Consider the following 70,095-nt stretch of genomic DNA (forward strand, 5'->3'; position numbering starts at 1 on the left):
GGAGCTCAACTTCCTCCCCACCACCGGCACCAAGCTCACCAAGCAGCAGCTCCTCCTGGCCCGTGAGTGCCCCAATTCAGTGGGGTCGGGGGGACCCCCCAACCCCCCCCCCCCTTGATTTTTAACCCCCCCTTTCTCTTTTTCCCCTTTTTTTTTTAAATTATTTGCCCCCCCCAGGGGACATCCTGGAGATCGGCGCCCAGTGGAGCATCCTGCAGAAGGACATCCCCTCCTTCGAGCGCTACATGGCCCAGCTCAAGTGCTACTACTATGACTACAAGTAAGCCACAAAACTCCGGGCGACCCCGAAAACCCCCTTTTTCCCCTCAAAACCACCTTTTTTTAATTCGCCCCCCCTCAGGGAGGAACTGCCGGAATCAGCCTACAAGCACCAACTCCTGGGCTTGAACCTGCTCTTCTTGCTGTCGCAGAACCGCGTCGCCGAGTTCCACACCGAGCTGGAGCGGCTGCCGGCTAAAGAAATCCTGAGCAACGTCTACATCAAGCACCCCGTTTCCCTCGAGCAGGTCCCCCTTATTTTGGGGCAATTCCGTGCTTTTTTTTGATACACGCATTTTAATTTTTTTAACACTCCCTCTCTCCGCAGTATTTAATGGAGGGCAGATACAACAAAGTTTTCCTGGCCAAAGGCAACATCCCAGCGGAAAGTTACACTTTTTTCATGGATATCCTCCTCGACACCACCCGGTGAGCCCCTTCTGCACCCCCTCAACCCCTCCAAACCTCGCTGCACCCCCATTTTTAACCCTTATCCCCCCCCCCAACCCCCCCAGTGACGAAATCGCCAGCTGCATCGAGAAAGCCTACGAAAAACTCCTCTTCAGCGAAGCCACCCGCATGCTCTTCTTCACCACCGCCGAAAAAATGACCGATTACGCCAAAAAGGTGCTTGGGGAGGGCTGATTTTATGCGGGTGGGGGTCCCCAAAACTACAGGACACCCCAAAATCCCATTTTTTTTAAATTTTTGCAGCGTGGATGGGTGTTGGGCCCCGACAACTACTACAGTTTTAGTAGCCGCCAACAAAAGCCCGAAGACGCCACCATCCCCTCGACCGAACTGGCCGAGCAGGTCATCGAATATGCACGGCAGATGGAAATGATCGTTTAGGCCCCCCCCTGCCCCGTACCCCCCCATACCCCCTTTTTTTCCCTCCTTTCAGACCCCCCCCTCCCCTTCGAGCCATCCACCATCGTCCGGGGCGTCCCCACTCATTTATGTTCTCACCACCTGCAGTTTGTTGTTGAGGGGGGTGTTAAATATTTAAAAGGTGGTTTGGGGGGGTTGTGGGGAGCCCCCCCCGCCCCCCCTTGCACCCCCTTTTTGGGTAGAATTGGGGAAGGTGTGTGGATTTGTGTGCCCCCCCGCCCCTTCCCCTCCAGCTTCAATAAAGCGATGGCGGCTTCTAACAGCGAGTGGTGCCCTTGGAGGGGGAGGGAGGGGGGGGGCAAAAAAATAAAAAGGGGGGTCTGAGGGGGTGTAGGGCTGGGTTTTGGGGGGGGGGTGTCAGGGGTCTCTTCCTTCCTCCTTGTCCTCTTCCTCAGCGGGGGGGGCCAGCAGCACCTCCCTGGGTGCGACCAGGGTCCTGGCCAGGATCAGGGTGGTCACGGGGGGCTCGGCCAGGTGGGTGGTGGAGGGGGACAGCCTGGGGGGGGGCAAAGGGGGGCTTATTGGGGGGGCCCTGAGCCCCCCAAACCTCCAGAAACCCCCCTGACCCTCCCCAGCCCCCCCCAAACCTCCCCCCCTCATCTGCAACGTGGTTTTACCCCCCATTTCAATGGGGAAGAGGGATCCCTTCCCCCACACACTATTTTTGGGGTCTCCCCCAATTTTGAGGTCCCCCCACCCCAAACTCACCAAGTGCTGATGTTCCTGGGCAGCAGGGAGGGGTCCTGGTGGCGGCAACGGCAGCAGCGGGGGCAGGAGCCCCCCTGCCTCAAAGGGGGGCCAATGGGGGGGCCCTGCCGGGGTTTTGGGGCGCTCCAAGCCCTCCCTTTGGGGTACCCCCCCCAACTGGGTGGGATCTGTGGCGCGTTGGGTGGCCACAGAGCGCTGGGTGGCATCTGTGGGGCCCTGGATGGGATCCGTGGGGCATTGGGTGGCCACGGCGCTGGGTGGTGGCTGGGCATCACCTGTGGGATGACGGATGCCCACCGCAGGGTTCTGGCCACCGACTGTAGGGTGTTGGCCACCAGACGTGGGGTACTGGGTGGTGGCCACGAGGTGCTGGACATCAGAACCTTCTCCCCGCCCTCCCCCCCCCCCCCCAATCCCCTCTCAGACCCCACCTGCCGCCGCGCGGGGTTGTGTTTGCACGAGGATTTGCACGAGGGTCTCCTTCTCCTCCTCCTCATCCCCCCCCGCGGGCAGCCGGGGTCACACGCACCCAGGGAGGGGGTGGGGGGGGCGCGTGCGTGTGTGTGTGTGTTTGTGTGTCCCGTGCACACGCGTGTGCCCCTCACCCGTGCGTTGCCCCCACCCAGCCCCCCCATGCTGGGACTCCCCAACTGGGCTGAACTGGGATTCACCCCTCTGCCCCCCCCCAAAACCTTCTCTTAAAGGGCCAGACGCATCCCTATGGGCTGTGCCCTGTGCCCCCCCCCCCCCCCAGTATTTTGGGGGGACCCAGGCGTGGGGGCGCCCCGAGTGGGGGGGGGGGGGCTGTGCCTCAGTTTCCTCCCCCCCTCCCGGTCCCTCCCCCGTTACGTGGGGGCAGGGGCGGGGCCAGAAGCACCGGGAGGTGGCAGAGCCCCGCGGCAGAGGGACACGGGCAGGTGGTGGCACTGGGGGGACTGGGGATACTGGGGGGAGATACTGAGTGAGATATGGAGTGCCCCGTCAGTCAGTTTGCAGATGACACCCAGTTGGGTGGGAGTGTTGATCTCTCGAGGGTAGGGAGGCTCTGCAGAGAGACCTGGCCAGGCTGGAGCGATGGGCTGAGCCCAACGGGAGGAGTTTCACTAAGGCCAAGTGCCGAGTGCTGCCGTTGGGCCACAACAACCCCCAGCAGGGCTACAGGCTGGGGGAGGAGTGGCTGGAGAGCTGCCAGTCAGAGAGGGACCTGGGGGTGTTGATTGACAGCCGGCTGAACAGGAGCCAGCACTGTGCCCAGGTGGCCAAGAGGGCCAATGGCATCATCCTGGCTTGTATCAGCACTAGCGTGGCCAGCAGGGACAGGGAAGGGATCTCACCCCTGTACTCGGCACTGGTGAGGCCGCACCTCGATGACCAGGTTCAGTTTTGGGCCCCTGACTCCAAAAAGGCCATTGAATGACTCGAGCGTGTCCAGAGAAGGGCAACGGAGCTGGTGCAGGGTCTGGAGCACAGGTCTGATGGGGAGCAGCTGAGGGAACTGGGGGGGTTTAGTGTGGAGAAGAGGAGGCTGAGGGGAGACCTCCTGGCCCTCTACAACTCCCTGAAAGGAGGGTGCAGAGAGGGGGGAGGAGTCTCTTGAGCCAAGGACCCAGCGCCAGGCCAAGAGGGAATGGCCTCAAGCTGCGCCAGGGCAGGGTCAGACTGGCTCTTAGGAAGGATTTCTTTGCAGAAGGGGTTGTTGGGCGTTGGAATGGGCTGCCCAGGGCAGGGGGGGAGTCCCCATCCCTGGAGGGGTTGAAGAGTCGGGCTGACCCAGCGCTGAGGGATCTGGTGGAGTTGGGAACGGTCAGGGGGAGGTTCATGGTTGGACTGGAGGAGCTTCAAGGGCTTTTCCAACCCAGATGAGTCTGGGGTTCTGTGACTAGGAATTTGCCCAGTGAATTTAGTCCAGCAGGGTCCCATTCTGCACTTTTTATGCAGCTTGGCTAAACAGGCTGCAAAGCGGGTTAAACTAAGTAAAACTCCCCCCCCTGCCCCTCCCAGATAAAATTCCTGGTGTGGAGACCGGCTATCTCGAGCAGTGCCTCGGCACCATCTCCTGGGGATTTTGCTGCCGTACGTGAGACATGGTAACCAGCTGCAGAGACCCAAGTAAGCATGTTCTAATAAGCATCTTTTTCCTCTCTCACAGCGCTAATCAAGTTTCATTAACGTTCAAGTACTTCCATTAGCTATGGAAAGCTATTACTGAAAAATCACCCCAAAAATATTCCGCTCCCTTGTCTCACTCTCAACTCCAGGAACAGTTCCCCTCCCTTTATGAGCTGTCTGATCAAACGGCGCCGCTGTCCCTCCTTGTTTTCTTTGTCAAAGAAAAAAGTTTGACCTATATGAAGTAGTGTCCTCATATTTTCCTTCCAGAAAACTTCATTATGTCTGTAATTGGAGTGCCATGAGCATGGCAAAAGAGAAGGTGTTCCCCCCAAACAAGCTGAAGTCGAGTAAGGAATAGTCTTTCCAAATTGAGGCTTAACCACCGGAAAAGTTGGGGCAGCTTGACACTAGAATAGGCTGTTTTCTAAGAATGATCCCCGGCGTGACGTGCTCAAAAGGAACTCTTCAAAGACAGCGGTGTTGCTGTACCAGGCACTTTGCAGGATTCAGGTGTCACATACTACAGAAGACTTTCCTTCCTTGTGCGGGAAAACAAAACACCAAAGAAGTGAGGCCAAGTCTTAAGAGACTGCTATTAAAGTTATAAGGTTATAAGCTTATTCTCTTGGGAAACAGAGACTTTAAGTATCAAAAGTTTTCAGTGCATAGCAGAGATTGATACTGAACGAGGTTGTCCTATTGCAGATCATTTCAGAAACCAGATTTACCCAAATGGGGGGGGGGAGCAAACCAGTGGAAGTCACTGTTGGTACCCCAGGAGACTTCCCTTTGTGGGATTTGAGTTCTCTCAGCACACCAGCAGTGCACGACCCCACTCCATACGCAGCAGCCTGTACTCCCCTCGTCAGCCAGCGCTGCAGCAAGACACGCGTCACACAACACCGCTGGAGTACAACCTGCCTGCGGCCAAGGGAGTGCTGAAGAGAACAAGAAAAGTTTCAGTATTACCAGATGTCTTCTCCATGTGAAAACACAGACCACATTTCCATGACACGGTGCTTGCCTTTGGGCTTTGCTAGGTGAAGAATTGAGCTCTCCTCCGTTACCAGACTAGCACTAATTCTCTGTGCTCTGCAAGCTGATTGATGAACCTCACGCTAAGGTAAGACTAAAATAAAGAGTAGGCCTATTCATGCTCAGCTTTTAATCAGTGACAGCACTCATCAGAAAAAGTCAGAAGGCAAAAGGCAAATGATGTCCTAAAACACCTTTTTGCTTCGCTGTCCGGAGGAGCTGAAAGAATGACAATACCAAGCCAGTCTCAGTATTGACCAGGAAAAAAATTATTTCCCATTACTGCCAAAGAACTGAAAGTGACACCTTTATATGGGACAGTATCAAAAAAACCTGCTGGCTTGAATTCTTTTTTCCCTTCCTATCACACCCATGCTCTTCCTGCTCAGGAAATAATCGATAATCCTTGTCGCAGTTGAGACGGACACGACAAACATCAGATTGTGTGAAAGCGACCAAAATGGCTGCAAAAGCCCCTTTATTGTTTTAACAAGCTTTTTTATAACCTTCTTCAAAGTAGGTGTTCATACAGGATTGGTTTACTTTAGTAACTAACAGTTCACGATTGGGTGATAGTTTCTCGCCTGAATCGTCAGGACAGTTCTTCTTATCTTAGTTCTCTAATCTTGTTTCCATGGCACTTCTCGGGACTTTCTGGCCTCTCATGGATACACTGGAATGTCTTCAAGGTTAAATTCTTCTTCAGTTAGACTAGAGGCAGACCCGCTGCCTCCCCCGACAATTCCCCCTTTTTGTATTTGTGCTAGAAATATTGCAGAAACAGTCTTCTGCAGGGCCCTTTGCAGAAGACTGACAAGACATGGCAACATCAAAAGCACAGTCACAATTACCAAGATCATGACCCCCACAGTTTTGACCAGAGATATCAACCATCCAGAAAGTCCCCATCCTTTAAACATCCTTGTAAGCCAATCCAATCCGTCCTCTTCTGTTAGACGCCTCACACCATCCTTCAGCTGCTGTATACTTTTAAAAATAGATTCTGAGTGGTCAGACAAATTCATGCAACACATTCCTTCAAAATCTTCACATCCATGTCCTTGCGCTAAAAGCAAAAAGTCAATTGCAGCCCTGTTCTGTAAAGTAGCATGTCTAACACTATCAACATCAGTTAAAAGGCCACTTAAAGCTAAAGAAGTAGCATTAGTCTGTTTGCTAAGCCAACATCCCAACTTATTCAAAGTCGTTAAGGCATTTGCAACACCAACTCCTGGTGCCAATATGGAGGCCGTTATGATCTGGCCTGGATTCCAGAATTCAACGTTATCTCGACAAGAACTTTCAAACCGATGAACGGTCCTTGGGACTCGCTTATGTTTTCGAGTCATATTCAGAATCATTGACACATTTGGTGTTAATAACGTGAGACGTCCGAGGCTACACGGGCCTCCATTCAGTTTAGATGGGACGCCTCCCCAGGCACGATCTCCACAGATTAGAAACACACCAGGAGGTAATGCAAGAGGAACAGCAAAAGATCGTGAGATGTTAGTCGAAGTATAATTGCACCAAGCAGTTGAATTATGATAAGCAGCATTAGTTGCATTCACATTCTGCCCTCTCCGTGTGGTGTTATAGGAGTAATTAAAAAACACACAAGCATCCATTATAACAGAGCCTAGCAACTCTAGCTCTTGGGGTTCTTGCGTAACCTGTGGAAGGTGACTATATACACCATCCCAATTATCTGTACAATTTTTTGAAGAGTTGCAAAGAGAGAAAGCCTGAAGGGTTTGTGGGATTGGCCATGTGTCTACTGGCACTCCCACCAAACAGGTGGAGAATGGATTTTCCGGGTTCGCAGTAGAAAGGCACAAGGTTTCTTGATGTGTCATATTTGCCAAAGTTACCCAGATATTCTGCTTGGGTTGTGGAACTACCCATCCTTCAGCCTGATGCAGGTTCCAGCACAGGCCGAACACACCGAGCAGGAACCCAGCGAGGGCCGGCATCTGTAGAGACACAAGCATAACCCCTGCCCCAGGTTAATAATTCACATGGTCCACTCCACTGGCCAGTAATTAGATCTCTAACATGCACTTTGATGTCTTTTTGCAAATCCTGTTTTGAAAAAAGAGAAGAGAAATGCTGAAAAAGAGGAGGTAAAGAAGAATTATCCCCGTAATGGAGAAAGTTAAGAACATAAACTGCTTTATCTAAACATGCCTGTGGTGGTTCCCCAATCATTCCCCCTTTTTGTTTTTGAAGCTGCCGCTTCAACGTACTATGTGCACGCTCAACAATTGCTTGTCCTGTTGGGGAATGGGGAATTCCTGTAACATGAGTAACACCCCACAAATTAAAAAATGTTTGAACCTTCTGTGAAATGTATGCTGGGCCATTGTCCGTTTTTATTTGGTGTGGTACCCCAAGCATAGAGAAAGCCTTTTGGAAGTGTCGAACTACATCTTTTCCTGTCTCCCCGTTATGTGCTGTTGCTACTAAGGCATGAGAATAAGTATCAATGGAAACATGAACATACTTCTGTCGGCCAAATTCATTTATGTGAGTAACATCACTTTGCCAAATCTGTAAAGCCTGCATACCTCTGGGGTTAGTACCAAAATACACTGGTGTGTGAGTTCCTTGGCAGTCAGGGCAGGCGGCTACAATAGACCGAGCTTCCGCATGAGACAAGCCGAACTGCCGTCGTAAAGCTCGATATCCTTGGTGAAAAAATTGATGTGATAATACAGCTTGTTGCTTAATGTTAGGAACAGTATTAAGAGCCATAGCGGAAACAAGAGCATCCACTCTGGCATTACCTTCTGTATAAAATCCTGGTAAAGTGGTATGACTACGGATGTGCATGATAAAATAAGGTTCTGTCCGTAGTTGAATACTTTTCCAGAGTTCTAAAAGTACATCAAATAATAATTGATTGTCTGACATGGTCAAAACCACTTTGTCTAGTCTAGAAACTAAGTTAGCTACATATGCTGAGTCAGTTACAATATTTACAGGAACAGAAAAAATAGAAAAAACAACAGCCATTGCACGTAGCTCTACTACTTGTGGAGAACCATTTTGATATACTACTTTGTTGTTCCAGTTGTTGTTTTCATACCATACTACTGCTGCTTTACCTGTTTTTCCTGAGCCATCTGTAAAAACAGTAGGGCCGTTCACTGGTTCTGGGCGGCTTAAATTTTTTTGACCAAATGGTATTTCTCGAGCAAATTTCAGTAGTGGATGTGACGGCAGGTGATATGACACCTGTCCTTGAAAACCCGCCATGGCTGCCTGTAGTTCATAATTATTTGCCAAGCACCATTCAAAATACCAATTTTGAACAGGTAAAACAATCTTAGCTGGGTCACGCCCTGTTAGTTCTGTACATCGTTTTCTGGCTTTTATGATTACATCAGCAATAAGCTCAAACAGTCCAGGAGCAGTTTTTCGTGGTCGGAATGACAGAAACATCCATTCTAGAATGTGCAGTGGGTCATCCCACTCAGAATTCCACTGCACCAAAGCACCAAATGGTACAGTTTTGTCAATTAGTACAAAGAGTTGCACCAATTGAGACAGATCTATTCGAGAAACAAATTTCTCGTGTATAGATCGTTCCACCATGTGAATTACCTTTAATGCTTCCTCAGTTAATACTCTGGGTTCTCTTGGATCATTGGAATTTTTTAATAATTCCAATAAAGGTTGCAGTTGTGAATTGGTCAGTCCGAGATAGGGTCTAATCCAATTCAGAGATCCCATTAACTTCTGTACATCATTAAGGGTTTTAACTTCAAGGTTAAGTTTCACAGGTTGAGGCATTACCTGCCTACCTGTGACTGTTAGTCCTAAATACTTCCAGGGTTCTACTTTCTGCACCTTTTCAGGGGCGATAACTAATCCATAGTGTTGTAATGAATTTCTAGTCACATTCTCCATGTCATTCAACTGCTCCTTGTTGTTTGATGCTAACAGGATGTCATCCATGTAATGGTAACAATAACTGGTAGGGAATCTTTCCCTTACAGGTGACAAAGCTTGTGCCACAAACCATTGACAAATTGTTGGTGAATTTTTCATGCCCTGCGGCAGAACTTTCCATTGATATCTTTTTGCAGGTTCTGCATGATTGACAGAAGGCACAGAGAATGCAAATTTTTCTCTGTCTTGAAAGGCTAATGGTATTGTAAAAAAACAATCCTTGAGATCCATGACAATGATTTCCCAATCTTGAGGGATCATGGCCGGTGAAGGCATGCCTGGTTGTAGAGCCCCCATCGTGGCCATGACAGCATTGATCTGCCGCAGGTCATGCAAAAATCGCCATTTTCCTGATTTCTTTTTTATCACAAACACTGGAGTATTCCAGGGGCTCTGAGAGGGTTCAATGTGTCCAGCAGCTAGCTGTTCTGCCACCAATTCTTGCAGGGCCTTTAATTTCTCCATTGGTAGGGGCCACTGATCCACCCACACAGGGTTATTCGTTAACCAAGTTAAAACAAGCGTGGGTTGCCTAACACCCTGCAGCACAGTGGCCCCCGTTAAAAATCCGTAGTAATCTTCACCCCCCACTGTGACAAGCAATCTCTCCCCCATAGATTGAGGGGAGCTGCTGTCACATATGGTTTAACGACTGCTTGTTGGCCCTCAGGATTGGTGATCAGAATTGCCGTAGCTGCTGTTCTTGCTCGTGCGGAGCCTCCCAGCCCCACTACCCCTGTGTCCACATCCTCTGTTGGCCAGGTGGATGGCCACAGATAGTTAGAAATAATAGTCACATCGGCGCCCGTATCTAGGAGCCCCGCAAGCCTTACTGTAGTCGGTGAATGTCCATGATTTGACAGCGTGCACGTCATATGTGGTCGAGATGATGAGACAGTCTGAGACCAGCACACTTGAGGGGGTCCTGTAGAACCGAAGCCTCCATCGCCTCGCAGTCGCTGTTCTGCTTTTGGGACACAACTCAAAAAAGGAACAAGTTGAGCAAGACGAGTACCTTTTGGAATCGTAACAGGTGGATAAAGGGTCGAAACTAATGCACAAATTTGACCCGTAAAGTCAGCATCAATGACTCCCACATGCACGATTAATCCGTTTAAGGTGCTACTTGATCTTCCTATAAGTAACGCACTCAGTCCTCGTCCTATGGGACCCCTTGCCTCAAGAGGGACCTTAACAATGTCTTTTGTAACTATAGTTATTGTGTCGGCGGTGGATACATCCAACCCTGCTGAGCCAGTAGTTGCGGCTGATAGCTGCTCACAGAGGGGATTTGACCTGTTGTCTGGAGGGGATTTGATGTCCTCGCGCGCCCTCTCGCGCTCTTCTTGTGGTTTCCCTGTATCGGTTGCCCGTTAGCATGAAACTTGGAACGACATTGTTTCGCGAAATGTCCCGATTTCCCACATTTATTGCAATTAGTTCCTGGTGGGACAGTCATGGGCTGCTTGCCTGCCGACCTTCTGTTCGGGCAATTTACTTTCATATGACCGTCTTTACCACATCCAAAGCATTTTCCTGTATTTCGCATGTTCATGGCAGTAGCTAAAGCCGCCATTTTATGTTCCACTGTACCAACCTTTGAACATGCGGCCACCATGTCAGGAATAGAAGGATCTCCTGGTAAAGACTGTATTATCTTTTGGCAGTCCTCATTAGCATTATCCTTTGCTAGCTGTTTGCATAACATTTGTCTTAACGTTTCATCTTCTACCTGTTTCTCCAATGCAGCAGATATTTTTTCTACAAATTGCAAAAAGGGTTCTTTAGGACCTTGCCGGATAGCAATATACTTCTGTTTTGGAGCTGCCATTTCCATGGTTCGCTTTAATGCTGTAATCCCTATGTGTTGTGCCTGTTCAAGGACAATCGGAGGCCACGTAGCTTGCAGCTGAGGGTTACTAAATGGTCCCTCGCCAAGCAAGGCGTCTTCTCCGAGTCCTAACCTCGGATCGTCTTGTGGCAGTCGAGCATTATTTTGTGCAGCTGCTCGTGCCATCTGCCTCCAAGTAGATTGAAACACTTGTAATTGTACTGGCTGAAACAGCACTTGTGCGAGATGTGTAACATCATATGGACACAACAAATCTGTGCTGATTATTCGAATAAGTTGCATCACCTCAGGAGAATTGATTCCAAATTTCTGTGCTTTATTCTGCAAATCCTGCACCACCTTCCAACTGATCGGATTGTGCTCATCATGCTCATTTGTGCCTGCAACAGCTTTATAAACAGGGAATGCACCATAAGCCTCTGCTGCTATATCTACAGGCTTTGGACATGCCGGGGTTGGAGAGTATGGGCTGAGGCGTTCAACCAGATCCCAGTTGCCAGCCTCAGCAGCATACTTTCTAACTCCCTCCCAAAATCGATCAGGGGACCTTGGAATTACAGTTACTGTGGATGGAGGGAGAGTCCATGGCTGGGCTTTCTTCACCATGGGTTTATCTGTGATATGTAGAGTTTGTAAAGCCGTGGTTAAAGCTTCTTCTCCCTCACTTTCATTTTCGCTCTCGCTCTCTGGCTCTGTGTTACCCGCCCTATTTTCCTCCTCGGGGGGGGCTGATGGAATCACCCCTTCTGCTGCTGCGCCGCTAGGGGCCGCCGCTGCACCACTAGGTGGGGGGGGCTCCTCATCGCCCCGCAAAATATTTAATGGTGGAGGAGGAGGAGGTGGGCGAGGGCGCGATCTGCTTTTGCCCGTGAGGGGTTTCCTGCCTGCTATTCCTGAGGCTGAGGTATCCACTGCCTTTGTCCCTTTGCCACAGTCCTCCCCGTCATTGTCTTCAGGTCGAATGTCTGTTAGTTTCCCATCAGAGGCCTCACGCTCTATCTTCCATTCCTTTAAGGTTTCACTCAATAAGCGCCATGTGGTTGCCAACTCACATGCCTCTTTTTGTCCTTTAGAGACCTCATCCAATATTTTCAATCCTACTGCTTGCCATGCACTCACACTGAATGCAGTAACTGTTGTGGCTTCAAAGCCTTGCATCTTACTCCATAGCAAAATCTTTTTCAGGCTTTGTTCTGAGGTTTTAACCCCCTTTCTTTTTAATAGGGCTTTCCAGGTAGACAAAATTGTCTCCTCTTCCTTTGTTAATGACTGCCCCATAATTACAGTCCCGTTCCCGGTGGCTCACCTTTTTAGGTGTCAAAGTTCAGGTCCGGACCAGGCAGATTCCCTCTGCTCTCAGCTACACCGGGCTCCGTCTCCGCGGCTCTTCCCGCCGCCGTTATAATTCTCCTTTAAATGACCACTTTGCTCTAATCACGTTGCTCTAATCAATCACGTCGCTCTAATTTATCACGTCGCTCTAATTTATCACGTCGGGGTCACCATTTGTCGCAGTTGAGACGGACACGACAAACATCAGATTGTGTGAAAGCGACCAAAATGGCTGCAAAAGCCCCTTTATTGTTTTAACAAGCTTTTTTATAACCTTCTTCAAAGTAGGTGTTCATACAGGATTGGTTTACTTTAGTAACTAACAGTTCACGATTGGGTGATAGTTTCTCGCCTGAATCGTCAGGACAGTTCTTCTTATCTTAGTTCTCTAATCTTGTTTCCATGGCACTTCTCGGGACTTTCTGGCCTCTCATGGATACACTGGAATGTCTTCAAGGTTAAATTCTTCTTCAGTTAGACTAGAGGCAGACCCGCTGCCTCCCCCGACAAATCCTGACGCAGACAAAGGTAGAACACAAAGTCTGACCCATTTTCTAGGCTTCCAACACACAGGCTCAAACTCCAAGAGCTGCAGGAAGCACAGAAATCACCATCCCTTGACCAAAGCAAAGGGAGCATGCTTTATTTCTGTATATATTCAAAATCAGTAACCATGGAGTTTGATAACCAGGTCTCCACTGATGAGGGAAGTTAATTCAGTGCAATTCTTGCAAAGGCTACCTTAGGGGCAGAAAAACAGGGTAAGGGAAGCAGACAACAGTTTTGTACCTACCCTAGTGCCCAGATTATATTGAAAACACCCATTCAAATGGCTTCCAGAAAAAACAGGTTGTCATACAGCCTCCAGAGAGCTCAGCAACACGGAGAGAATTTTAGTAAATACAAGAACTTAGAAAAACTGGCAACACAGGTGGAAATACAGGGGTGTCCCCGAGGGTCACAGTGGCTTGACTAAATTGAGAGATTAGCTGCACAGATAACTAAACTAAAATTTACCAGAGTCATTCAAATAATCTGTTAAATGTTTTGTCACTTGTTATTTACCAACAAAATCAGAAAGAAGCACAAGTGAGTTGAAACTATGAAATATTGTATCTGATAGGGAGAAGAACTCTATCAATCAGCAATTTCAGAGATGTCGAAAGGCTGAAGGTATTTCTATTACTGCCACACATGTGAATCCATAAAGAAATCCTACATGCAACAATCCAGTAATTCAGCATTCTTCCAATCCTGCGCTTGCCTTGCAAATGTGTTTTGGTGAAGTAAGAGCTATAAGGCCATGTGATGATTTAATAAGCAATCAAACTGCCATTCAAGGCAGCACGATGACATATGAATGTCACTGCCAGGTTATACACAATGGAAGGGACAATCCAGCTGAACAGGCACATGCTGACGGGTTCTAAAATTAACTGAAACTGTTCAGAGAAAGCAGCAAGGGTCAAGATGAACTGATAACGGCAGAGAAAACCGTATCAGAGTCTGTTGCCACTGAACTGACTCACAGCACTGTTGTCACATTTAAGTTACTGTCACATAAAGATGAAAGGAAAACTACTAAAAGGATTACTAATGACCATTTTTACACTGATTTGCATTTTTAAAGGTATCACATTTGTCAAAGCTAAACTGCAACAGGTATTCAAAGTCCCTTTTTTTCCTCTCAAGAAAAACAACTTTAATCTCATGTTTGGGTCAATCGGATTCTTTTTTTCTTCAGACAAACAAAAGACAACAGAGAGCAGCAGTCCAAGAAAACAAACAGAAAACCCCACTTAGAACTTAAATCATGGAATCATGTCAAAAGGACAGTAAAGTTGCAGCTGTACTATCAAAACAAGCAGCACTTATCTGGCTGTATGAGCAAACTATCACTGCCTCTACAGACCAACTGGTTGTTGCTGATGAACCAGCATGGCTTGGAGGGAGGGAACAAAAAAAAATAAAAACCTCAGACTCGATGTTGACAGAGAACTTCTGAAAAATTTTTGTGGTCAAGACTATACCAAACCTCAACAGGCAATCTTGTAGACAAGATATTCTTCCCATGGTGCTAAACACTATATATGTGCAGACTGATCAGGAATTCTTTAAACAAAGATATCATAGCATCATATACATGATGGGTGACAGACCAAAATGCAGTAATAATCAAAATAATCCAACAGTCCACGTAAAAACAGTGTTGTATGGTTGGCATCAATTCAAGAAAATAAAAATAAGAAAGCTCATGAGCCACAAGTTAGAGTGCCCGATCACCCGCTGGGATTGTCTTGTTCCATCCATGCCAACAGCAGGTCCTTGTCAGTGCAATTTCAGCTCTTCCTGAAAGATGATCCTCAAACAGTGCAAAATCCTGTGAAATACAGTCACTGCCTGTGACTTCAGGAAAGGCTACACTGATGACACCAGAAGTGTTTTAAATGTTTACTCAGTCACTGATTATAAGCTGAAACCTTACTACGTACAGCTGTTCTAGTTGAGCAGAACTGGATGGTTGGAATAAACTGTCCAGTGTCTGGGAGTGGGTCACTTGAAGAGCAGATTGTAATTATTTATGGATATTATAATCCCCAAAGAGAGAATATTGTGCTTATAAATTACTTTAGAGGAGTAAATAGAAGACAGTTAAAACCACGCAGGTGATGAAAAACATCGTATTTCTCCTCATAGTGCCAATTCCTTTTTTTGTCACTTCACAGAATTTATTGCATACTCATTTGTTTTCATTAAAAGTTATGGAAGGTATACTGGCCAGCTGAAAAAAACAACTTAAACCATACCACACAGGCATAGTTCTTACTGCACAACGGATAAATTATGAACACTTCCAGAGACACCATTCCTAAAAAAAAAAAAAAAGACTTTGGAGCATGGCTAAGTACCTATTACTTCCTATATACAATCACCTGAAATAACACACTGTAAATACGCCTTAACTAGAAAACACAAACATGCTTTTGCAAGATTATTTCACTGGTTTTGAGCGTAGTTGTCACATGACGATTAGCTGATCACTTCTCTTTTTTTCTATAAAGACCTGAAAAAGATGGTATTTCAAGAGTTACTCAGCATTTCTTCAGGGCCAAATGACATGCACTTCTAGACCCTCGTAACCAGTAACATGGTTTTTCCCAGAAGCTGTTTTCAGAATGAATGTTGGCTGTTGTCTTTTAGTCAGAGGTCTCCAGAACAGAGACACCATTTTAGTGCATCCTAATAAGCAACAAATACTGGGAACATACAAAATCCCATTTTTTGCTGAAACAAATATCAAAGTCCAAAGAAAACAGTGATCTGAAAGCAGCTCTCACTCCTTATCTCTAGTACTCATTTTGTGAAACAGGAAGTGTTCAGAAAACATATTTTTAGCTTAAATTTCTTTAGCTTTCTGACTTTCCCAGGATTCAGTCTTTAACTTTCCCTTCCACTTCCAAGCTCCTTAGCTTCTTTGGCCCTGCATTCCTGTCATTTCCTTCAGCCTCCTGTGGACAGCATTTTGGTTACTGCTGCATCTGTTCACACCGTTTACAGAAAAGTCCACAGAACAACTCAGTAGGGGCAAACACTCACCAGAGCGAATGAAGAAGGACTGGACAGAATGAAGAGATGTACTTCTAACAGCCAGAGCACGCTCAGCACTTCAGTTACTGACAAAACCACAAAGCTGGATTTCAGAAACAGTCCATCAAGCCCTGGCCTATAAGACTCCCTATAGGCTGGCTTAGACAGGGCAACGCAATTGAAGCACACCCAGAAGGCTACTGAAACTGTGCTTTGAAAAGCATGGGTGTATCCAAATCCTAAAGTAACCCTAATAGCAGCTGGGCAGAAAAGGAATCGGAAATTACCTCAGGTGCTCACTTGCCCTGCCAAGTCCATTGTACACGCAGACCTTTCTCTTCAGTGTTTCAGTCAGGCTATTCCAAATCTACGGATTCCTTCACGGTCTCTATTTCTGTTATCCCTTCATGCTACTCTTAAACGAACACCAACTACCGGAAAAACAAATTAAGACTCAACTGCTGTACTAGAGGAAAAAGTCATACTCCACACAGCACAGCTGAGGTATCCAAGACTCCAAATGTGAAGCATCTCCGTGACTGCTGTCAGGGTGATACAGCAAGTCAGCAGTCACCCGCAGAGAAGAGAGGAGAGAAAACAGAGACAATTAAAGTAACGCATCGGGAAGGAAAGACCAAAAGGAATGGTCAGGTAGAATCAAGACATAAGTCAGTACTTTCAAACCTCTTCTGCAATTTGACTCGATCGGGTTTGTTCTGTCCCCCCGATAGTTTATTTTAAGCCAAGATTACAGAACTAGATTACAGCGGACAGAACACTAACCCGCAATCACTTACCGAACAATCAGGGACATCTAGAGGGCAGGAACTGTCCGTTGAACACAGCTTTCCCTGAGCTCGTTCTGGCTCGAGCTCCTTTCCTTTGGCACTTTCTGGTTCTGCAGACTTGGGAGAGCTTATTGCTGCCATCAGCTGCTTTGCTACAGGAAAAATTTTATCGTAAATCTTATTGGTTTATGAGCCTCAAAATTAATGAAAAAGGTTTATTAAAACCACTTTCAAAATGAAACAGATGTAGTCTGAAATTGAAACATAAAAATTCAGAAGTGGTGTGTTTTTGACTACCACAGTCTCCTATGTCCGGAAACAGTTTTCTATAGCTTCAAACGCAAAAGCTTAAAGGACACATTTAAATAGCACCAAAAAAATCAATTGGGATTCAGATTTCACTGGATGTTAAATACAACAGGAATTGAAAACCAGGCTTAACTTCTTTGTACTGACAGAAGCACAAGGCTGAGTCAGTTTTCTCTATGTACTTGTACAGTTTTATCAAACTAGTACCAGCTCTGTGAAGAGATGAGTGTGTGCATCTTATGAGCTAGAAGGAAAGAAGAGATCCCAAACAATACTCAGTTATGCAAAAGAGGGAAAAAACACAGGACACAGTAATAAAGGTTACAAATTAGACCTCATTTGCTCAAGTTAAGTATTTTCAGGGTGAAATTTTGATTAGTCTGAATTCGGCTTCCATTGATAATGACATGTTGTCCTCGTGGAACCACTCTGACACATGCGGGAAATTTTAAAAATCCCACTATCTTAATTTTAACTGTCCATGTTGAAGAGGGACTGACCTTGGTTTAACCAGCCACATAGTAGTGTCTTTTAGAATTTAACACTGGTGACTCCTTGGGCCCTCTGCTAATTTTAATCTTTTTGTAAAAAAAACCCCAGTAACTCAGAAATCATGTCTTACTGTAGGAAAGAATAAAAACATATTCTTCAATGGAAAGTCCTAGCAGTTAATTTTCCCAAGGCTATGCTTAAACTTAATGAAATCCATTAATTGCTTCAGAGCCAGTTTATTGAAGTCTTCCACATATTTTCAGGAGATACCGGCTTTCAGACTCGGTAGAACTAATCTTCCTCTCCCACATACATACTTCAAAAAACATTAACACAATTTCCACAGAAACAAAGCAGGAGGCGGGGGAGGGATTGCTTATGGAACAAGGTAAGATCTGGGTTTGAATTCAACTCTTGATTTTTTCAGATCAGCAGGTCAAGTTCCTGAAATTGCCTTTAACTGTTTTACTGTAAGCAAGAACAAAGTAACTCAGACATTTTGAGCTTAACGTTGCTTTTAGGATCAATTTATCCGCACATACTCCACACTGCATCCTTCCGCTCTACCTGGCTTACCTTTCACACTTAACCTAAACTCTAGAACCACGTGGTCCTTGTAATCCAGTCGGCCTCTTCCACTCTGCAAGATTCAGCAGAGCAGGCCCCAGCTCAGACTCCATTGCTTCATAAATGAAAGAACAACTGGATGCAGCAGGCGTGGCCTTTAACAGCACATACATTAACAGATTACAGTAGAAAAAAGCTATTCTACAATACCCAGATAACATGGAATAAGCCTTATTTATTCTGTACAAACCTTTAGAGTGAATAGTAATAGAGGAACTTTGGAAAAAATCCCCAATTTTTTGTAGTGTTCCATCTTTCTTTTTAGCCAAATTTTCCTTGAAGTAGATCCTTGCTTTCTTAAGGGGTATTCTTTTCTAAACAACTGTGTAGAAGACACCTGTACAGAAATACAAGATCATTGTTGAAGTTGAAAAATTGACTTATCTTCAAGTTTAACTCCATTTTATTTGACTTCAATGTTATTTTCAAGCTGACATTTTGAGCTTTGCTACTGATACCTCTGTTCATTACACTAATGATACTGCCACAGCAAGCAATGCAGACAACCTTATTTTATACCCAAAAGAGAAATAATTGTCAGAGTTTCACAGAATACATTCAAGGGCACAAGTAATACAGGAAACAAATAGTTTCTTTAAAAAAAAAGTAGATTCAAAGTTTTAGAGTATTTCATTAGACCAGCTGTTCTAGTTATAAAACAGAGGGAAACTGATGGTGAAAATAAATCTTCTGTCCACCCTTTGAGCCTGCCCAGGTTACTACTAAGGCCTAAAACCGTATTTTTATAATTGTCATGCACACAGATGACACAAACCTTAGTTTTACTTCAAAAGGAATTGCCTATAACGTCACATATGCTACGAGTATGTTCAAACTAGTCTTCATAACTACTCGGCACAGAACATCCTTCCCTGGAAATCCCTGTACGCTGCAGCCAGTACACGTTCTGGGCAAACACAGACTGACTCTCCTGGGTTAGCTTAGAAGTTTAGTAGGAAGACAACGTACGTGTTTAAGAATCCTATTAAAATGCACAGGTAAGGATAAGATACTGCTGCATAGGAAGGTTTGCTCCTCTCACAAGCCCACCTTGACAGAAAAGGTGGACTTGTGAAAGGAGAAACTAACTTCAAAATTCAACAAAACCAAACTCTTTTCTTGTTGCTTGTAGAAGGTGAATTAGTCATAGCAGGTGTTGCATTTTCTTGTTCTCACTTTTCACAACATCCTAAGAAAATAAATATGACAAATTTTAACTAGGATTCTTCTGGAAAGAACAACAGTTATCTGTATGAGAGAAGCAGCCACTGTTTAAGTGCTAGGACTAACAGCAGGGAGGCACTGACTACTGCTGGAGAGAGGTAACTCTTCAAATGTGCATGAAATGCTGAACAAACCTGTGGAAGGGAACTAGAAATGCCTGTAGTCAAACCGTTCTGACATTCACTATTTTCTTCTCTCCATTATTTCCTATACTTTTGTCTTTAAGAGATTTGACAAGCCAACACACAAACTGAAATTAATAGATCTAAGTGTAAATTCAGATTTACGGTGACAGGTTGGTAGCCCAGTGCCGTTGCTAAGCTGTCTTGTAATGACAGCTTCTATCTTGTGGAGTGGTGCCAAGAGCTCAGATAACCAACAGCCATGCCAACTGATAACAGCATCAGAACATGGAAAGAGGATTTTGTTCTTTAATTAGAAGGGAGTCTCTGCAAAAGGTTTGGTTTTGGTTTATGTTTTTAAAAATTGACACGAGCAGTATGCGGTTATTTTAGCACTACAGATTTTTTTCAGTTTTAGGAAATTTAAAAAAATTGTGTCTTCAGCAGACTTTAACACTTGAAGTTACTGAATCATTTTATAATCTATTTCTGTTTGGCACATGTAACATGAAGATAAATATTTAAGAGTAACATTGAGGTGAATAAAACAGCAATAAGATACTTTTAAAATTAGTTCCATGTTATTGAAAAATTACTTGGCTAAATGTTATCCCATCGGGGTATGAACATCTACACCGTGAGAGGATTTGTAAATGGATCGGTAAAACAGTCTTCTCAAACCATGGGTGACTACGTTAGATGAAATATATCCATCTGTAGATAAGGATCAGTATTTCTCAGTGCCTGCAGAAGGATGACTATTTTTACACTGACTTTTCCAGCAGCTTAAGAGAATACTACTCTCAAAGAAAATTGGTTCAAGGCATAGGAAGTTTAAACCAACTCTGGACGTTATTCCAGAATGAAGTGTTCAATTCCAGATGAATTAACTCACACAGCTTTTAACAGCTACTTTTGCAATCCAAGTTTAACAAAATGAGTTTATTGAAGTACTGTTGAACACTAATCACTGACGTGACCATTTCCATTAATGATTTTACTAAGAGATTAAAAAACCATCACTTGAGAACCCTTGAAGGAGAATGCTAGAAAAGCATCAGACACTTCACTCCCCGGCTGAGACAAACTCACTCAAAGCATCACTTACCACTTGTGCAGATGATCCACAGGTCATCTCCCTTATACCCCCCCGTCAGCTGCAGAAGTCCTGAGAAGGGCAGAGATTCATAAGCCCCACAAGTAGGATTACAAGTATGTAAGTACCACCACCATGAGGGGTCGGGGTTTCAGAGCCTTTGTAAGTGTCTTGGAGATAGCTGTGTTCGTGCTAGTGCTGGTAAAAGGCAGAGGAAGGAAATGTGCAGTTCGAGGAGGAGCAGAGAAGATTTTTACCACCCTGAACTGTTGTGAAGCCTTAGTCTCGCACGTAAACACCCCAGCACACTAGGAAGGCTGGTGCATATATCCTAGCACAGCTGAAGGAATGAAAGAGGAATTAAGGTCTGCAGAAAACAGGGAGGTTCAGGTGCTTGTGCAATTAGTTCTGTATATTCCCTCTGAGTACAAAAAGATCAAAGAAAACACAGACTGGACAAAAAGTCAAAGGAAGTGGTCTTGAGACTCTGAAATGCAATGATTAAGCCCAGGGGCTTAACTTGTAACTGCCTATTAGAAGAGATTATAATTGATACCAGTGGTTGCTTAAACCAAAAGAAGCAGTTCTAGTGAACTGGTCTGTAATCCTGCAGATCACAGCCAGAGACAGAAGCAAAGAGTAAGAGCAAGGAGAGAGAAATGTAAAAGGTAAAGAGGAAGCACGTACCAGGGACGAGTGTCCAGAGTCTGGATAAACTGAAATCTATGACTTTATTCAACATAGGCCAGAGATCCACCACTGGGCAGGGGGCGGGGCATGGGGGGGGAGAGGTTTAAATATTCTCTCTATGTATCCTTAGGATCTCAGTGAGAATCAAAAGGATAGGATTTTAACAAATGATCAGAGTAATAAATTGAAAAACTGCACAACACATTTTGTCAGTTGGTCTAGGTCGTACCTCATCCCTCTCTTCACTCGTCCTTTTCTTTCTTGGCTTGAGCACTTTAACTGTAACTGGTAAGGTGCTGCCCTGGTGCTTCACCTCCATCTTACTGGGTTGCAGAGGTGTGAACTGAATTTCCATCTCTGGTTTTGGGAACCGACCAGTATTTCCATTTTCTGTGGACACTTCTGAAGAGTCAAGGACAATTTCTGAATGCTCCTGCAAATACATGGAAATTTTAAGAACACAAGTTTTAAAATAACTGAGTTAAAAACCCATAATACATCTCTTTCCCCAATGGATTGCAAAGTAAGCATTCCATTTCCCAGCTGTTCACTTTCAGAACACTTCTAATTGAAGGAATCTACTTCAACCATAGCAGAGTTTAACCCTTACTTTCTACATCTTTGTTACTTTTAAAAAAGTTCACCTTTCTATCCACAATCACAGAACTTGAACTCAGCCCGATACTTTGTTTCCAAGTCATTTTGCTCAAGGGCAGAGACAGTCACAGTTTTCACAAGCAGCAGCAGTAGAATTGACCTGACTTTCATCTGAACTCTGCTGCTCCTTAGGAGCTAGGCAGTAGTGGGAGCTTTTGAGGGAAAAGTATAACCTTTCTCTAGCCTATCTTTAAGGAACTCTCCCTTCCCCTTCTACACCAGAGAAGCTGTGTAAGTAACAAGGTCCAACTAGCAAGCTACAAGCCAAATTCAACCTGTGAGAGACTTCTACAGCACCACCTGATCTCTGGAGGAAGAGCAGGCATTAAGGCAGCCCCTGCCCACAGCTGAAAACCTTGTCTCGTACCTGCTCACAGCCAAACCGCACGGACTGCACAGGGAGGGGGGATGGAAAAGTCAGTTTGCACAATTCTTCTTCCTCAGCAGCACTCACCTTCCACCATCCACCCAACCTGTTTTTCTTAGCAAAACCAGCAAGTGAGAGCTGTGGTCCTCCCAGCTCCTGCATCTCTGTGGCAGCAGTTCAGCTGCTGGCTAGCATACAGGAATGGATTCAGCAGCTGTTTGAATGAAACCTGAAATATAGGCTTTTGGGGTTCTTGGTGGTTAGAAACTGCAGGTGGCTGCTACTACTGCTGCTGGTGGGGTCCCAAACAGAGCAGCTGCTGTGGCTTCTCGAAGGGCACCTTCCTCCTCTCAGAAAGGAAAATGATCAAAGCTCATGGAAAGCCCAGAGATAGTCACATTCTGCAACAGGCTCTGCTGGGACTCTGAGTGGGGATACGAGCACCACTGCATTCCCAAGAATGGAGTTGGCTAACACAAACATTTTTCTTTGTAACTGCTGCTTCATGAGAGTTAGCCATCAAAAATTTACGTGGGAATGGCTATTGTCGTTAGCTAACACAGCTACACGCAAGAATCCTGCAGTGGAAGAAAGCAAATCCAATCTGCCCTGCTATTGCTCATCCATTTAAAAGGGTTTCTATATTTTTTTCAAGTGACTTATCTAATAATCAGCCACTCCATAAGCATTGGTGAGAGGTAGGATTTCAAGAGCATGCAGCTGAAGTCAGATATAGCTATTCACGTGATTATGTTACACATCTTTTATTTCTACCAAAAGCCACTAAAATCAGGTGATCTGATCACCAAGGAAGGTATTTGCAGAATAAAACTTTAGAATTGTTCAGACAGCAGGATACATTTTCTTCCCTATTCTGCATTTAGCAAGACCCATACAACTGCATAAAATTTTTAAATTTCAGTTTTGTACCAACCTCACTTACTGAAGAGGCACTGCCAGGACACTGAGATAATGAATAATTCCCTTTAACTTCATCATATCTAACTGGAATACTTTGTCCAAGTATAGGATTAGTCCTGCTTTGTTTTTCTATAAACTGTAAATATTTAGAATGAGAAGAGATTATGCTGAACTGTAAACCTCAAAATACTTTGATTTTTCTAAAGCTACAATGTAAAAGCTCAAGTGCAGACAGCTAATGAACACCTGGGCTGAGAGACAACACAAGCTGAAGGCAGTAACCTCTACTCACGATGCCATCATGAGACGTGCCCTGCTGGGTCTCACCAACAGTCTGTCTAGTTCAATATTCTGCCCCAAGAGTGGCAAAGGGAGATGCTATTTAAGGATAACATGGTGATCCTGGTCCCCTTGTCATCTGTCCTCTCCATACTCTCCCAGCATTCTCAGCTGTCGCATTACAATTGTCAGAGTCTACACCACTGCCTAACCCTCAGAGTAGCCATTTAAAAATGTATTTATGGATTTCTGCTACAAAATTTTTCTAATCCCTGCTGACAGTACCTGTTTCCACCACCTCCAGAAGATTACTAACTGCTTCATATAGGAATATGTTATTTTAACTGTCTTAAAATTATCTCCTATTAGTTTCATGAAGCGCTGCCCAGTTCTTGCAGGATTTTAGCAAGGACAGTTCTGCCTTCTGTCTACCCATCGCAGCCATGATTTTGTAAACCTCAGCCCCACAACCCTCTGGTGGCCTTAACCTCTCCTAATCACAGTGCCAGCTTCTTAGCCTCTCCTCACAAGGCAGGAGACACACATCATCTTGATCACCTTAGATTTTCTGCTTTATCTCCACTCTCTTTCCTGAGAATTATCTGACTTCCCCCCAAAACTCTACCCCATTCACTTCACACCATAACAGTTTATCACATGATAATCCTGGTAGTAGCCTCTCCTTATTCATAACATCAAGTACTGTGGCTACTGGCTTGAGGTAAATACTTCAGCACCAACTGTTCACAACAATTCTTCTCTGTAACTAATTTTATAGCAAAAATAACTAATTTTATGGTGCTCTCTTAGCTGCCATTACAAAGCTGTATAAAGCAATAACCATTCTGAGAGCTCCTCTCTACTCCCTCATACATCACAAGCTTTATCTATACGGCACCAGCTGAACTGACGAAGGAGCAAGAAACTGGCCAGTCTTATTTGGCAGTAGACAGGAGAGAGATGAAGAGATGCATTTCATCATTCAGTCCAGTTCTGCCACAAGAGGAGAATCGCATCTTCTAGCAGCCAGGGGAGGGTCTGCTAGGAAATCCATGTTCAGCTCTCTTCATTACTAGTTAGCAATGGAGTCATGGAGCATTAATTCAGTTTAACAGGAAAACCACCTCACTGAATACTGCTCACGTAGCACACAGGGATTTGGTCAGAATCAGAAGGCTCAGTACAGGTGCAAGGCTTTCAATTTTTGTTCAGGAAATATGCAAAGTCGATCTTTTCTTTGTGTAAACTTCAAATATTGTTTTGCTTTTAAGTAAGATGCAAGATACCGTTCTGTTCTTGTGAACCCCATACGGGCTGGCAGCTCTAATTACAGAACCATCTCTACTACCACACTATAGGTGGTATCAGGAAAGTTGTCTGAGCTGAAATCCCCTTAGCACTGACATAACCAAACAGAGGTGACACCACAAATATTATGTCTTCAAATCTCTAGAACCTGGATTAGTTAACTAGTTTTTCCCTCAGGTACAGAAGTTTTATAGTGTATAGAGAGGTGGTATTCTCTTAACTAAAGTACTTCTTTTTCTGAGAGGGAACTTGAAAGAGGGAGAGAGAAGAAGGAACAAGAACTCAGAATTAATGATATAGTTAAAGTACGAAGAACTACAGAAAGTAACTTTTGGGAGATTCCCCATGTTGATGAAATATATACTGAGAAAACAACAAAACAAAGATGTTACTAACAACATATCATTAGTACATACTTTCTATAAATATAACAAACATACCTCGTTGTTTACAGACTGATCTGTTCTATCTTGTCCTTCAGGTAAAGGTACTTCTGCCAAAGACTGAAGACTTTTATGGGTAACGCCTTGTTTCAATTCCTTTATAAAGTCATCTTTCTCAGCCAGCTGTTTTCTTAGTTCTTCTGTATCAGTTTCCTCACCCTAATAAACACAGCAAAACTTGCCACAAACTGCAGGACTGGCAAAAGAAGTTAACATGTGCATGAGCATCGTTACAGTTACTCAGTAGCATCAGTTTTAGAATTGCAGGTCAAACAGCCAGCTGTCCAACAAAAAGCCAACAACTTCATGTATGAGCGGCCTCAAGTCAAGAAAGGTCATACAACAGCCTGGGAAGATGTCATGCAACATTTTTTATTTTACTCTACTTATGTAGGGTTATAAAAGTTCACCTCCCGTTTGTTCATGAAGTTCTTGGTTCTGTGCAAAAGGCAGCAGATGTGATAGTTGTTTCAGATTTCCAGTCCAATCAAATCGCAACCAAATGATCAAATAGACTCGAGTGTTTCTTTGAACTCCAGTTTTTTGAAACTTCAGTTACTGTTACAAATTCAGTTTCAGAAAAGCATAAAGCTTTTTTTATATTAGCTGCAAACAATTTCAATATGTTTGGAATAGAGCCAAAACGTGGTGTTTTGCAGAATTAGTGAATAACAAAAGAAAAACGACAGAAAGCAACTACAAAAAAATCCCACAGAATCAAGAGAGAGAGAACACGAGAGGACCTTTCCTGAATCCTTCACCGCCGCTTGTTTCAGTTCTGCTGTTTCTTTATCTTTTTGCACGGCGTTAGAAGCCAAAGTCTGAGCTGTACTTCCAAAGCTTCTACTAACTGATGTCTCTCTTCACGCCGCTTTGGAAGATTGCTGGCCTCTTCTACCAGCTGTGCAGCCAGTCTTTCCTGAATGGGGGAAAAACAGGTTAGAATTGAACACCACTTCTACAAACCATCTGAACTGTTCTGACAGCTTAGTTTGGCACAGTCAGTACTATCTTATGGCCTCAGTAGACTCGAGAGCTCTTAAAAAGCTCAGCAGAACTAGTTTCACCATAAACATACAAAAGCAAACCATGCTTCAAATTAGGAAAAATTGTATCTATATTTATACTCTTTGTGAAGAGAATTTTTGTCAAGAACCACCACTCCTGCTTGCCCACTTTCTGATTTTATTACTGGAAAGTCTCAGGCAAGCAAAGTCACAGACAAAGCGAAAGTAGTCCCAAGCTCCTAACACCCCCCGTACTGACTGCAGGGCCAGAAGGTCATGGCTAACTACTTCTGGATGCAAGCACAGTTTTAGATTGCACAGATTCGTATAATAACTTCATATGCTCAGGAAATGACAACCTCGATACAGCCCAGTGACCAGGCCAGGTATCCACCTTGTTATTAACTATCAGTCACTCTGCTTTGAAAGCGATACGGGAGCAAAACCACCAGCATGTCGACCCAGTATTTTTCTGGAAAGAAGCTTTTCTTGTCAACTACTGCTTGCTTCTTCTCTTCCTTCTAAAGCCTCATAGGCTGTTTCCTCCCCCATCCCCCCACCCCCCCCCCTTTTTTTTTTTTTTTCAGAAAAGCCAAGCAACAAATCTTGTTTTTCAAGGTATGTTTTCTCAGCTTCATTAAGTGGCAATTCATTTAAGCATAGGTTACTTCTTGGTGGTTTACACACAAGATGACGTTTGAAGAATCCACAGCAAGGCGGTGCTGGTGACAGGATAGAAAGGAACAGGCACTTTCACTTCCATTAGGTGTTACGCTTTCTCATTTGGTGACACTCCTGTTCTTCCCTTTTCACATGGAGAAGATCTCCCGGAGGCTTTGCCATGCGATAATGAGGGGGACTTTGACAAAGGCCAGCTCCCCTCAAGCGCCCACACTGTTAACACCTGACACGAGATCTGCTCTGGACTAAAGACTTACGCTAGAGGACTCTGCCGAGACCTCCAGTCACTTACAATTTCTGCTTGTTGCTCTACACAACGTTTTCTGTCCTCCCCAAATCTTCTCATTTCTCTGTTGCGATGGCTCTCAGCTTCTTTCACTTGACTTATGAGTCTCATTTTTTCCTCCAGCCAGTTCTTTCTATCAGTTTGATACTTTGCCTCATTCTCCCATTTCAGTGGAACCAGAAATAAAGCCATAGGCAGAGATTAAGCAACACAAAAACAAGTCTTAAAATCCAGATTAAGCACATTAGTTTCAAAAAGATAACAGAAATACTAGCACAGTTCTACTCCAGCATATCCCCAAATGCAAGCATTACATTCTCATTTGTTCCCTTCCATTTAAAAAAATGGTTTAGCAGCTTTCAGAACTTATTATTCAGATTGGCACGTCTTCAGGGAACAGACTTTTTTCCCTCTAAAAATGCTCTGGGTAAGTCACAAACACTATTAAAGTTACACCAAAGGTCATGGCAAAAAGACCCTTTTTACTTACAGATCCCCAGTCTTTTATACTGCCTTGCAGGTCATGTCAGGAATCCTACTTCAAGACTGAAAGGCCAAAAATGCAGCACAGTTTGAGTGGGAAACAGAGACAGTGCGTAACCAGGAATGTTACTTCAATCCACAGCAACTTTGCCTCCTTCTCTACCACAACCAAACCTCTTGTCAGACATTCTCCCACACAAGACAGGAGGCACCTGAAAAGCTGCCTGGGAAAAAAGTCTGCTTTCTAATCCAAGGAGAATCAAGAGGTAAACCCTCAGCCTAACAGGAAGGGCTTACAGGTCACACAGCAAGCACAAGATCTTTAAAGTGTCTGATTTCTTTGCCCAAGCAACTGATGGGGAAAAGGTCTGAAACAATCCAGCTCCTGACATCTGTTCAGGACAGCTGCAAGAGGAGCCCGGCTAGAGAAGCACCGTCCATGGCAGCACGCCGCAGTGAAGGGTGCACCCCGCTGTGGGCCATCAGTGATGCTGTGTATTACAACGACACCGCATCCAGACTTTGCTGACTGACGCACTGCAGTTTTTAGAGGAGGTTTCCTTCAGCACTCTAAGAACTTGCCACATCATGCCCCAGCTCTTGAAGATAGTGACACAAAAAAAATTTAGACTCCTACATGAAAGTTATGGTTTGAAACCTAAGTATGGATTACATCACCATGTTTTACCTTCAGGTCTCTTTGCAGCTTTATTCATTCCTCACTTTCATCTCTGTTTTTTTCCGTGGTGTTGCTCACCTTTTGCTGCCAGTCACTATTGCTCTGGTTATTCAGCTCTCTGTATTTCTGCTTCCATGCTTCCAGTTCTAGTCAGTACACAAAACGAGGTTATATAACACACAGTTTAAATGCATATTTGACCACATTTACATCCTTCTACTAACGTGACTTGGATTTATCAGCTGTGACCACAAAGGGACAACAGAAGCCGTTAACTGTTAGAAGTTTGTTATGTCCTATAGAAAATTAATGCCTAACTACTCAACAAATCAAAACAGAGATTTAAAGCAGCTATCACAATACATCCAAACCAATTTTGCCTCCTTGTTCCCTTTGCATGGAGAGATTACCCCGAACTAATCTGTTGGTCTCTTCTAATTTGGCTTCAAGCATTTGATCTTGTTTAATCTGAGTCTGTTCTTGTTCTTCTAATGCCATCTGCAGATCTTCAATTATAGAATTCAGCTATTGTTAAAGGATTTCCCAGGCTGCGGGTACCTCTGGGCTGGCTTTATTAACAACTCAGAGCTGGGCCAGCACCTCAGGGAGTGGCCACAGCTCACAAAAAGCGCCCTCTCTAGAGATGATATAACATACAATACAAAGAGTCTCTGGGGAGTTTCCAGACACTTTCAGCTCTCAATTCATCACCCATTTCAAAAGTCCATTGTATTCCACAGTTTCAGCTAGTTCTGACCGTGCCGTTCCAATTCCCCTTCGGACACCACTGCTCACTGCTGCAGTCTTCGGCCATCATGGTTACTTATCTTCTGAACAATCTTCATCATAATTCACTTTTTGACTTCTGAGAAAAGGCTCAAAATGTTCTATTTAACATATACTTAATCTATGCCTAGCTCTTCATTACTTAGCTTTTCTAAGTTGCCTAAACTGTCAGGACTGTTCCTAGAGCACCTGTGCTCTATTGCAAACAATATCTATTTATTAATTATTCCTGCTATTAATGATACCCTAAGAGAAAAAAGTTTTCTAAAGCTTGTTCCTTTTACAATTATATTCTTTCTTTTTACTCAACCTACAAATTCTCTTCTTTTTGTCCCTCCCCTATTTCCCCGGGGAGGGGAGGGGGGAGGTGAACGGCTGCCACGTGGCGACTGGCTGCCGGCTGAGCTCAAACCTCAACACATACAGATCTGAGAATAAAGTTACAGATGAGCCCCCGTCCTAGTTCCCACCATTCTCTCCCAAAGTGCCTTCATCACAAGTAACTTCCCCCATTGCCTGAGATCTAAAGCTCTATTAGAAAGAAATAGAGGATCTCTACGGAACTTTCCAAATGCAGAATTCTGAAGTGATTCCCATCAACTTGATTCAGGTGAGCATGTCAGTGTTAACGTCGGACTAAGGCTTGATTATATGAAAAAACAACTATTGTTCAACTGCTGAGTGTTTATCAAACCTGCAGAGACTGGTACTGTGCCAGTTCATGTGTCAGTGTTCGATGTTGTTACCATGGCCAGCTAAAGTGGCAAATAAATACCAATATCGAGTAAGTTAACACTGATAGAGCAAATCCAGCCTTTCTTTGGGGCTTATGTTTCTGATTCTGAGACTGTTTCTTTGCTTTCAAACATTCCTGCTAGTTATGATTCAATAAAAAGTAGTTCCTGACTGTAACATTTAATGCCCAGGTTGGAGTTGCTCAGTATTTTAAAATATAAATCTGCAAGACTCTCCAAATTAGTTAACATCACAACTCATTATGTTGCCATTGCACACCCAAAAAATGGCACAAGAAGGGCTTTTTCTGACCTTTACACGCTTTCTCGTACTGTTTGGAGATTTCTTCCAGCTTCTCATTATTCAGCTGCTCCTAAACACCACACTGAAAGCAAATTAAAGAAAACATGTCAAAAACATGTTGAAAGAAACAAATATACATGCTACATATTGGTAGCTTTTCATTCAGAGCCTCAGTAAGTATTAAATGAAGTATTTAAAGACAAACAGTCAAGAATAAATAAGTTTTTCATATAGAGAAAGGAGCATTCAAGCTGACTAAAACAGTGTTTAGAAGACATTACTCTGACATATCTAAGTGTCACTCATCAGAATCAGGGTGCCTGCAGGTATTAAGTATGTATTTACTAGGCAGATTATTTAAAACAATTTGCCAAGGTCCTGCAGTGAGAAGTTCTTTAAACATCTTTCATTCATCCGTTAAGACTAACTTCAGCTGGCTACTCCTGTTTTTACCCCAATTTCTGTAAGCTTTCTCCTGTTGGTTGGAACATTTGCCTCATTACTGGATTAGTTAAAAAATTAAAAGCAAGTAAAATTTAAAAGAATAGAATACCTTTTTAAATTGCAGGACTGTGCGCTGTTTGATCTCTAATTCTTTACTAAACTGGTTTGTCATTTTCTGAAGTTCATTACCTTTGTTCCTCAGGGATTTCTCCTCGGATTGCACTCTACACACCTGTAACGATGCACAAGCAAAGCTAACCTTTAGCTATCAGCCTTTTACAATCTCTGCAAGTTATCCAAGTGAAAAAATACTTTAATCAAGAATCAAAATTTTGCAAGCATCTTTGCTAAATTCCAGGGGCTAGAAGTGCACTGTACTGTACATCCTTCCTAGGGAACAACGTTCACCATAGAATAGAGCATTAAATTTGGCAGGAAAAAAAGAAAAACAACAAACCACCCCACCAAAACCAAAGCACCAGGAAACAGCCTCATCAAACTACACATTCAGTTGTCCTTTAAAAAAAAAAGTGTTTCCTGACACGTGATCCCATCCACTCCGTGCTGCTTCTCAAAGGATTATACACTGCATGTTGAGTGGGGAAAAGGTCCTGAAGTGTCAGGCTGCTGGGGAAGACATTAATACTTTTTTTAAAGCTTAACTTTCAAGCCCAAACTTCTGCAATAGTCTTCTAGATTTTAAGTTCTTGCGAGATCCCATGAGGTTCTAAGAAATCCCACTGCTTAGTAACTAAATACTAACAATCCACATCAGTAAAAGTTACTGCATTTTTTCATTTGTTTTCCCCAAACTTAATAGAAAACATCTCAGACTTTAAAAAGTCTCTAGAAGTTCGTGCTCTACTTTTCCAATTAATCCACCTTTTCCTCCCAGAGATGAGCATTTTCCAACAGTCTGAGTTCTGAGGCTTTGCAGTCAGCACAAGTAACAACATACGGCTACTGTTGTTATGAAGATTACACAGTCCTCCTCCACAACCAGGTTAGCTGACTTCTGACAAGCCTTTTTCAAGGGTATTAATACAATTTACTCCCCCCTTCAATGTCAGCACTAACCCATGTTTTGACCTCCGGGCTTTAGCTCACAGCTCAATGGCAATGGAACTTCAGACTCACTCTCACTCTAAATGGATCGCTGATCGCAGCCTTGTTATGAACCACTTCTAACAGCTGGGGCTTGAGACTTGTGAAAACAGCTTTTACCAACAGAACCCCACACACACTTGCAGAAGGAACATTTGGCCTGGGGTTACAAACCTGGTTTTGTACTTGCTGAATTTGTTTCTTGGCATCGGAAAGTTTCTCTTTCAAATCTCCATGTTCTTCCTCTTTCCTCTGCAAACCTTTTTCCAAGCTCTGTACAAGGGCAGAGCTCTCAGAAAGATCTTTACGTAGCCTTGTGTTAGAAATGAAGAGACAGAAATAACATGAGTGTTACACGTCTCAAAGAAGCAGCTTTTACACATTAACTCAGGCTCTTTGATGGCCGGTTTTATGCATGAACAGAATCCCAGATCTATCAGCTAAATGACAAGCGTTGTAATTTTACTTTGGGATTTCAGCTACTTATTATATGATCCTCAAGTAACAAACCGCTCAGATTCACTCTTGGACAGCGCAATTTTTTAAAATTCTTGTTTTTAAGCACAGTAGAGTAACCGTTTCTATCATTAGGTGTCCTTACACAGTAACAAAAGGGACAAGGTTAATATCAATTAAGTATAAACTTGATATTTACATCCCAGACCTTGTAAGGATCAAAATAAATAAAAATCAAAAGAAAGTAGAAAAAACAACAACATTGTAACAAGTCCTGTTGTTATTAAGTGCTACGAAGTCATTAAGAAGTTTAATGGGTTTATTTTTCAATGGTCGTATTTCTTTTAAAAAGCTTACAGTAAGTCATCTTGGATTTTCACTTCGCAATTACCTAATAGAAGATTTCTTAAACTCTGTAATTAACAGTACAAAATAAGGTCTCACAAAAGGAAAACCTTTCCAAGTGCCCCAGACCTTCACACCAAATTGTATTTTAGAGCACATGCAGGCGCCCGCAGATGTTGGAACTGAAGAAACCCCAGTCAGAAGGGCTACACAGCATCTTAAAGCCATTTTTACAGGATTGCAGTTTCCTTGCCACATAGCAAATATAATCTCTCAGATACATTTAATCTCTTATTTCTTAAAGGTTTAAAAAGTAGAGGGGGCTGGGGAAGTTCTACTCTCCTACACCCATTACTCCTTCACGTTCCTACACTATACTGTGTTCCCCTAGAACAGCTATTACCAAAATCACCTGATTACTGTTTAATTACTAGGCTTTTTTTTCCCTTTCTTCTTTCCCTTTTTACCATCCAGTCCTTTCTAAAGAAAACATTGCCGGCTTTTATACGAGTTACAGGATATAACATTAAACTATGCCATTTCCTCCAAAAAGGGTATGTACCATAATGCTATTAGAAATCCCCAAATAATTCATCCTTTCCTGTTTCCCCCTACGATAGTTCTGCAGGATTTAGAGCCATATTTCTGAAAGAATACACAAACAGGTGAGGAAAACAGAGCTAGCAAAATATGCAAAGACAGAAATCCAGTAGGGCACTAAAAGTTCTTAAGCAGTTTGGTTGGTAAAGTTGACAAACATGCAAGTGTGTGATGTCAAAATAAACGGATGTTCACAGAAGGTAGTTCTAACTTCAGTCTGTTCTCAAAGGGCTAGGAATTCTCTCATTATTTACTTACAATTCTAGAGATTGTATTTGCTCATCCTCATTCTTCTCTTTTCCTTGAAGGGTGTGTTTCATGTCCTCCAAGCTGTTCATCAAGGGCACAACCCCCTCCTTTAGATTTGCTTCCTGATCATTTAATTCCTTCAGGTTTTTGTCTGAATTGGCACGTTCCTCTTGCAGAGCTACTGTATTCCTTTCCAGATTCAAAAGAATAGATTCTTTGTCTTTAGCTACTTCTTCTAACTTTGCTATGCTCTCATCTTTAGCTCTAAAAGCCTCCAAGAGCCATTCAAGCTCTCTTGTTTCTCCCTCGGAGCCGGTAACTTCCTCTTCAAACGGTGCAATTACTCTGTGATCCTCTGCAGCCTGTTTTCCAAAATCCTGGGGTTTCTTCTGGATGTGCTCTTGTAACTGGTTCATAAGATCTTCTTCCTTGGTGGACTGATGATCTTGATTTGCAGTCTCATTTAACTTTATTTTTAGTTGTTTATTGCAATCCTCAGCATCATCAAGTCCCTTCTTTACGTCTTCAACTCGTCGAAGTAGTTCTTGAATCTGCTGACTTGTTTGTGAGAAGCCTTAACAATGTTTTGGCATCCTTCCCAAATGCTTCCAACACTGCAGTGAAAGGAGCTCTCCTGTCCCAGAGCTGCTGTGGAAGCAGTCTGGGGCTCCATGCACACAGGACTCAGTTCAGCTCTCTCCAGCTCATCTTTCTGAGAGTCTCAGGAATCCTTTAGATCAACGGAATCAATATCCGTAGCGTAAGACTCCAAGTGTCATTTATACAACTCACCTACTTTGGACTGCATTGTTTGAATTAGTGACACTTTATAAATTATATTTTGTTTAGCACCTTCTACTTCGCTATTTAGCTGAATCACCTTTTCTTCTTGTTCCCTATTGATAGTTTCTGTTTGTCCAATTCAGAAACAATCTCCTGATGGTCAGCTCGACACTGCTGAAGTTCTGCACCTAAGCCAGAAGCCCTTTCTTCAGAGCAGAGAGCTGGAGATTCAAGGTTTTTATTTGCCCACTGAACTCTTCTCTTTTGGTTTTTTCCCTTCTGCACTGTTCTTCAGGTGCAGCCAGCTGACCTTCCAAGGTTTCAGTTCTTTCCTTCAGTGCTAGTGTTTCTGCATAGTTCTCAGTATGATTTGCTTTCACATATTCAGTTCTCTTTAGCTTGTCTAACCACTCCTGGGATCTGAGAATTATCTGTCTCTCTCACCTTCTAGGGCAACAAATGCTAGAAGTTCACTGCCCATGGCGTGAAGTGCTGTGTTCCGTAAACTTAAACTGATCTTCTAGACTGAGCATTCCCTTGTTCTTTCCCTGCAGTGATGAATGACAGTCCAGCATTCAGTTTATTCACCACCTGTATCCTCAGTTTTCTGTGATCATGTGAACTTGACAAGTCTCCTTTTAACATGTTTTATCCCTCTTCATGGAGATAGATATTTTCTGATCCCCATTTTTAGCCTTATTCTCTTTTTCTATCCTATCCTCACCCAAACAATTGCCTGGAAGATCTTCTTACTTGCACCTATTCTGCAGGAAGAAGGCAGGAAAGGGAGGGATACGAAGGGAAGATCTTTCATTCTCCTTTGGCATATGCTTCCCATAGTCCTATGAGAGACTGGAGCCCAGCTCTGTCCTGAAGTCAAGGAAGAGACAGGCAGATCTTACAAAGACCATTTTGTACAAGTCACTCCCATATAGCTCAATCTCACCAATTAATAGACGTTAATGTAATGGATAACATAAGTAGTGGTGTCCTTTTAAGTTTCACCCTCATGCTTGAAGGTCTTCAGCTGTAGCTGGTTTATTCACCTCATTCTAGAAAGACTGGTGAGCTCACAGATAAAGCCAGGGAAGCAAAAAAGATTGGAAGCGCAAACGTGAGAGCTGCACAAAATATGTACCTGTGGACTTAAAATAATTTTACTTCCACTCAAGTGAAAAGCTTTTCTCCTTTGGCAGCACTGCCACCTTGCCCAAAGCTGCTGAGTTCACAGCAGCACACAGCACAAAACACCAAGTTTCACAGCACGTGCTGTAGGACTGAACAATCAGTAACTCACTGACACCTCTGACGCTTGCGTAGAGGTGTCAGAAACTTGAGCAGGGGATGCTCCTTTCCCAGAAGTCCAGCAACAGCAAGTTTAGTACCAAAACAACTGTTAAGAAATTGATTAAGAACTACAGTGGAGTCTGCAAGAGCATCAACAGATGAGAGATGCAGCAGAAAGCAGAGTCTAAAAACTAACTTTTCTTTTAAGCATTTAGGAGTGAGCAGTGTAGGACCTTCTGCAAAAGATGGTATTTACACAGCAGTTACTCTGATTTACAGTTCAACATGGTAGATTTTCTCCTCACAACATCATGTTTACACTTCACAGCTTTTCCCTTCTGTTCTGGAGTAGTAATTAAGGTTTTTTGGAAGGGCCCCTGTTGAGTGATGGTAGAAATTTTACCTTTCTCTGCGGGTGCCTCTTTTTCCCCAACAGGCTTACTTTCAGAGCAACGTTTTCTCCCCACTTCCAATACAGTCTCCTCACAAGCCTTGAATTGGCTGCTTTCAATCACTTCCTTAGAGTTCTCGTCTGCGAATTTTCTTTTCATGGTGGTTACAGTGTTGTCCTGTGTTACAATAAGATCAATTACTCTGAAGTTCTACAAAGTGAGCACTTAAAAGCCTCAGTAATCTTTTAGATGCAAATATTTTTACAAATCTCTCTGGGTAACCTGTATAGGGGTTGTCAGAACAACATCAGTTACTCAAGCAAAAGGCAGGTACCCCTTCAGACAGTAATAAGCACAATGCTTTGCACTGTACAGAAAGTAGAGCAAGAGACTGGGAAACTACAAAATGCAGAACGAGTTTACCACCTGAAGTATCCAGTGTCAAAAGAGCTGAGGAAATTCATGATTTGCTCAAAGGGCCAATGGTCAGCTCTACAAGTTCATCACTTTCTTGTCATAGTTGGTAGAGCTGGGAGTCTTAACCACCTTCAGCAAAGCCACAGATCATTTTTATCATGACAGATCTGATGCAATTTGGAAGCCTGGTCAGTTCTGTCATACGTACTTTAGACTATATATTTGGCCAAGAATAAAGTTTCTTTACTCACCAGATGACACAAGTGGCAAGCCATGCTGGTTGCCAAGGACCAATCACTCATCTAAGTAATTCATTAAAAAAAATTAATCTGTAGAACAGACCTGAGGTTTGTGGTCACGTTTTAAGTTTCATGCCACAGAGTCTCCCAGAAACACTGGACAGAGCTGGAGCCTTTCTCTTGGCAGGAGCAGTGACAGGAAGCAGTCATCACAACTGCCATCACCCTGAGCATTCCTGCTAATGAAAAGCTCAGCTGCTCGGAGGCAGAGAGGGAACAGAAGATTAAGTATGGTCAGAGCTTTAAGTTCTCAGTGAAAAAGGGATCAGAGTGCTGCCTAAGTTTAATTTAAAATGTTCTCAGAACTATGTTTCAGGTTACAGGGCATCAGGCTCAAAAAACCACCTAACTGCATGTTTTGATTTTTTTCTAACCTGTATCCATGTAGCCAAGCCAGTCTTTTGGCATTCAGCAGCCAGCAGCAGACTAGCCAGCTGCAAGTTCTATTGATCCCATCAAAAGCAGAGACACCCTGGCCGTGCACTCTTAGTTCAAACTCTGCTCAACACATTCATATTATTGCTCTGCCTTAAAAAGTTCGTGTGCGTGGTGGTAGTAGGTGGAACACACTGATTTTTGTTGCCAATTTACACAACCACTGTCCTTCTCACATAACTTCTAACTTCAATTAGATTTGACCTTTTGCTGCAGCAAAACCTCCTTTCCCTCCTCTTCCATTCAGGCAAAAATAAACCAGACAGTGACATAATCCCTCTCTTCCCGCTGCTAGAGTCCTCCCAGTTTGAGTGTTTTGGGTTTTTTTTCTTTAGAGTGGCTCTTCATAGTCTCATGGACAGTCCTCCAATAATAACTCCAGATCACTGCTTCCAAAAGTCCCGTTTTCCACACACACCTCCACACACCTTCTGCTGTAACTTCAGTTTCAATGCCAACTTCACCTGCTGCCATTTCAAGAAAGTAGCAATTACTTACAGAAAATGTCAATTTTCCAAAATAGTCAAGTCCATTATAAGCACAGATTTGGATTTTTTTGTAAACAGAAAATTGAGATGTCTAAGACTTACATAGTCTTTTATGGTTTCTTCTAAACGGGATATCAAATCTTGCAGTCTCATGATAACATCATCTTTTTGCTCCACGATGTCCATTAGTTCTTGAATCCTTTTATTCTGCGTATTCATTTTCTTAGAAAAGAAAGAATAGTAGTTCAGTCAATGTTCAATTCTTGAACTATACAATGCATTTAGAAGCAAGATCAGTTAAGCTAAGCTTGATATTAAAAAAAGCTAGAAATGTACTACAACAGCATTTTAAGCTACTGAAATTTTGTATTAAAGCAAGTAATTCTGCACAAGGGGTTTTTTTAGACAGTCCCCTCAGCTGGTTCTTTAAGCTGCTCAGCAGACTCATCCGATTTAATCATCTGCATTTCCAAGTCTGTGACAGGAAGAGAAGCCTGCAGCAAACAAGCAGCCATTACACAGTTTACTCCGTAATCCATTTTTCCAGATCTTCTGGTACTTTAGTAGCTTTTGAATAGACTCATTTATTTTTGTGTTGGCTTCTACTTGCAGGACACATTTCAAAAGTTCAGGTTTTTTGAATAGAATTGGGGCCTGCAACCCGTATAAAATATAGATCATGTCAAGAGACTTCTGCTGAAATCGCACTATGAGGTATTGATACTTTTGTCTATGAATGTTCCACAGAATACCTGAAACCACTGCATCAGCAAAATGTAAAGTGCTGGATCACAACATAACCATGAAATCACGAATAAATAATGTTGACGTGTTGCCCCACAGTTCAGAAGTCTTCAAGTGACAGTTTTAAGTTTTGTCTTAAAAATGAAATAATCAAGGCCTGTGGGATTGTTCAACCTGAACATACACCAAACAATTGATTATCACCTCTATACACACGATTTGGTTCCAAAATCCTGCTCAGATGGATTATTTCTATTTTACAGTGTCATTTCTTTTTGCTTTCTCATCACACACCCCCAGCTCACCTTTGGGTTTCTGTGTCAGCTGCTCTTCAGTTTTGATTAGTTCATCGGTTTTCTTTGTCAGCTTTTCTTTGGTCTGAGTTAGTGCAGTGGTAGTTTTGCTCAGCTGTTTTTCAAGCCAACCTGTAGCTTCCTGGGGGTCCTCTAGAGACACCACGTGTCTGTGTGTTTCTTCTGCCTGCTTTTTGATATCAATGACATCATCCTGCAGAGAATCAGTAACGCCCTCAAGATCAATGTAGGTGCCTGGCCCTATACCATGTTCTTCATCCTGAAAGATAATTTATATCCATTTAGAAATAGCAAATAATGACACAATACCCATTATTTCTACTGAAAATTTGGAAGACCATTATGTCCTCAAACACCTAAGTACAGTTAATTCTGACCTCAAAGCTATCTTGTGGGTTCATAGGCAATTTGATGGCCACTTTCTGTCTACCTTCACACAGAAGTCTCCAGCATCAAGTAACAGCTACTTTATTTTTAAAGCATTTAACAGCCCACCATCACATTCCCTTTTATACCACCACTAAAGCATCCCCTCCAAATTTAATATAAAAGCTAGCATTTTTACCCAAGGAGAACACTGAATGAACACAGCAAGCAAACAGTTTTAGAAGGAATACATCAGAAATTTCCAAATATCAGTAAAAGGTTGGGAGGTCAAATAAGTTTCTGGGAACTTATCAAATTAAGTTGTATTTAAAACATTGACTTTATATCTTTCCTCCTTGTTTAAAAACAAAGGGTTTTGAACTCACAAGAACCAGCCTCAACCTAAGAGCTTAGTTATGCTTAAGTGTATATACAATTCTCATTGCTTCAGTTGTAGCCACAACAGCCTTAAGAGGGAAAAAGTCTCTGGCACCACTCCAGTACCGTCCATATATGGGGCCTAAGAATTCAGCTTCAAATACCTTAAATAGGCACTTAATGCAACAGTTTATAGCATAACTGCAGCTTTTCCCCCGGCTTCTTTGTACACAGTAACTTTGTGTTGCAGAAACGCAGAAAACCCCAAAGATTCCTAAATGCATCTCCGAGGCACAGCAGCTACTCCTATTGAACACGCCAATGTACCTTGCTGAGGACACAGTCACACAGCATGCCATTCCTTGGGACCGCTCTGCTCCTTCTGGAGACGTCCCATCACCACAACAGGTGGTTAGTGGAAGGGATGGCAGCAGGGGGATAAACGTACCAGAGGTCCAGCTTGTTCGCTGCAAGGCTGATCCTTTAGTTTATTTTCTTCCTCCACGTCTCCAAGATAACCATCTACAAGTTCCCTGAAGATCTCCAGGCGCGTGTCAGCATCTTCTTCAAGCCGTTCTCGTTCGTAAGAAAGGCACTCACTAGAGTAGGGAAACAAGTCAGATACAAGCTAGCTAGCAGGAGCTGCTAAGAAGTTATTAGTACAGCTGCTATAAACAAAGATGGGTTTTTCTTTATTCTGGCACAATAGAACAATACACAAATGGTGTTGCTACACCAAAGCAGAAGTGTATTTCCTGCACACACACTCCTGAAGAATGAGGGGGAGACATACACACACAGGTTATGGCTGACACTTAACTACAAGCATTGTTTCTAAGCTTCTGGAGCCAGAACACCCATCCGAAGTACCACTAAGACTGCAGAACCAAAGAATTTGCAAGTGTCACTCTTTCTACAGACATCCTATCAAAGCTCTTCTGTTAGGGAGAGCTCTGCAGAAACACTGCTGACAGATTACACACACACACACACACACACCCCATCCCCCCCCAAAATCAAAGCCTTTCCTACACAGTATTTTTCCTGAACTCATAGTCCAAACACAAACTGATCTATTACCAGAGGCAGGAAGTCTGGCAGAAGAGTGTGGTCTCTTATAGCCAAGGGACAGATTTAAGAAATAAGTGAATTGAATTTCTTTTTTTTTAATCAGTAACATTAAAAACCACTCAAAGCTAACTTACTTGAAATATATTTCCTGCTCAGCAAAATATTGGGCAAATTCCTGCATCACCTCTGCACGAATTTGTAGTTCCAGCAGTAACAACTTCTTCTTTTCAGCAAGAAGTTTGTTCTTCAACTCTTCTGTGAGACTCAGCAGCATCTGGAATTACCATTAGGATTAAGTTTTTCATAAAGAAATGGTTTCCCAGAAGTGAGATTTTCCTCATTCCTCAAACACTACAACACCACTTTACTCGTCCACCTGACAAAAGCTCTTCCACTTCTTTCATTAGCTGATTCATAAACAGGAAGATTTGTGAGGAGATCAGAAGATCTCTTTGGTCCTAACGCAGCAGTTTATAAGTTTGCACAGAGCAGGCATTTGTAAAGAACATCCATTTGATGACCAAAATTGTTGAAGTTGTCTTAAACAGGCTTAAGCTCCACGGGATTTGGCTCTTGTTTTCCAGAGGCTCATTTTGGGGGCAATATTAATGAAACCTCCACAAAACAGTTTCTAGTCCTCTGTTCCCTCCTCGTCTTCCCCAGAAGCGACTACATTTGCTTAAGGAACAGTTTTCAGTGTTTTCTTGTGCAGAGAATACAGAGGAACAGTCTTCTGTATTGCTAAAAGCAGGTAATACTTGCTGTGCATTGACCATGGGCTCCCAAAGGGAGAGAAAGCCAAATCTGCAATTCTTACTGCTTAGTCTGTATTTAGACACATTATAGAGTTTGCCCACAACAGGCACCACACCATGAGTAATCCCACTTTTAGTTCTTAATGCTGGATTTAGATAGAATAAGGGTGATCAGGAAAAAAGAAAAAAGGTGAGAGATGGGGAAAACCAGAATAATACCTTGCTTCAAGACTCCATGCTACGCTAATTCTTAACACAGCCCTGGCACATACCATATACTCTTTTTTCCCAATAAGAACTGTATTTTCTACGTATTTCTGCACTGCTTCTTCTCTTGACATATGCTGTTCCTCCCCGTCATTGTCATCTTCGATCACATCTTCTAAGCTCCTGTCCCATGGGGCAGTAACTCTTTTCCTTGAGATGGGCATTTTAGTGTGACTAAGTAGTGAGGATGTTGTTGCTGATTTCTGGCCAAACGACTGATCCTGGACAAGAACAGATGTGTCCATAGCTAAAACCTACCCAGAAAACAAAGAATAAAGTCTTCAGTACTTTTTAATCCTCTACTGGCACTTCCAAGACAGACCTGTTGCACTTCCCTATAGGTCTCTGAGCACAGCACTCCCCCAGTCTATCCTCTGCTCAGAGTCACTGCTCAGACCAGTTCCCAGCTGGAGCACAGAGGAGGCACTTTAGAGTCTAACCCTTCTCTGGACTGCAGGAACACCAAGTTTCACTGGCTGGACAACCTACAAGAGGGTTGCCACCTCACGCACCAACAGATTTCTGTATTTCCTATACTGAGTTTCCAGCTGCATTACACGAATGCCATCCCACAAACACTGTCTCTTGAGCAGTTCTATCACCCTCGCAGTCTGCTCCTTTTAGTGTTGTCCTTAACCTGCTTAGATGAGCCCACATTCTAGAGGCCTGGATCTCTTGTCCTTTGAACATATCTAACTGTCAGCAGAAGTTTTCCATGGCTTCCATTAAGGCTGCAGCACCGATCCCCAACACTTTTGTCTTCCAACTCCGCCAGGGTTCTATCGCTGCACTTACTCCTACTCATTCTGCTTAACCTCCACCTTCCCACTGAAGCTCCTGAGGACATAAAGACGACCTTTCAAATTCTCTTTGGTGCTCAACCTCTATACCTCAGCAATATTCCACATTAAGATAGCAGTAGTATATGGGGCAGCTAGACTTGCTCCTAGGCGAGAGCATGTTATGACTACGGAAGAAAAATTCACCCAGGTCTCAGGGAATTTCTTCCAAATATAGCAAGTGTCTTGTCAGGCTGGATATTTTATGGGAATTACGGATTTTTAATAGGACATGTTCCCACTCCCACAAAAAAAAACCCGTATGTCCCAACAAAGCCTTTTTAAAAGCTTTACAAGGAAATAAAGCCTGACTAGGAGCAATTAGAAACTATGATTGCGACATGAGGCAGAAAAATCCAGTCACTAAATTCATGTTCTTAGGAGTGAGGGAACCTGCTCTTTAAAGGCAAATCAGAAGTACGGATCAAGAGAAACTGCAACACACTTACTTTTTGTGCAGTGGCCGAGAACTTTAACACATGGAGTGTTTCATCATATGCTGAAGCTCACTGGCTTATGTTTACCATCACGTATACCTTCCCCTTTGCACTGAAGGATCCTTGAAGGAAATGAGTTAACTTACTCTCCCGAAAGGGGATGTGCTGCTGCGACCTTTGGAGACAAAAGAACAGATGAGCAGATGCTTAATAATGTCCAGCCAGTGTAAGAGCTACCCAGCATGAAGACCTAAAGATATTTATGAAAGCAGTAGTCATTAGATCAACTAAAATTGTTTTGGACTAGATGCAGCTGTTTGCAGAGAGACTGTGAGCTGTTGTGACTGCTGCTTTAGCCATCACCTCAGACAGGCGACAGCAATACAGTCGGGGGAGCACCTAAACTAAGGGACTGTTCGACCTTTAGCCTTGGGCAGGTCACACAGCCTCATGCTACACCAAACTATACCCCAACCTCTCTCTTCCTTTCACCATTAACGAAGAGAACACGTCTAGTCCTAGGCATGCAGTATCCAACACCATCAGAGATCTCTCTCACTCCGTATCCGGCCTCTGAGAACGGACAATAGCGAGTGCCTGGGCAAGAAAATGAGCACACACCAAACACATGGAGACACTTTTCAGAACTTTCTTCCTCATCTCCCAGCAGTTTGGCACTTCCTAAAAATCACAATTTGTGCCCTTGAATTTAACAGCTGGGGATGTCGTGTTTGATGCTTATAGGAAATGTTAAGAGAATTCCTAAACCATGACTGAACGCACACTTGCCACCAAATGGCTTGGCTGCATTTTGCACACATAACAGCTATTCAGTTACATGGACAGTGCTACAGAACTCAGGAAGGCAGCGACACTCCTACCAGAGCACACAGACAGCTCATGAGTAGCTTTGCTGCAGGACTGACAGTCCAAAATCAGTTTAAGAAATTTACTGCTTCCTATGCAACTGGCAAGGGGCAGCTATTAACACTTTAAGAGATCATGCTTCAGAACATTCCTTCTACATTGTTAAAATCCCGAGTTATTAGGATCAGAAAAAGACATTCTGAATCCATTACCAGCCCTCTAAGCAGCTGCTTGTTTTAATGCATCCCTCCTATCTGGAAAGAACAGGAAAAGAGGACAGACTGTAAATTCACAGAACATAATCAGGAACACACGCTAGCAAAGCTTTTTCACCTTAAGGCGTTACAGACTTTGAACAGGATGTCAGGAAGAGTGCTACGGGGTAAGTGAATTTGGCAAAGCACATCCATCAGCAGCCTGGGTTCATTTAACTTCTGGGACAGAAACAGCTCTGCGAATGAGAACATGTGCAGAAAGCAGTTCCTGGACAGTTCTATCCAGTGTGACTAGATGTCGTACTGGTTTTTAGACAACTAACTTTTTGTATTATTTCACTCTTATTTAGATCCCCAGGCTAGGGCATAAATAGCAGGAAGGCTTTCTTTTGTCTGCATGTGGTTAGCTGGATCAGGAGGAGAGTGTGCAAAGTTATGTCAGTATTTATTAAAAACAGACAATTTTGGTCAAACGGTGCCCAGTTATGATAGCACAGCAATGTTCTGCTGATGAAGAAATGTTACACTAGAAGTACGTAGACAGTTGAGCTACTTCATAAGGAGTAATCAAAGGCTAAAAATGTGACTCTTACTACGGCACTGGTGAAAAGGGGGTTTTCAACTTACTCCAAAGTTTGTTTCTTTGATAAACCAAGCTCAGAGGAGTAAAGTTAAATCGCTAAAATATATGATAGCATGCTTAAAGGAGATTAGAGCTGATGATTTAAAGAGCAAAACAAGGCAAGTTTAAGATAACTTTGGCAGACCGACAAGTCTATACATCATTTCTGCCAAAAACTTGGTGTTAGCATTGCGTATTTTAAACAACAGCTTTTAAACACTGGAGGCAGCACCTAAAAGCCACAACCAGTTTGCAAGTCGTAAAAGGACTTACTCTGACTGCTGACAGTTCCTGAGTGCGTTAATGCACTTGCCCAGAATCAGCAGAGAGGTGTTTGTATTTCCACTCTCTTTCAATCTGTGACCTTCACTGTGGGCCTTGGCATATCTTTCTGAACCACCAAGATCCCACAGTGACAGTCTGAAAGCAGATAAGGAAAATTCCCTTTATTTACCTTAGAACATGCACAAATTATTCACTTTTAAAAACGATCGCTTTTTTTAGAGGAAGAATTTCCTGATCTTCATCTGCACAAACACTTCCATCCTTTTCAGTGTTGCTTTCCCAATCAAATTTTACATGACTTCCTGACAAACCTTTTCCCAACACACCTCCTCTTGCCCCTCCCCTGCCCCCTCTTCCTTCTGAGGACTCAGAGGAGTTCAGGTGTACAGCGGGCTGACAGAACCTTGTGCTGCACAGAGGGGACAAGGCACAGAACAGCCCTGCAGCCTGATGGCTGGAGGTAGAGGGACAACAACTGTGTGACGGTAGGAACTGGGGAAACCACCACACAGGCATGAGTTTCTACCAGGCAGCACTGGGCGTATAGTGCAGTACCAGCACACCAACACAGACCCGAACTGACAGTTCCCAGTACCAGCACACCAACACAGACCCGAACTGACAGTTCCCAGTACCAGCACACCAACACAGACCCGAACTGACAGTTCCCAGTACCAGCACACCAACACAGACCCGAACTGACAGTTCCCAGTACCAGCACACCAACACAGACCCGAACTGACAGTTCCCAGTACCAGCACACCAACACAGACCCGAACTGACAGTTCCCAGTACCAGCACACCAACACAGACCAGAACTGACAGTTCCCAGCCCCAGCACACCAACACAGACCAGAACTGACAGTTCCCAGTACCAGCACACCAACACAGACCAGAACTGACAGTTCCCAGTACCAGCACACCAACACAGACCAGAACTGACAGTTCCCAGCCCCAGCACACCAACACAGACCAGAACTGACAGTTCCATCACAAAGAAGAGAGGGTCTCTGCTCTGAACTTACTCATTGACTCGGGTCACTCGCGGTGCTCCTGAATCTTCAATTTTTAGTATCTTAACTGTGAATATGCCGTGACTAAAAGGAAAAGTTTAAATCAGCAGAGAAGTGATAAAGTAGACAAATACATTCAAAATATTTTTAGCCTCCACAACATCTGTTCAAAACACTGTTGGATCTGTCAACTTGTCTCAGCATATACTCTATCACATACAAACTTTTCAAGAGATGCTTATGTGGCCTTTATTTTGCTTTTCCCTCAGACAGTTAGATGGAATAAAGCTAAGTGCTTTTGCTTGAAGGAGAGTATTTGATAAAACTTTTGAACACGTCCATCTTACTGAAGGATTGAATCCTTCTGACTCAAAGCACTGGGTCACACAGTGCTAAAGGATGCCAGACCTAGGTATCTAGGCCCTGTTAAAGCCTCTTCCCCTCCCAAAAGCCACAACCCATATTTTAGTTCCCCCCTCCTCCCAGACACCATCCTATGCCCAGTGCTATTCAGAAAGTTTCTCACCTTCTGCTGGAGCAAGTATTTATTTTCTTGCTCGCGATACTCTGGTGTTTCAACCCCAGTTTTAGAAGTCTAAAAGCTTCTTTAGAATCAGAAATCTGAACCCACTGCAGACCTTTAGGAAGAACAAACACGGTAATCCTGTAAATATCATTATCCAAAAGAAAGAAGGGATTAGGGGAGAACACCTGCACACCAAGAACAATACGTTTCCTTGAGACATAAAAACATTTTACTAAGCATGCTTCAGACAGAAATTGTATGACGACAAAATCAAGATTCTTCCTTCCACGGGAAAGGAAGGGCACATCTATCTCATCATTTCATCCTGTCAGCACACAGAAATATGCTCCATCCCAAGTCAGTGAGCAACCTCAGCCCGCGCTCTGGAAGGCCAAAGCACAGGGTCTAACATGAGCATGAAAGCCCTATGTCCATACTCATCAAGGCAGAACTCGACCTGGACAGCTTCTCTGCTGTAGCCTATGATTTTGAGGGCGGGGGGGAATCACCCAGACATCCTTCAGGGCCATCAAGTTAAAAGAAATCAGTGAAGAGTTCTGTCTGCAGTGTGATGACTGTGTGTCATCTTGGCATAGGCTCGAGTAAATACCTACAGCCCTACTAATGGAACTTAGAATATGAACATCATGGCCTCTGTTAAACTAGAGGTCACCAAAATTGTACTAGCAAAAATACCAGCTGTGACCAAGGAAAATAAGAAAATCATCAGCTGGTTTTCCTCAAGAACATCAGGAACAGCCTTTTACTTCCAAACGTTATAAAAAGAGATTATGCTGACGCATAGCTCAAAGCAGACTATTTCCTACTTCACACCTCTTCTGGTCTTTGAAGAAATGAAGGAGCTGGGTTTATCCTCTGATTCAGCTGTTTCAATCTATACTTTGGCATATGAAAGATAAAAGGAGCAGGCCAAACACCTCCAAAAAAGCCTTTAATCTAGAATTGGTGTCTTGATTGTCCAAAGAACCTCTAACAGATCCAATAGGATTTGAAACCTGTTTTTTCCATGGCCAGAAACCAACACTGAACTGTTAGAGTTCTGCTAACCCCCCGCCTCCCCCAACCCACAGCAAATCACATCACAGGCTTCATTAGAGTACTGAAAAATGTAATTTGCAGTCAGACTGAGCTTTCTCACATATTCTCTGAAGTGTATCTCTACAGAAAATACTCAAAAATAGAACTGTTGAGCCAATTATAACTATAGGTAAGAATTTGGAGTCTTAAGAAAATGGAAAAACCCAAAACACTAAAAAATTTGTCAGTTGTTCTCACTATTTCTCCCATTTCAGAGAAATATCAAGGCGGTGGAGTGCACGCAGGCTTTGCAGAGTTACAGTTAAGAAGAGAGAGAAAACACTATTAAAGGCACAGACACTTCTGTGTATGCAGGCTGTTGCCTTTCATGCTCAAGGCAGACATTTCTAGTGCCACAGGGAATACAGCTCGGAGTTTTCTAATCTAGACAGAAACATTATTACAGGAAGACTGACTTTTCAAATTACACGTTTGGCAGTTTGCAATGTATTCTAATCCCCTTTTACATAAGAACATCCCTTGGTGTCTTGAGCCAGGCGTAGTGTTTTTCTTGTCATTTGATAACAGGAATCGATAGATCATAAAAACATTCATTGTAAATCTCACAGAATGAAACCCAAAGAGGAAACGTCACGTGATTTTTCGCAGTTGTGCTAGATTGTTCTGGGCCTTTTAAGAGTTCTTCCAAATCTGCCAAGTACAAAATATCACAAGTCAGTACAGACCTTGTAAAATGACCTTCATTCAAAAACTTAGTAAGTGCAAATTGGTATTACAGCAGCCTTCTAAAAAGCACTTACCCCAGACAAAAATCCCTTGGAATTTTTCTCCCCTTTCTAAAATATCTGGAAGTCACATGCTTACCCTACATATTTGCCAGACACCTCATCTACCACTGCCTTTCCCACTTCCAAATTCGATCAAAATCATGCAGCCTTGTTAGAATTATTCAGGTCTCTTCAACGTCTTTAGAAGACAGAGAATCAAACTGACAAGTACATGACATTCTAACATTTTAAAGTATTTAGGCAGTTTTTAAACGCAGAATTAGGTTTATCTGATTACATACAGGGTCAGGATACCACCAGAGACCACAGCATAAGTAGTGCTGCTTTTCCTTGCCATAGCTTCATCTCATTTAATGCCTGTTCAGGTAAACTTCTAACCATTTTATCCTTGTGTTTTCTGGCCAGATAACTTACTCACTATCCAATTCACAGGCGTATAAAAATGCCAAGCAGTCCTTTTATTATTAACACAGGCCAGAAGTCAGTTGTTGACCTTAAGAAAGCTTCTTTGCCTGCTTTAATTGCAATTCTTTAATATAAAACATCCCCTTACAACCGACTGGTGCTTTGCTGTTCGTGCTCTCTCGACGGTCTCCCTGTAAAAGAGAACAGAGACGTTAAGACCCATCGCTGGCAGGACATCACCAGTCACTGGTGTAACAGCTCCACTGGACAGCAGTGCAGTGTCGTTGCAATATGCCGACACAAAGATCCCGACTACACATCATGTCTAGTTCAATGCACCCGCACACTGCTACTGAAAGGATTGTTCTCACCTTCACACTCGTTCCTGACACTCCCCTCACCTCAGGCCCTATCACAGTACAGAGCATTTCAGCTCCCTGAGCCACAGCAAAACTCACCACAGAAAAACAGAGGGGGGGGACCCCGCAGAGACACGGGGTGATTTAACAGGATGGTTTGGGGAACTCCAGGTGTAGTTTACACATTATTCTTAACCTGGTGAATCTAGAGAGTCTGGAAATTTTTTCTTATTGGTATTTTGCTAATTCAGGATTCCGTATCTTGGGGCTTCCTAGGTCAACTCTCAGAAACAGAGGGAAATGTAGAACACTTGTTCACTTAAGAAATTAAGTGAACAGGTTGTATCACAGTTGAAATAAAGCCTAGGTTTTAGGAAGAGAAGGAAAACTTCCTTCTGCTGAACTCTTAAAAAAAAAAAACCAAAGTAAAACAAATCCCTACAGACAGAGGTTAATACACACACACTCCATTCCCACTCTCAGTTTTGGTTGTTTGGGTTTTTTAGGCACAGAACTGCAAAGAAGTGCAACTCGTCTACCAAAACCAGTATGCTTAAGAGAAGAAACATGGATTAAAAAACAGGTGTGATTTGGGTTGGGTTTTTAATGTTTTGTCAAGAGCATATGTCATATAAAGCTGGGATTCCATAGAGCGATTCCTGAAATAGTTAAATACGTGTGTAATCAAAACTTCCAGGTTTAAGCTTTACACATATAAAACACCCACCCAAACCTCTCTCTGCTGAAGTAGGTGCCAACTTTGAAAACTGTTGCTATAAGAACAATACTTCAGCTTATGAATTTAGTGGCAAAACTACGGGGGACACATACATGATCGTTTTTTCTGAAGCCCTTAGAGACTGCTAGAGCTAGATAGAACATACGCCTGTGCTTTTGACGAATTCTGCTGCCACCTGCCTTCCACACTGGAGAATTCTAGTTAACTAACTCGGATAAAAACCAAGGTAACAGATAGATTCCATCCCACAACAGCCACACCACTGGATTATAACCCAGCATACCACTAGGGAGAGGCTTAATTCTTTTCACTACAAATAAAAAATGCACTGCGATCCCTTTCTAGTTCCAATTCCTAGCATATGCTCAGTTTTCTTACATTCTTGCATTCATTTCAGAACTAAAGACACCAGGAAAAAGGTATGCTTACACAAAATTCAATCCCTGTAACTCTAATTGGACTGAACAGCTTTAGAATTCCAGGCACTGAAGTGGATTTCTGGACTGCTCAACAGGGATCTCTTTAAGAATAAAGCCCAGCAGAAACCTGTCTGAATTCAAATCTTTACAAGTCCAACAGCTTTGGAGCTCTGCTGTTCCAAAGCCACTTTTGCTTCCTTTGAGGTTATTTGCACAGACCGGAAGAGGGGAACAACCTCAAAATCACTCATTTCTTTCAAGTATCCTGACAGAGAGTAAATTGTCCAAAGGAGCAGACCTACCAGCATCCCCGCAGATGGCGAGACTATTTGCATTCCGTCCTTACTAAGCACCAGTAACCCCAGAGGATAAATGATCAGGTGCCCAAGCTAGAGAAAAAAGCTCCGTGTTTACATCCTATCAATATTCAGCCACAAGGCAGAAATCCACAGACCATCAGCAATATTGCTCACTTTGCTGCTCATCTGGCAGCACAGACACATCCATACTGAAATACAGAGAGTTGCTTCCCACTGGAAAAGGGCGAGCCCTGAGCTCTCTAAAGGTGCATGGACCCATCAGCACAGAAAGAAGTGCTCCTCTACCTCCTTCGCTTGGCCAAGTATTGGGCTGTCAGCAGTTACAGCGCTCGCTGCGCTGCCCAAGGCAGAGCCTCTGTAACACCTGGTTGCACTCAAACACCCAGCTAGGAACCAAGTAACATATTAAGTTAAAGGACAGCTGGATTACATTGGTTTCTCCTCATCTACTCATAACTTCTTGTTTATTGTAATGCCGCTTGTAATTCAACCTCCCACGAACAAGGTAACAGTCACTGGCAAACAACGAACAGCCCCAAGAAGCTGTTGCATCCTGCACTGCAGTCCCTTGCCATGGACTGAACACAGACTGCCATGTACTGCCAGAAAGGAAAGGCTGTGTTGGCAATACTGGGAATAACAGGAGAGGAAACCACGGCACCCCGCAGGCAACATTCTGCCCTGACAGTTCTGATCACATCGTTAAGTCCTAGAAAAACAGAATACCATGAAAAAGTCCCCGGAGTCTGAAAAGACACGAATGAAAAATTCTTGAAAACCCACACAATACAGCCCAAACTAGTCAAGCGTGGGGGACTGTACACTTTGGGAATGTTGGGTTCTGTTATTTACCTATTCTTTATTAGGACAGAGCACCCCATCATCGCCCCAGATTAATGCTGACTGAAAACACTGGCAGTAGGCTTTAGTTCTGATCTACCCAACAGAAGATCACTTAGAAGACAATGTCGCTGCAATAAAGATCAACTTCACACGGCACAAGACTCATTGTCCCTCTACTACTTCTGTGTATAAAATCAGCATTACAGCCTCTAGAACTGCCATTTCATTGTAGGAGAAATTGTTCCCACGTAAATCAAATCACCTTTAAAAAATAATTAAAGAATGACATCTTCTGACCAGAAAGGATATTGAGCTTTAACAGTACAGAAACAGTACATCAGGAGACAAGGTCTCCTAGGATATTACTGATAAACTCAGAAACCTGAGACAAGACAGAAATACTTGGAAGGACTCAAATATGTTTCAAATTATTTATGCTCTGCCTGTAATAACTGAAACAGACTCAAATACTATTCCTTATTTGAAGACAAGGCATATAAGATGTATATGACCTTTATAATAATGATAAAAAAACCCAAAATATGAGTCTGGACTTACACACTTTTCCCATTCTGACATCTAGAACACATTTTCTTAACTCCCCCCTCCTCCCTCTAGATACTTGGAGCTAAAAAAGTCACACACACCTGGCTGAAATTATTACAGCCTTACAAAGCAATACCACTGTATGTTTATGTAAACTCTGGCAGTGACTGTCACGTGGCAGTTTAGGATATTTGTTATGGAAGGAGACTTTCAAAGGTTATTTATTATTATTCACGAGAAGCCAATGTATAGGGCCTACGGTTTAAATAAAGGAAAGAGTTACAATATTTCTGCTAGAAGTAACCCTCTCAAAATAAAAAAAAAAAAGTAACTTCGTTCAAGGGGAACGCATTTCTACTTCTACCTTGGAATGTGTAGGTGTTCCCAGCATTTCTAACGCCGTACGTAAAAATAAGATGATTATATCCATCCAGGAAATCTTGCACCGGTTGCTTCATGGTACCGTCAAAGAATTCTTGAGTTGTTTCAGGGGCAAACACCTGAGCATTACCAAGAAACATCTTTATTGTGTTTCAGCAATCATTAGACTTTTAAAGAATCCTTTAAATTCTGTATGTTTATAATCTTAAAAACTATTGACAGTTTAAAAATCTAGTTTGCTTGCTATTAAATAAGTTAAACAACTTTTTCCAGGAAAAAATTAAAAACTTTGAAAGACCATTCATTTACTCGTGAAAAAGTGAACTTCTGCACTGTCTGCTCAGCAGTTTTTTCACTCAGTCGACTCAAAGAAGTTTTGGGAAGCTTCAGTCTGACGCTTGTTGAATCCTCAAGTGAAACACAGTTCCAGTAAAAGGAAGCAGAAACAATGCAGGCATGAACAGAGTATGAAAAACTCAGCTTAGAGAAAAAAAACCCCAACAAAACCCCCAAGCGTACGTTTAAGGTATTTTTAAACTCTATAAATGTCTCACCTGCAATTCATTTTCTCTTTCCAACGATGTAAGTGGCCTAATACACAGGCAAACTGGTATGTGTCCCTTAGGCTCCAAACTGCTCCTCTGAAATCAAAAAAATAAATAAATAAGGAAGATAGAAATTTGACTAGATTCTTTATTGGATAGCGAGCATGTTAAGGCAGTTTTATTTTCACCAGGCTGTTCTGAACAGACTCATTTGATGACGAGGGAAGCAAAAGTAATTCATTACATCAGTTTTCACAAGTGCTGAGGCCCCTGCAGAAGTTCGCTGGGATAACTTAAGAGTTCATAATCTTGCAGCATGTATGTATATATATACACACACACATGACATCAAGGCAATTAGAGATCAAGAATGAAACCCACAAAACCATTCTATGATTAAGCTGCTCCAAGCTGGCAATTAGCCTCATTCACAGAAGGCTGATGCTCCCAATCAAGTATCAGTGCAGTGCCACACAACTCAGTCCAATCCTATCTATCTCCTCCAAATTAAAAACACACTAAAGATGCTTTTCCTCTTCTCTGTAAAATTCTGATTATTCTTACTGATGAAAAGACTAAGCTCATTAAAAAATATCCAAACAATGCAAACATTAAAGCTTTCTTACCTGGCTCGTGTTTGAGCTTGAAGAAACCAAAGACAAATCAGGGGAGATATCTGTTTTAAAATCTTCCACGCTTCCTGGTGCTGTTCTCTGAAGTGGCTCAACACCAGCAATACAGGATGGTCTGAAAAAGTCCTCCTTATCCAAATTCGGTTCCATCCTGCGAGATAAAATACAACCCTTTTTTTGCTTTCTGATCACATGACATAAAGCTTCTGAAGTCTCTCATATAAGACAAGTCAATCTGAAACTGAGAGCTGCAGTTTCTCTAAGGAGAAAGCTTTCTTTATCCTATTCAAAATTTACACAGCAAGTTCCTGATAGCTGGGAGAGGCTCTGCAGTGGGGTTCACATCATGATGAAACAAGACCAGCCATTCTTCTTCCAATGCAAAGCAACTGTTTACCAGGGAAAAACCCTTACACATATACCACAACCTTGCTAAAACCCGTGTCTGACAAGGAAGAGAGAATTAAAAAAAAAAAACCCACACCAAACAATCATATTGTTCCGCATCCACTTCTCCATCATCCCATTATAGCGGCCATTTAGAATAAAAGTTCATTGCAAGAGTAACCCAAACTTCATGGTTATCTCCGCAGGACCTGATAATTGGTATTATAACACAATGCGGCTGAATACGTGACAGAGTCCAGAAAAATTCTGAAGACTAGCAGATAGTTTTAGCTCTTAAGGGGACACTAGAAAATTAGAAGACCTCATGCCAGAGTGCAAGTTAAAGAACTGCTTTTTAGTAATTTTTTCAGTTGTTTTACAGATCAGCAATTCATTTATTAATCCAAAATTTAATGATTTTTGTGCATCTCAGAATCTGGGCAGTGAAAATTTGCTATAGGAAATGAAAGCAAATTGATTCAGGGTTGATAGTAGACAGGTAGATTTCAAAATAATCTTTTAAAAGTGCATTTTATTTCAAAACATTAGTATATTTTGTCTGCCCTTCACTCTCCAGTTGCTTTTTCCTGTGATGTTACAGACGTGGCTTGGCAGCTTTTGTTCTGGATTAAGTTTAACTCCTTGGGCTCGCAGACTACGACAGCAGCTCCCTGGGCTCGTAGACTCCCAGACTGTGGCAGCAAGCACCCCAGCAGCTGGACACCTACCACGTGGCCTCCTGCAGTTTTGAAGCTTTGGCCAGGATGAGTCAATGGTCTCTAATACTACATTCCCATGTCTGTGCTACAGCCATGCAGACACATTTTGTCTCTAAACACTGACGGGGAACACCCGGTGTTCATTAAAGCAGCAGACAGAGCAGGGCTGGTTCAAAGCCCTTTTGCTCAGAAAAAGCCTTGCCTGTTAAGCAGCCGTAATATTTTTGTTCCCCCCAGCAAAGAACCTGAAGGACACCAGCACTTTGGGGTCAGAACAGTTAACAGCTCAGCCTTCCCACCCAGCTTGTAAAAGGCGGATCCAGGACTTCGTGAAGCCAGACAAACTTCACAAGATGCAAACGAGGTAAAGCGATACATAAACGAGGCGGCAACGTTTAGTTTGATCTACAGGTCTTATTTTTGCCAGACACTACATGAAAACCAGGAACAACTTGGCCTGAAATACTGCCAAAGCTCGAACAAACACTGAGCTGGGAATAAGCTGCTACTGGAAAGCAACATACCTGTGCTGTGCCGGTCCAGGAGTGTTATTCATCAGCTGCACAAGTCCCGGGGCAAAACTCTTACCAGACCTTGACAGGAGACATAGTTGTTAGGTAACTGGCAGTTTATATTTTGTTTTAAATACGAGCTTATTTTAGAGTGTGATTGGTCAAGATTACGCCCTCACTCTGGGCTTTTTTACCCAAGGGGCCAAAGGCGAACGTGAAGCTCTGCGAGCCAAGCTGGAATTCAAAGCATTCCTGCGAGCCCCGCACTCCGAGAAGTCAGGTCCCACCACTAACACAGGTCCCAGACAAGGTGCGACTGTCCGTCTGTCTGCACACTGTGTCGGTCACACAGCACCGTCATTCCCTGGGATGTGCTGGGGGAAACGGGCACACTGCCTGCCTGGGGCCACTCCAACGGACTTGTGTGCGGGGAGATGTCCCTGTAATTCTGCTCACGGTGCCAGCAGAGTTCGGAGCTGCAGACACCTTCCGAGGGGGATCCCGACTGGCACACCAAGCCAAGCGTGTCACCGCACACACACAGCCTGCAGCGCTGCCAGGCAGCACAGGGGCTGGAAAGGCTCCAAACCTCACAGCCGGCAGCTTATAAAACCACAACGCATCAGCGCTTACACTTAAAGAGATTTAAACGAAAAATTTTCCCTCAGCGCAAGGCTCCGCAGGTTTCCCGCTCTCACGGCCGCCGCCGCACGGCCTTGCCATGGCCCCGGCCGCTCCCCGCCACTCGCAGCCCCACAGCAGCACCGAAAAGTTCCCCCCCCCGGCCCCCCACAGCCTTTCCCCCCCGTAACGCCCGGAGTAACCGCGGCCGCAGCAGGGAGAGGCGGGACGCGGGCCCTCAGCGCCCGGGTGCGGCAGCGGCGGAGGGTCCGCGGGCGCCGGCGGGGAGGGGCGCGCCTCCGCGTCCCGCCGAGAGCTCGGCCCGGCGCCGCGGCCAGCGCGGAGCCGCCGCGACTCCCGCTCCGGGCGGGTCTCCCCGTCCGTGACCGGCGGAGCTGCGGCGCCGGAGCGGCCGTCGGTCCCCGGCGGCAGCGCGGAAGACGAGCCCCGGGGGGTGCGGAGGGAAGCGCGGCGGGGGGCGGGGGCCAGACCTCGGTAGGTGGGGGAGGCCGCGCTGCGACGGGCGGCAGCTGCGCGGAGTTCCTGGCTCGCCGGTCCTTTTCCGCGCTGTCAACGAGTCCGTGCGGGGCGTTCGTGCGCGCTTCGCGGAGGCTGCGGGTTCGGTTTCTATCAAATCGCTCCCTTTCCGCACGCCCGCGCCTTTCCTCTCTGAACGACACAGCAGGAGGCGCCGACGAAGTCAGTCCGCGCGTTGTTCTCCGCGGCGATGCGAGCGCGCAGCAGTAATTCACGGAGCGGGTCCTGGAGGAAAACAGCGTGCGGGAGGTTTCTCCCCGTTTCTTCTTGTTTTCGGAGCCGGGCGACGGGCGGGCGCGGTGGCCACCGCGGCTGCGCTGGCGGCTAGGGGAAGGCGGCCCCCCCGCCGCCCCCCTGCGCCCTGCGGCGGAGCCTCCGCGCCCGCGCGGTGCGAGGGTCTCTGCGGCGGAGCGGGGGGGGTGCGGAGCCGAGGGCCGGGCGCGGGGGGACAAGGCGCCCCGAGAACCGGCGCGGGGACGGTTATCGCCGTGGCCGGGGGTGCTCCGCGAGAGGGGAGAGTTTCTGGGGGAGAGGCGCGTTATTCCCGGAGCGCGTGGGGCGGGCGCGGAACGCGCAGGGGCTCGGTTCCGCGGCTGTGCGCTTCCGTCACCTCCCGCCACAGCCCGGCCTAAACGGCCCCGGTTCGGTTACGCGCCCGCGGTATTTCAGCGAGCGCCCCCAGCACCGTGTTTTGGGGAGGGGAAGGCGGGCGGACACGCCGGCTGGGGGGAATTCCCGATTTCTGCGCCTCCCCCGTCCCGCGGCCGCCGTCTCCCGGCGCACCGGAGGGTGCTCCCGGCTCGGACGCCGCTTTACTCCGCGCTGGGCCCTGCGGAACGGCCCCGCGGGGCGAGGGGGGGGTGGGGTGTCCCTCGGCGGGGGGAGGCGGGAGGGAAGGGAAGGCCGGGCCGGTCAGGGTGGCCCCGGCCTGGTCCTGTCGGGGCCGAGAGCAGAGCGGGGGGGCTCTCGCGGGACGCCCCCGATGGGGGGGGCTGCGCCTGGTCCGAGTCCTCTCCCTGACAAGTAACACAGGGGTGGGTGGGGGCGCTACTCAGCGGACGTAGGAGAGATCCCTGAAATCCCGGACGGTAAGACACAGCACGAAGAAAGTGGGGAGAACTGGGGCTGTTGTAGCGAGAGGCTGTTGGCCCGCAGGGCTCTTAATCCAAGACTGCGCCGTGGTGCCAGTGCGTGCGTCTGGATGTTTCTCTCTGGGGGTTGCTGTAGCGAAACTGGTTCTGCCTTAAAACACGATCCGCCGAGGGATTAAAAACGGCGTAAAACTGGCGTAGCAAAAAGGGGCACTGAGAGTAGGGCCGCGGTACGCGGGGCCGCCCGTCCCGGCTGGTCCCGTCGGGCGGCGCGTCCCCGGCACCGGCGGTTCCTGGGCGCCGGGCCCGGCCCGGGGGTGCCCCCCGACCCCCCCTTCCGCGCTGACTGCGCCTCCGCGGACGCCGCGTTGGCGGCGGCGCGGGCGCGGAGCCCGGCGGGCCCGGTGCTCCGCAGGGCTGTCGGGGGGCGGCGCCGCGGTTCTCCCGAGCGCTCCCCGGGCGGCACCCGCCGCGCCCCGCCGCCTGCCCCCCTCCCCGCCCCGCTGCGCGCTCCGCGGGGTGAAGTGCGGGTGCTGCCCGCTCTGGCGGACGCCCCGTCTCGCAGTCTCACCTCCCCGCTGGCTCACGGGCCGCCGCGTCCCTCCGCGCTGCGGCGGGAGGCCGGGCCGGGCCAGGCTGGGCCGGGGGGTCCCGGGGCAGGCCGCTCCCGCTCTCTGCACTTGGCTCCGTGCGAACCGCGGGGCCCTGCGCCCCCCCGCCGCGCCAGCAGCCGGCTGGGGACACCCCCCCCAGCTCGGAGGGGGGCGCCTGGCAGCCATCGCCGCACAAAGTTCACCTCCAGGCGAGCTCCCCCCTCGCGTCCAGCCGTCTGCTCACACGCCCTTTGGTGCCGGCGCACCTGCGCGAATCCTGCGGTTTTCCACCCGCGGGGGCCCCGTGGGCTGTGGCAGACGGGCAGGAGTCGAGCCAGGACCCTCGGGCTCGCTCCTCGCCAGTTCGCATCCCCGCGGGCCCAGCCACGGGCAGAAGCTGCAGGGTTTGCACTAGCCCTGACTTCTTGCTTCTGTCTCCTCTCGTGGCTCCGGGATGTCCCGAAGCCGCACGCGTGTGGCGCTTGGTCACGGCTGCGCCAGCGCGGAGTTCTGTCCTGCTTCACTGGGAATGACCAGATCGCTCAAAAGCCAAAGTTTCTATTTCCGAGATGGATTCCTGAGCCGGTGGTTCCCCCACCAACAGCCAGAACTTGATGCAATTTGCCTTTTTTTTTTTTTTTTTTCCCAAGCAGGAAGAAAACTGGGGCCTGGGGCGGGGAGGCAGAGGGCAAGAAGGGAGTGATGCGGGATGCAGCCCCGCATCTTCTCCGAGCACTGTCCCGTGCACTGCGGGAGGCAGCACAGGGAGTCATTCCGGCACCCCGCTGTGTAACTGCAATAATTTTGCTTCATTGACTCGGCTCCACTCACTGCAGCCCTTGGTCCCTGCGCTGCGGACAGACTGTCTGGGTGAAACCTGGCCGTGTTGGCATTAAGCGTTGCACCGCTGGGGTGGTGGCCAGCACTGTGTCGAGAAGGTGACTTTCTGAGCGCCTGCGCTAACTGTGTCATGCTGCATTCAGCTGGGGAAAGTGCTGGGGACAGGGGAGATGAAAGCTGCCACCAAATGATGTCAAAGAGCATTTTGCCTTCAGCGTACCGGAGGGCAAACCCTGACCGGGAACCGCGGCGGGTTGTTCGTACCCACCCAGCTCCAAAGCTCGCTGTGCGTTTGCACCCGGAGGGGTGTCCTGTGGTGGGTGAGCGCGGTGACCCCGTGCGAGGGGCCCGAAGGGTTCCCCTCAGCGGTTCCCATCTGCCTGCTCAGTTCCTTCCACCGCTGTCGATGCGGTGAATAAACGCCGGGCAGGGGAGCGGGGCCGTCGGGCGGGAACGCGTGTGCGGGGCAGGGGGCGGTGGAAGCGCCTCGGCCGCATCAGCTCGGCGGATTTTCGGCTCCTTGGGCCGCCGCCGATGAGGACAGGGACCCTTTGAGCCCCCTTCACCCCCGCGGGCTGCGGGGGGGCCATACCGCAGGAACCCCCACCCGGGACAGGCTTTGGCGAGACATCCGAGGGGCTGCGGGACAGGGACACCCAGGGCCGGAGCATGGCTTTGGGGACACTGGTTCACAGCACTGGGGACACCCCGGGGCTGGTTCATGGCATTGGGGACACTGGTTCATGGCGTTGGGGACACCCTGGGGCTGGTTCCTGGCGTTGGGGACACTGGGTCATGGCGTCGGGGACACCCCGTGGCGCCGACTCACTGGCGCAGGGCGAGTTGGCGGCGGAGCCGTTGAGGAAGCGGGGGGAGCCGGGCACCCCCAGGCCGGCCGTGGTGGCGCCGCTGTTAGCCGCCCTGCTGCGGGGGGGAGCGGGGCACGTAGCCCCGCGGCGAGGCGCTGCCCGCGCTCCACGAGTAGCCTGCCCGCGAGAGAGGGCGCACGGGGCGGGGGGCACGGGGGTGGGCAGGGCCCCCCCTCCCGCCGCCCCGGCGCGGCCCCCCCCCCCCCCCCTTGCTCGGCGCCCTGGGGCGAGTCGCCGATGCTGACGGCCAGTTGGGGGCCGAAGGAGTTGCCCCCCATGACGCCGGCGGGGCCGCGGGGGCCGCCCAGCGCCGGGAGCTGCGCGGGGTTGCGGGGGAGGGGGGACGTTGCAGAGGGCCTCGGCGATGTCCGCCGCTCGCTTCAGGATGATGTCCGGGGGGGGACACACAGGGCAGTCTGGGGGCACCCCGCAGCTGTGCTGGGCAGTGCTGGGGCGGGGGGGCTGAGGCCGTCCCAGCTCGTGACACCTCCCGGGGCACCCGCAGCCACGAGTGTCACCAGGGCCAGAGTGGGCTGTGATGGGGCGGGAGGGGGCCGGGAACCCCCAGCTCGTGCCGCCGGCCGGGAGGGACGGACGTGGGAACAAAGGCGGCTTTGGAGGCCTGACCCGGCGGCTCCCCCTTCCCCCGCAGGTGGGGGGGGCTCAGGGGGGGCCCCCAGCGCTGACTCAGCGCCCGAGGAATCCTGATGGGAAGCAGATGTGGGGCCGGGAGCCCGGGGCCGGCTCCTGCGTCCCCCCCCGCTCCAGCGCTGCGGGGGGATCAACCCGGGGGGGGGGGATAAACCCGGGGGGGGTCCCCGGTGGGATCTGGGGGTGCACACACCTGGTTGCTGTGGGGTATCCCATAGAGAGCGTCCACCAGGTCGGCCGCCCGCTGCAGCAGCACCTCCCGGGCAGGGAGCGGGACGGGGCTGGGGGGCCCAGGTGGGGGCCGTCTGCAGGTGGGGCCGGGGCGGGGACACGCAGGCGCCTGCTCCGCCACCCCGCTGCGTCCCCGCGCCTGGGACACGTCCCCAAGCCGGCACACACCCCCCCCGAGCCCCCCCCCAGCACTGCCCAGCACCCCACAGCGGCCCCACGGGGCTGGGACACAGCGGGGGCCCGTTGTGGCCCCTGTGACCCCCCCCCCGATCCTCCCTGAGATCCCCCACGACCCTCCCTGAGCCCTCCCTATGACCCCCCCCTGCACCATGACCCTTCCCAAGCCCCTCTGTGACCACCCCTGAGCCCCCCCCAACCCTCCCTGAGCCCCCCCATAACCCCCCTGAGCTGTGACCCTCCCCAAGCCCCAACATGACCCTCCCTGTGCCCCCCCCGTGACCTTCCCCGTGTCCCCCCACGACTCTCCTAGAGTCTCCCAGCCCCGGGCTCTGCTGTGGGGGGGACACAACCAGCCCGGACCCCTGGGGGGATCCTTACCTTGGGCAGGCACTCGGGGTCCCCGGGGTGCTGGGGAATGACCTTCTGCAGCCACTGGAACCCGTAGTCGATGGTGGGCTTGTTCAGCACTGCCCAGAGAAGGGGGGGCCTCAGCACCCCCAGCCCCGGCCCCATGGGGAAACTGAGGCACAGATCATAGGGTGCGAGGCGGGGCATAGCGAGGAGGGAACCTCACCTCCCACGGGGACCCCCCCCACTGCACACACGTGTGCAATGGCCCCCGTCACACCCAGCGGAGCTGCTGGGGGGGTCCCTGGGCAGGCCTGGGCATCCCCAGCCACCCCGTTGCCATCCCCCCCCAGCCTGGGTGTCCCCGGCCACCTCATCCCCATCCTGCACCAGTTTGGGTGTCCCCGGCCACCCCGTCCCCATTCTGCTCCAGTCTGGGTGTCCCCAGCCACTGCAACCCCATCCTGCACATCTGGGTGTCCCCAGCCACCCCATCCCCATCCTGCTCCATCCTGGATCTCCCCGGCCATCCCATCCCCATCCCACTCCATTCTGGGCATCCCCGGCCACCCTGTCCCCATCCCACACCACCCTGGGTGTCCCTGCACCCCCCCCGCAGCGGGGCACTGACCCACTTCGTGCTGCCCGGGGTTGTCGGAGATCTCCATGATGTACATCTTGAGGCCCAGGTAGCTCTTCCCGATGCTGTAGACACGGGTGATGTTGGGGCGCTCATCGTTCACCTGCTTCATCAGCGGGGGAGGGCACAGCGTGCCGCGTCAGGGGCACGGAGAGACTCCCCCCTGCCCCACACCGGGGTACCCCCAGGGGCGTGGAACCCCCCCTGCCCCACGCTGGGCACCTTTCTCATCTGCTTGGAGTTGTGATGGGGGAAATCCAGCTTGTCAGGGGGTAGGGGCTGGCTTGGCCAGGCATAGACGTTGTTGGGGTCTGTGGGGAGCGGGCACAGAGTGGGGGTGGGCACGGTCAGAGATTGCGGGGTGTGGGAGCAGCTCTCTGCACCCTTTCTCTGAGGGACTGGGCATGTGTCCTTAGGGCACCCGGGAGCCCTCTAATAGGAGCTCTAAGGGGGCTGGGATCCCCCGGCGCGGCAAGCGGGATTCCGTCCCCCCCTCACCCATCCCCGAATGCGAGCGGCCTTTTGTGCGCCCTCCGCCAGCTCCGCCAGCCCCTTCCCCTTGTGTCACGGCCCGCGCGGGGGAATTGGGATGGTTCGTTTCCTACGATCCCGAAAGTGCAAAATTAAGGTGACCGCCACCAAAGGGGATTGCGTCAATCAAACAGCGAAACTTTATTGTGCTGCCCGTGAAGCGGCACGCGATAGTCAGAGATGGGCGAGAGAAAGGGGAAAAGTGAAATAAGTTTAGAGAGAAGAGAAGGAGAGCTCACAGCTACCACCGCGGGTCTCACGACGTCCTAACGGCCCCGGGTCCAGCCAGCGCTCCGTCGGCGGTCGTCGTGATCCTTGGTGGGGAAGCTTCCAATTTTCACTGTCCAGAGTCATCTTTTATGCTCAGTAACACCCCTGGCTCCTCCTCTGCCTCAGGGGTCTCCGCCCTTCTCGGAATTCAATTACCATCTCTCCGCCCTTCTCCAGCGAGGCCATCGCGGTGCACAGGGGGAGTGTCCGAGGTGTGGTCAGTCTTGGAGGTTGTCTCCTCTAAGTTCTCTTTCTCCGCTACTACAGAATAATCCTGGGCCTGCATCAAGCAGGCACCTAAATTCCCACACATTTTTCCTTCACTTCCACCATTCCAGCAACTCCCCCGGCTTTGTTCCAGCTTTCTCACAACTGCCACTGGATCAAACCACTTCTCCTTCGCCCACCGTACACCCGGGGGAGAAGGGACACGACTGGACTTCTGTACTAACTCCTCTACCGACATCCTGCCCACTGCGCCACCTTGTTACGGAGGCTCTCAAATAAACAGCCAAGCACCAAAAATTTAAAAAATCGTTATTAACACAGTTAGCTAGCTCTCTGCCAATGCCAGGTTCGAATGTCTGTGAGAGGAGACAGAACAACTCCCCAGGGTTTCGTGACAACCCAAAAGGCTCCGTCCCTCACCCAACATGCGAGGGCTCTCACCCTCGAGGACCTGCTCAGGGCAGCGTCCCCACCCAAGGCCCCTCGAGGAGTTTCCTTGGGCAGCGTCCCCACCCCAGGGGAGAGGCCTCGACCGCAGCTGCTGCTGCAGGGGACGGGCTCCAAATGGCTCCCAGGGGCCTCCGCTGACACCCGGGTGAATCTGCCCTGTGGGCAATGGTGGCTCCCGTTGGCCAAAGGCCCCAACTGCCGTGAGACCCCGAGAGCAAAGGCCATCAGGAGCTGCTGCACTCCAGCAGCCAAGAACCTGCTTTCACTGGGGGGGGCACTGCCACACAGCGACACTCCCAACCTTTAAAAAAAAAGAGGAAAACACCGTTAAAAAATGGGCGGGACACCCTAAAAAAGGAGGGGACACCCTAAAAAAGGAGGGGGACATGCTAAAAAAGGAGGGGACACCCTAAAAAAGGAGGGGACACACTAAAAAAGGAGAAGACACCCTAAAAAATGGATGGGACACCCTAAAAAAGGAGAGGACATGCTAAAAAAAGGAGAAGACATACTTAAAAAGGAGGGGACACCTTAAAAAAGGAGGGGACATGCTAAAAAAGGAGGGGAGACCCTAAAAAAGGAGGGGACACCCCACATCCCCCCCCCTCACCTACCCATGTTCCTGTCTCCTTTAGCAGCTGCAAAAGGAAGAAAAATATCAGCCCCTCCCCCCCCAATGACACAGAAAACACCTACAAAGCAAAATGAGGGGCCTCTTGGGGTGCTGGAGTGCAAAGATCTTCCAAACCCAACCCAAAATCTTCCCTCACAGCCCCTCCATTCTCCCCCCAACACAAACAACCCTATGGACCCCTCAGCCCCTCCCCCCGGTCCCCCAAAATCTCCCCCATTTTCCCCGTGCCCCCCTCATCCTCCCTCCCCCGCCTCCATCTCCCCCCACAAACCCCTCAGCTCCCCACACCCCCTCTCCCCACACCCCCCCATTCCCCCCCCACCCCCCATTTTTCCCTGTGTGCCCCCCCACATCCCCCCCCCTTTTCTCACCTATAGGGGCCTTATGCCCCCCCAGGCTGCACCCTATAGGGGTCCTACACCCTATAGGCACCCTACACCTAATAGAGGCCCTATGGGACCCTACACCCCCCCAGACTGCACCCTATAGAGGCCCTACACGCCACCTGGGGGCTGCACCCTATAGAGGCCTTACACCCCCCCCCCAGGCTGCACCCTGTAGGGGCCCTGTGCCCCATTGTTTTGCTGATCAGGGATACCAGTTACACTCAGACACCAGAGTGAAAAGAGCAGGCGTATTTTACTGGGGATAACGAAATAATGTAACAGAGTAATACAGACAGCGTGCAGTAAGAAAAGGCAGAACAGTGCCCTCAAACAGGAAAACACAGGGTAACGCATCAAACCATTACTACAGGAGAGAGAACAGTGATTAAGGAAGATCCGTCCCCACTCGCACCCGTTCCCATCACCCAGACCCGCAGGCGCTGGGCAGCCCCGGGTGCAGCGAGGATTTGGGGAGCCTGTCCCGGCGAGTGGGAAATCCTACGCGGGGCGTCCACCCGTAGCTGAGGCACCCAAAGTGGCTGTGAGCGGGTCCGGCCTTATGTACCCAAAAACCAGCAAGGCACAATAGCTGGCACCTCTGTTTTGAGTGGAAACATCTGGTTTCAGTCTCACATTAGGTTCCCCCAGAGCCTGGCCAGGGCTCAGGGGAGAAGCTCAGGGAGTTTCCCTGCTGGTCTAGTTAATTTATGAGCAAGGTCACAAGGCCAGACAACTGTTTCTGTGGCCTTGTTGTCTTGCTCACACATAAAGAAAGATAAGGATACATTCAAGATAGACATGTCTTATGATGTTTAAGCTACATCTATGCATATTTCACTAATGACTAAATACTGAGTTAGCAGTTTCAGTTCAGGGCCTGTTGCTCAGGCTTCAGTATTCCCACCTTTTACATCAGAATAGTTGGTTTGTTATAACTCAGTGTAATACCTGTTAGCACAATGGTTATCAGTTATAAAATGTACAGGAGTCATCTACAGGTCAGCTCTGGCTTGGGCCTGTTGTCCAAGCCTTAGCACTTCACCTATAGGCGCCCTACACCCTATAGGGGCTGTACACCCTGAGCCTGCCCCATGGGCCCCACAACCCCACCCCAGGCCCTATAGCGCCCTGTCCCCCTACAGCCCCATAGGGCCCCCACACCCCCCCCAGCCCCCAAACCAGGGCTCTGAGCCCGACTCCAACACCTTTATGTCAGCTGCTCTCACACCAGGAACAGGGGGTGGGGCAGGTGTTGGGGCCTTGGGGGTGTGTTGGGGTGTTGGGGAGTGGTGCTGGGCGACGTTGGGGTGTTGGGGTGCGGTGTTGGGGCAGTGCTGGGTGCTCTTGGGTGATGCCGCCAGTGTTGGGGTGTTGTTGGGGTGTCGGGGTGTTGTTGGAGCGTTGTTGGGGTGCAGTGCCGGGTGGTGCTGGGCAACGCCGAGGTGATGCCAGGTGTCGGTGGGTGTCGGTGGGTGTTGGTGGGTGTTGCTGGGTGCTGGGGGGTGCTGGTCTCACCCCAGGACACCCTCGTCGTAGAGCGCCAGCAGCAGCAGCATCCCCCAGCAGCCCAGTGCTCTGCACCCCCAGCAGCACCCAGGGGCGCCCGCCCTGCGCCCACAGCATGGACGGCACCGGGGGGGGGGGAGGACACACATGACACACGGCTCGGGGGGCGGCGGGCGACCACCCCCCCACCGTGTGGCACCGCAGACGGCACGGATGACACGCGTGACGCGCTACGGCACATGGCGAGGCCCACGCGGCATGGAACAGGCAGCAGAACACGGCACATGCGATGGACACATGACACACACAGCACACGTGATGCACATGGCACATGCGGCACACATGACATGTGACACGCATGACACACAAGGCACGCGTGACACGCTATGGCACATGGTGTGGCACACGTGGCATGTGTGAGAAACTGTGGACTAAGGTATTGTTTATTAAGATTTATGTTAAGCTCAATGTAAAATTAGACGACAGAAACCACTCATGCAAACAACCACTGGACGCCGCCTGTGTGAGATAAGATAACTGTAATCGCTCACACAAACTGAACCAGATACTGCTCATGCAAGATAACCACCAGATTTCCAGGAAAGCGACAAGAAACAGGACAAGACAGCCCATATAAGGATATATGAGTGAAAGATCAACTATGAGACAAAGAGGGAAGACTTCTTACTTCAGCCTCAACAAATACCAGGAGGCAGGAAACGACCCCCCTAACAACAACTGAAGCATGCGCGGAGTACCTCCACTACCTCATGAGCACGGAAGTAAAGATGTATAAAAAGGGGACTATTTGAACTACTCAGCACGGCAGTTGGCGGAGCGCAGACTCCCCTGCCGTCCAGCGCTGTCTTTGCTCATATTCTACTTGCTATAATTAATAAAGAGTGAATTATAGTCCATTGTGGTCTCAATTTATAACAATTCCTGGTGCCGTGACTCGGATAAGGAACGGTGGGCTTCTGTCCTCCGGGGAGGCGCCCCGCGGCAATCCGCGGCCCCGCGACTGACAGCCTACCTCAACCTTACCGACGAACCTAAATTCTAGAATAGTGAGCAAAGGAGAAAACCGGTAAAATCCCATAAAAATTCTGTGCACGGGAGTCCGGACGAAGACGCAGGACGCGTAAGTATATTGCAAATTTGCTTGCAGGTTTGCCGTTCGGGCAGGACTGGGCTTCCTGGAGTATAACGAATGAGAGGTTCAATATACTGAACCAAGCGAGTGTGGACTCTTAAGTACTGCGTTTCCCATCTCCCGCGAGGGATTGGGCCAGGAACAAGGGGAGTGAGTGAGTGTATGTTTGTGGATATTCCAGAAGATGGGGGCGAAGGGCAGCAAGCCTTCGACTCCCATGGGAAGGGTACACACTGTACCTAAGAATACCCCTTTGGCATATGTCTTAGACAATTGGAGGTATTTCCCTGGAACCCTAGGGAAAGATAAGCAGAAAATGATAGAATACTGTACTAAGATATGGGGAGGGAAGAAGATTTCTAAAAATACCTTTTGGCCAGTCTATGGGTCAGAAGAAGATTGGGTAAGACAGCAATTAAACCTCTGGGTCAATAATAAAAAACCCCTTAACCCGGAGGAGAGTCAGTATGCGGAAGTATGGATAAAAAGACCGGGAGCTAAACTTTACCCACCGAATGAAGTAAAAACTAAACAAAAGAAAAAGCAGGAAGAGTTAGATGAAACCCTTCTAACCCCCCCTCCTTACATTCCTCCTCCTGCTCCCGTAGCCCCTCCCGAGGTCCCCAGAGCTCCCACTCCCCCACCGGAGTCGGAACAAGGGTCTTCCCCTCCTCCTAGACGCATGACTAGAAGTCAAAAAGGGGCAGCTCAGATGTATCCTCTAAGGGAAATGCCCATGGGGGGACCTCAGCCTATGATTGGATATATTTCTGTACCCCTAAACTCGGCTGACCTACGAGATTTTAAAAGAACCGAGATGGGAAACTTGATTGAGGACCCACTTGGAGTGGCAGAAAGATTAGATCAATTTTTGGGACCAAACCTTTATACTTGGGATGAGATGCAATCTATCCTTGGTCAATTATTTACTACCGAGGAAAGAGATATGATTAGACGAGCAGGAATGAGACTGTGGGATGTTCAGCATGTCCAGGGACCCCAAGCAGATATCAAATGGCCACTCCAAAGACCTAACTGGGATAATCAGGATCCGGTGCATAGAACTCATATGCAAGATCTGAGAACTATAGTAATTCAGGGGATTAGAGAAGCAGTACCCCGTGGCCAGAATATCAATAAAGCATTTAATGAAATGCAAAAGAAAGATGAGAGCCCTACTGAGTGGCTGGAACGACTGAGGAAAGTCCTTCAACTGTACTCTGGGGTAAATCCAGACGACCCTTTAGGGCAAGCGCTCCTAAAAACTCAGTTTGTAGCAAAATCATGGGAAGATATCAGAAAAAAGATTGAAAAGCTAGAAGACTGGCAAAATAGAGGGTTGGATGAATTATTGAGGGAAGCTCAGAAAGTCTACGTAAGGCGGGAAGAAGAGAGCAGCAAGCGACAAGTAAAAATTATGGTAGCAGCTGTCAGAGAGGATCGCAACGGGCGGACTGGTGAACACAGATCTGCTGGAATAAAACAAGGGAACGCAGTAGTAAAGAAGGAACAGAGATGTTGTTTTTACTGTGGAAAGAAGGGACACATAAAGAAGAATTGCAGAGAAAGGATCAGAGATGAGGAAATATTGAAAGCAGAATAGGAGAGTCAGGGGCTCTATATTTTAGGGGACCGGAGTCATCATGAGCCCTTGATAAAGTTAAAAATAGGTCCCCATAAACAAGAGTTCACCTTTTTAGTAGACACAGGGGCTGAGAAATCGACTATTAGGCAAATACCTGAGGGATGTAAAGCTTCCCCTGAAAAAGTACAATAGGGGCAAAAGGAGAACCCTTTAAAGTAAGCAAAATCAAAAATGTGATATTCGAAACTGAAAATAAATTTGGAATGGGTGAACTCTTGCTCGTCCCTGAAGCAGAATTTAATCTGTTGGGACGGGATTTAATTGTTGAACTACAATTAGAAATCAAAGTAGAAAATCAAGAGCTAACGGTGTCTGCTTATCCCTTGACCATGGATGATCAAAAACAAATCAACCCCGATGTCTGGTACTCTCCGGATACAATAAGTAAATTAGAAATCCCACCGATTAAAATTCAAATTTCCGAACCCCACATACCTGTAAGGGTAAAGCAATATCCTATATCCTTAGAAGGACGGAGGGGATTAAAACCAGAAATTGATCGATTGTTAACACAAGGAATCTTAGAACCTTGTATGTCACCCTTTAACACTCCTATTTTGCCTGTAAGGAAGCCAAATGGAAAATATCGGCTTGTACATGACTTAAGGGAAATAAACAAAAGAACTATCACCCGGTTCCCTGTAGTAGCAAATCCATACACACTGTTAAGCAAGCTAGGACCCCATAACTCCTGGTATAGTGTGGCTGATTTAAAAGATGCTTTTTGGGCCTGTCCATTGGCAGAAGAATGCCGTGATTATTTTGCCTTTGAATGGGAAGACATAGAGACAGGCCGAAGGCAGCAATTGAGATGGACCGTGCTCCCCCAAGGGTTCACAGAGTCCCCTAATCTGTTTGGACAGGCCCTGGAAGAACTCTTAAAAGAATACCAGGTACAAACGGGAAACGTGCTGTTACAGTATGTAGATGATCTGCTCATAGCAGGGAACAATAAGGAGGATGTAAGAAAAGAAAGCATTCGACTCCTAAACTTTCTTGCACAAAAGGGACTACGGGTATCACAAGAAAAGTTACAATTTGTGGAGGAAAAAGTGAAATATTTGGGACATTATTTGTTTAATGGCAAAAAAATATTGGACCCAGAGCGCATTAAAGGAATTCTAGAATTACCTATGCCTGTCACTAAGAGGCAAATTCGGCAGGCATTAGGGCTATTTGGGTATTGTAGACAATGGATAGAGAACTACAGCTTTAAAGTTAAATTTTTATACGAACAATTGTCTAAAGACAAAATACTCAAGTGGACCCCTCGGGATCAAGAGCAGTTTGCTAATCTCAAAAGGGAGCTAAGTCAAGCACCGGTTTTAAGCCTCCCAGATTTAAAGCGGCCATTCCATTTATTCGTTAACATACATGAAGGAACGGCATTCGGAGTATTAACTCAGGAACGGGCCGGACAAAAGAAGCCGGTGGCATACTTATCGAAGCTGTTGGATCCTGTGAGCAGGGGTTGGCCAAGTTGTTTACAAATCATTGTCGCTGCTGCCTTATTACTTGAGGAAACGAATCGCATTACCTTTAATGGAGAAGTTGTCTTATATGCACCTCATAACATCAGGGGAGTGTTACAACAAAAAGCGGAAAAATGGCTTACAGATAACCGACTATTGAAGTATGAAGGAATACTCATAGAATCCCCTAAACTTTCTTTAAAAACTATTGGAGCAGTTAACCCCGCTGAATTTTTATACCCAGGAGAAGGTAATGAACTATTACACAATTGTTTTCAAACAATTGAACAACAGACACGCATTAGGCCAGACTTAGAAGAAGAAGAACTACAATGTGGGGAAGTATTATTTATAGATGGGTCATCACGAATAGTGGAAGGTAAACGATTGTCCGGATATGCCATCGTTAAGTTGGAAAAAGGAGAATTTAAGACAATAGAATCAGGCCCCCTGAGTGCCAGCTGGTCAGCTCAAGCCTGTGAGCTGTATGCATTGTGGAAAGCATTAGTGTCACTGAAGGGAAAGGATGGAAC

At 46.6% G+C, this 70,095-nt stretch overlaps 5 protein-coding genes and 1 pseudogene across 5 annotated transcripts in view; 1 reads left to right on the forward strand and 5 right to left on the reverse strand.

The window, feature by feature from the left end:
* LOC141935963 (26S proteasome non-ATPase regulatory subunit 8-like) overlaps positions 1–1,430 on the forward strand; it is a 2,675-nt gene extending 1,245 nt beyond the window's left edge. Inside the window, exons 2-7 of the mRNA XM_074852651.1 lie at positions 1–62; positions 178–280; positions 362–527; positions 608–708; positions 795–906; positions 994–1,430. The exon at positions 1–62 is cut by the window's left edge and continues 11 nt beyond it. Coding sequence (XP_074708752.1) covers positions 1–62; positions 178–280; positions 362–527; positions 608–708; positions 795–906; positions 994–1,131 — 682 coding nt within the window. The 3' untranslated portion in view covers positions 1,132–1,430. The remainder of the gene's footprint in view (positions 63–177; positions 281–361; positions 528–607; positions 709–794; positions 907–993) is intronic.
* Positions 1,431–5,497: 4,067 nt separating this feature from the next.
* On the reverse strand, positions 5,498–11,204 carry LOC141935968 (syncytin-2-like). The gene is made up of 2 exons (XM_074852659.1): positions 9,813–11,204; positions 5,498–6,998 (listed from the first exon to the last, which is right to left on the reverse strand). Exons 1-2 carry the CDS (start codon positions 9,852–9,854, stop codon positions 5,688–5,690), a joined length of 1,353 nt encoding a protein of 450 aa, XP_074708760.1. The 5' UTR covers positions 9,855–11,204; the 3' UTR covers positions 5,498–5,687.
* Positions 11,205–16,573: 5,369 nt separating this feature from the next.
* On the reverse strand, positions 16,574–25,499 carry LOC141935934 (kinesin-like protein KIF20B). The gene is made up of 6 exons (XM_074852618.1): positions 25,485–25,499; positions 25,072–25,233; positions 21,329–21,532; positions 20,422–20,481; positions 18,158–18,304; positions 16,574–16,691 (listed from the first exon to the last, which is right to left on the reverse strand). Exons 1-4 carry the CDS (start codon positions 25,497–25,499, stop codon positions 20,467–20,469), a joined length of 396 nt encoding a protein of 131 aa, XP_074708719.1. The 3' UTR covers positions 16,574–16,691; positions 18,158–18,304; positions 20,422–20,466.
* Positions 25,500–25,814: 315 nt separating this feature from the next.
* LOC141935966 (kinesin-like protein KIF20B) lies at positions 25,815–35,804 on the reverse strand. The gene is made up of 7 exons (XM_074852655.1): positions 35,706–35,804; positions 31,757–31,895; positions 30,588–30,710; positions 30,044–30,104; positions 28,289–28,356; positions 27,055–27,207; positions 25,815–25,993 (listed from the first exon to the last, which is right to left on the reverse strand). Exons 3-7 carry the CDS (start codon positions 30,648–30,650, stop codon positions 25,847–25,849), a joined length of 492 nt encoding a protein of 163 aa, XP_074708756.1. The 5' UTR covers positions 30,651–30,710; positions 31,757–31,895; positions 35,706–35,804; the 3' UTR covers positions 25,815–25,846.
* Positions 30,803–46,562, reverse strand: LOC141935935 (kinesin-like protein KIF20B; annotated as a pseudogene).
* A 615-nt stretch (positions 46,563–47,177) lies between these two features.
* Positions 47,178–53,218, reverse strand: LOC141935937 (kinesin-like protein KIF20B). Its single transcript, XM_074852619.1, has 5 exons — positions 53,063–53,218; positions 52,446–52,532; positions 51,875–52,010; positions 48,433–48,475; positions 47,178–47,781 (listed from the first exon to the last, which is right to left on the reverse strand). Exons 1-5 carry the CDS (start codon positions 53,216–53,218, stop codon positions 47,745–47,747), a joined length of 459 nt encoding a protein of 152 aa, XP_074708720.1. The 3' UTR covers positions 47,178–47,744.
* Positions 53,219–70,095: the final 16,877 nt, after the last annotated feature.

This window comes from Strix uralensis, chromosome 30, assembly GCF_047716275.1.
Source record: "Strix uralensis isolate ZFMK-TIS-50842 chromosome 30, bStrUra1, whole genome shotgun sequence".
Classification (NCBI taxonomy): domain Eukaryota; kingdom Metazoa; phylum Chordata; class Aves; order Strigiformes; family Strigidae; genus Strix; species Strix uralensis.

Bases quoted from the DNA above. Each gene is read 5' to 3' on its own strand.
- LOC141935968 (XM_074852659.1), bottom strand. From the start codon at position 9,854: ATGACGTGCACGCTGTCAAATCATGGACATTCACCGACTACA. The intron at 6,999-9,812 runs GTAAGGCTTGCG...GTGTCTCTACAG, and splicing joins ATGGACATTCACCGACTACA to ATGCCGGCCCTCGCTGGGTT.
- LOC141935934 (XM_074852618.1), bottom strand. The intron at 21,533-25,071 runs GTATGTTTGTTA...ATGTATTTGCAG, and splicing joins ATCAGTCTGTAAACAACGAG to GAGCATTCAGAAATTGTCCT.
- LOC141935966 (XM_074852655.1), bottom strand. From the start codon at position 30,650: ATGACAAACCAGTTTAGTAAAGAATTAGAGATCAAACAGCGCACAGTC. The intron at 27,208-28,288 runs GTGAGCAACACC...CTGAAATGGGAG, and splicing joins ATAGTGACTGGCAGCAAAAG to AATGAGGCAAAGTATCAAAC. The intron at 25,994-27,054 runs GTAAGTGACTGG...TCCCCCATTCAG, and splicing joins TAGAGCAACAAGCAGAAATT to GAAAGACTGGCTGCACAGCT.
- LOC141935937 (XM_074852619.1), bottom strand. From the start codon at position 53,218: ATGGAACCGAATTTGGATAAGGAGGACTTTTTCAGACCATCCTGTATT. The intron at 52,533-53,062 runs GTAAGAAAGCTT...TTTTGATTTCAG, and splicing joins CAAGCTCAAACACGAGCCAG to AGGAGCAGTTTGGAGCCTAA. The intron at 48,476-51,874 runs GTAGAAGTAGAA...TCTCTTTTACAG, and splicing joins GAACACCTACACATTCCAAG to GGAGACCGTCGAGAGAGCAC.